At 38.9% G+C, this 72,089-nt stretch overlaps 2 protein-coding genes and 1 long non-coding RNA gene across 3 annotated transcripts; 1 reads left to right on the plus strand and 2 right to left on the minus strand.

Moving 5' to 3' along the window:
- Window positions 1-1,405: 1,405 nt before the first annotated feature.
- On the minus strand, window positions 1,406-15,805 carry LOC101393813 (alcohol dehydrogenase 1-like). Its single transcript, XM_014787925.2, has 7 exons — window positions 15,667-15,805; window positions 13,786-13,873; window positions 13,425-13,644; window positions 12,965-13,225; window positions 11,668-11,803; window positions 10,729-10,867; window positions 1,406-1,430 (listed from the first exon to the last, which is right to left on the minus strand). Exons 1-7 carry the CDS (start codon window positions 15,803-15,805, stop codon window positions 1,406-1,408), a joined length of 1,008 nt encoding a protein of 335 aa, XP_014643411.2.
- LOC147916520 (uncharacterized) lies at window positions 10,825-14,174 on the plus strand. The gene is made up of 2 exons (XR_015553022.1): window positions 10,825-10,930; window positions 13,597-14,174. It is a non-coding gene; the product is annotated as an uncharacterized LOC147916520 (long non-coding RNA).
- A 25,231-nt stretch (window positions 15,806-41,036) lies between the features above and the next one.
- Window positions 41,037-55,299, minus strand: LOC101394066 (alcohol dehydrogenase E chain). Its single transcript, XM_004430990.3, has 9 exons — window positions 55,228-55,299; window positions 52,457-52,558; window positions 51,681-51,819; window positions 49,853-49,940; window positions 49,537-49,756; window positions 47,347-47,607; window positions 44,778-44,913; window positions 44,033-44,171; window positions 41,037-41,294 (listed from the first exon to the last, which is right to left on the minus strand). The coding sequence occupies exons 1-9, from the start codon at window positions 55,243-55,245 to the stop codon at window positions 41,270-41,272; spliced, it is 1,128 nt and encodes a 375-aa protein (XP_004431047.1). The 5' UTR covers window positions 55,246-55,299; the 3' UTR covers window positions 41,037-41,269.
- Window positions 55,300-72,089: the final 16,790 nt, after the last annotated feature.

Genomic DNA, 72,089 nt, shown 5'->3' on the forward strand with positions numbered 1-72,089 from the left:
TTCTTTTTCTATTTGTGTTTTATTAAGAGTACATTCTAGTACCGTTTTATTTTCTTTCTCATGATTTTAGGTCACTTTGATAGTTCTTATACTTTATTTAAAATAGTTATCATTTTATTCTTTTGGAACTTAATTCCTCCTAGTCAAACTTGTCTTTTTATTCTTTAAAATGTTTTAATTCTACAATTAATTTTTATTTTTAATTTCTTAGTTTAAAATGTTCTTTGCCTTATCTTTTTCCTCTCCTTAAATCCCAATTATTTTACTCTTTAAAATTTTTAGAGATCTTTCTATTTTATTTCTACACTTATACCTGTGATCTCCAGTCTTAAAAGTCACTCTACAACATTGCTCTTGTTTTCCACATTTTACAGTGTGGCAGCTGATACTCAGAGAGGGAAGGGCTTGTTAAGGTGACAGAGCTAGACTTGGAGGATCATATTTAAAATATTCACCTTTTAAAAAATTTTCATGTGTTTTCTTTAATTCTTGGACCTTCCCCCATTAAGTGAACTGGCCATTCTGGGCTCAAATCTCTGGAAGGGATATTGCAATTGAAACAGAATTGTAAAAGGAATTTTCCTCTTGGCTTTTGTGTTTCAAAAGCTGAAGGATTAAGGAGAATGGAATGACTCAAGGACACATGAAAACTGTGAGGCAAAAAGCAGGAGAAGAGGAGCTAAGTTTTCCCTCTTCTCCCAAACTCCCAACCCCAATGAGGAAATGTTTATACTGGTTTGGTGAAAAGAAATGACTTGACAAGGAAGTCATGAAGTTGTAGATATGGATGAGTTCCTCTAAGAGGGTCCTATGCATGCTCTCTAAGCGGAGGTGGCGAGATTTCCCAAATGCGTTTGTGTGTTTGAAAGTAGATGGGAACCATGCCTCAGCGTTTCATGGGTAGAGGCATAGGATGGCACGAAGACCTTGGGATAGAAAGTGGCCTACTGTGTCCTGAGAGAGGCTTCCACAGATTTGGGACCCCCCAGCATGTTGTGCAAGCAGCAAAATCATCATGTAAACCCTCATGCTCGAGTGGCATGAAAGATACAGAGAAATTTGTATATTATGAAGGTACCTTGAGGATGGGAACGAGGGGTAACTCAGTGACAACTTTCATGGACTGATGACAGAGATCAGGTGGGTTGATGGATGTATCAACAGTGTCATCAGTTAAACTCCATCATTTCTCTTTTTAAAGTCACAGAATGAATTATAGAACAACTGTTTTCTGAGAAGTTATTTCATTATAACTTTATTCAAGATACACATTTCATTTTGCACAATCTCACTGCATTCCCATTACCGATGCTCCTCTTTCCACTGCTCTGGAACAATCAGGGAGGTGAACCAGGAAAAGAAGGAAGTCCCTAAGGATGCCCGGAACCTTTTATCATCTGAGATCTCAGAACAGCAGAACACAGCCGATACTGAAACATAAAAGTGCAGTAATAAAATGATTGAATTGCCTGAGAAACAGTGATTTCAGCAAAGCAATCATGTACCGCATCATGAGAGACTGCATTGCTCACCTATCCCCATGCCCAACTCCACCTTCGCCTTAGTTCACCTGTGTTATGAGAGGTTTGGGGATTTGATTGGAGACGTAAAAGAAACTTTTCACTGCAAACAAATGGACTGAAGGTATATTTTATTATATAGAGGATAGTAAAGGCGATAGTCTGCGAACAGATCCGAATAGGTCAAATAATAAGAGGGAAAAAACATCTGCTCGACTGGAAAGGGAAAACAGCCACATCGGCTGAGATAGCAGCAGATTTGAATAGGTCATATAATAAGAGGGAAAAACATCAGATCGATCGGAAAGGGAAACACCAGATCGATTGAAGGGAAATGACATAAATTAACCGGAAAGAGAAATATCAGGTTGACAGAAAAGAGAATATATTAGATCAATTATTTTACAATAAATTAATTACTCATAATATCTGTGCCCCACTGTCGGGAGCGTCCTGTCAATCAACATGGCTGGGCAAGGATTATACATCCTGGGCAAAGCGTCCCTTTTACAGGTGGAACTCTCACCAGGTCTCAGTCTCTAGCAGTTTTTTATAGTATCAATAATTTTTAGAGTAAGCAGTTACAGAGCTTTTTTTAGAGTAAGCATCTAGTGTTTCCATGTATAAATGGTTATCAGTGGCGTACGTGTACTGAGCTCCCCCCCCAGCCCAGTAGTTGTGTACGTGCATTGTTTGCCTTGCTTATCGTCCCAGCCCAGCACAGATGGCCAGTCTGTCCCAGGCTGTGGCACCCGAAAGGCCTTGAAATTTTTATATATTGTAACTATCTCCATGGGAGACAGGCCAGTTTTCACCACGCAGAAAGCAGCTTTTATATTTTTTTGTGTGTTGGTGGCTGTAGGTCAATGGAGCGGCCAAACAGGGCTGTACTCATGTCAAGATATTTTTGCCCGTGGCCGTCTCCATTAACCATAAGACATTATATGTACAGATAATGAATTTTGTATATAAGTATATAAGGCATATCCAAGAACCCAAAATCTAATGACTATAATAATTATAAAACTATCTTGTAACAAAGGACCCAAACCCCAAGGTAACCAATCAAATAATTCCTTAAAATATGAAATATTATTAACTTGATCTTGTAAATCGTGGATAGTATCAAAGATAACATTAGTTTGATCTGATATATTGAAACAGTATATGTCCGGTATTTTAGTACAAGGTGTTTGATGAAGAAGAAACAAATAGTCTAAAGCGGCTCATTGTATAAGAGTCTCTCTACGCAGTTCTTGTAATTTCTGAGATATAGCTAAGAAGGCTCTAACGGTATCATTCATTACATGTGCCAGCAGGCAGGAAAGGTGTTTAATCTGACCATGGTTGTCTAGAATCAAGCCAGGATCAGGTAGTAGGAGGGCGGCAAGCGTTGCCACAGTAGAGACGGGAAGAAGGTTAACATGAGGGTCACGATCTGTAGCGAAAGCTCGTCTTACTCGGGAATTTTTGGTAGGGAAAGCAGCCATAAGAGGAACTATTGGGCCAATATCACATGTAACAGATGTGTGAGGTGGAATGTATGAGTATGTAGTATTATCACATAACCAGAAATACCCAACAGACAGTTGTGAGGAAGTAGCAATATTAACAGGGATAGTCTTCCTGTAATAGAATGGAATATATGTACAATCAATGTAATAATATGTGGTAGAAGTCACTCCTGATATAGGCATAGTTACTAAAGAGGAAGAAATAGTGACTTTAACATGTGACATATTAGATAAAGTAACACCTAGGCCTAATAAATTAGTTTGTAGAAGTCGGGAAGGATTATTACTGTTTTTAAGACAAAAAGTAGTTTTATTTAGAACTGTGTGAGCTGAATGTAACCACAGATTAGTGTTTTTAAGAGGAGTAGTGGCATTAGGAAGGATGATAACAAATCGAGTTTTTTTAAGAAATGGGGAATCTGGATTCCCCTTTTTTTATTTGATATAAGAATACCAGCCGCCATCATAGAGGGTAGCAGAAGGCAGGGTAATAGAGAAATTATAATTAGTTTTGTGTGATTGATCAGATATAGGCTTATACCGAGAAGTTGCTTGATGTTTTTGAGACCAAATTTTTTGCCCATTCATAGTCCAGGTTATAGGTCCCCCTGGTGTAGAGCAGTTGGTCCAGCAGTGTAGAGTCAAAGGTTGTCTTACGGAGATATTAGTTGGTGTGGAGGTCTGCAGCAGACATGGAAGTGTAGCATACCATAGCGAACACAGCAGGAATATCTATTCACGTAAAGAAACAGAATTTTTAGGAACATGATATAATTGTTTATTTTTTGGATATATAACTATGAGCGTTGTAGTGGGCCCTTGGGCCACTATTTCTGTGGTATGGGGAGCCGCATTGGGTGGGTGTGTCACCCACACTTTTGTTTCAGGTTTTCATCCATCTGTAGACCCAAATCCTTGTATTCCTCTTTTAGTTAATTTATTTGGAGGTTGTCCTTGTGACACATTTGGAGTCAGGAGGGGAAGCACCAATAATTGTCCCACTTGTTCCCCAGACTCTATAGTTAGTATTGTGCTATTACCATTATATAATATAAATTTTATTTTTTTTTTGTAATCTGGGTCAATGACTCCTCCTAGTACATTAATACCTTTTGTTGTTAGTCCAGAGCATCCTTTTAACAAACCAAAGATGTTTTTGGGCAATTGTACCCCTATCCCAGTAGGGACTATAGACTATTTCTTAGGGGGCAATTGAATAGAATAAACAGTAGATAAATCCAATCCAGCCGCTTCGGCCATGGTACGAAAAGGTGGTTTAGCAGACTGAGTCAATGGCCAATATATTAAGGTCATAAGCTCATGGGTGGCGGCTGCCACTTTTGTAATCTTTGTTGGTAATAATCTTGACAAAGGAGTCTCATTAGGGCCTAGTGGCCTGTCATTTAACATATTTAGAACAGTACTTAGATGGTTGTGCCACCCCTTTAATGAGCCATGACCGAGTTTCCTCAATTGTTGTTTAAGCAATCCATTTATTTGTTTTATGAGGCCTGCAGCTTGGGGGTAATAAGGTATATGATAAATCCGTTTTATATGATTTTTTTTTTGTATAAGTTTGAATCAACTTACCTGTAAAGTGGGAACCGTTGTCACTCTGAATCTGTCTTGGTGTTTTGAAATATAACTTAATTGTATCTAATAATTTTATGGCACTCTGTTGGGTGGCTACTTTAGTCGGCATAGCCAATAAATAACCAGAATATGTATCAACAGCAGTGGAGGTATAAGTATAGTCACAAGAATTTGGCAAGGGTCCAATAAAATCTATTTGTCAGGTATGGGCGGGAAATAATCCCTTTTGGATATGACCTTGGTAGGGGTGTGGAACTCCCTGTTTATTTAAATGTTGGCATAACTGACATTATTGTACTACAGTGGCAATATCATCATGGGTGACGAGGATTTCCCTTTGTTGTGTCCACCTGTATGAAGCTTGTTCTCCCAAGTGTCCACTCTTCTTGTGGACCCATCTTGTTAAACCTAGATTGTATGTTGCATGAATCTGTCTCAGCTGATCAGCATGAGAATTATGTTTTTGTTTTGTAGAAATTAAAGAATTGTGAGCATTAACATGAAATACAGTAACAATTGTGTTTTGACATCATAACCATATGTCTTTTCATAATTTTTTTTCATATTTTTTTATTATTAATTTTTTAGTCATTTTTTTTATTGTGGCATTCACGTTGTCAGACCTTGTGTCACTGCCCATGAATCAGTATATATATGACATTGTTGCCCCTGTTCTTGTTGAAGTGCCTGATACACTGCATAAAGTTTAGTATATTTGCTACTCATATTATCTCCAGTGGTGACAATTGTTTGTTGTGTGGATGGGTTATAGGCAACTGTTTTTCATTTTCATGAGTCTGATATCATTTTGGCAGAACCATCTGTAAACCAAGTATGTTTTTGTTGTTTTTTATGTCAATTGATCATATGAGACACCCCATTTAACAGGAGATTTTGTTATACCAGTCTTAGGCGACATAGTCGGGTCACTGCTATATAGAGATACTTGTTTATGTAATAGAGACAACCCCTTTGGGCCAGGTTTGGCCTGATCCTGAATATACCATTTTTATTTGATGATGTTAAATTTTTGTGTATGTCCAATTTTATGAGTAACAGGCGTGCTATGAATCCATTGTATAATGGGTATTTGGGGTTGCGTAATTACCTCATGTCCCAGGGTAAGACTTTTTGAGTCTATTAGAGTCCAATAGTAGACTAACAACTGTTTTTTAAAAGGACTATATCTTTACTGGAACAAGGAAGTTTGTGACTCCAAAATCCCAGAGGATAATGTCGGGCACCTTGTTTTTGTCATAAACTCTAGCTGACATACTGATCAATGACATCTATCTGTAATTCAATGGGTCCCGGTTTAATTGGCCATAGATCTAAAGTAGTCTGAATAACGTGCTTGGCTGCTTTAAAAGCTTTTTTTTTGTTTTATTTTCCATTCAAATTTATATATATTTTTGGTAACTTTATATAAAGGTGTAAGGAGCCGACTTAAATGTGGAATATGTGCCCTCCAAAATCCAAATAATCCAACAAACTTTTGTGTTTTCTTTTTGTTACGAGGTGCTGCAAAATCCAATATCTTTTGTCTAGCTTTAGGTAAAATTTCTTGTTTTTTATTATTTTAAAGTATTTCCAAAAATTTAACATTTGAACTTGGGCCCTGAATTTTAGCTGGATTAGTTTTCCATCCATCCTCCTCAAGTGTGTCTATTACTTTTTTTAACTGTTGTTGTATATCCTTTTTTTTTTCTTTTTTTTGGATCATAATATCATCTATATAATGTATTATTTGGACATCATCGGGAGCAGGTACCTTTGCCAAGTTTTCAGCAACCTGTCGATGGCAGATAGTGGGACTATGCACATATCCCTGAGGAAGTCTAGTAAAGGTATATTGTTATCCCAGCCACGTGAAAGCAACACTTTTAGGTATAGGTATAGTGAAAAAAGCATTAGCCAAGTCTATAACAGTATACCAAGTGTCTGGATAACATTGTACTTTTTCTATAAGAGTAATCAAATCAGGGATGGCAGCTTGAATAGCCGGAGTCAATTTGTTTAGGTCTCTGTAATCTACAGTCATTCTCCATGTGCCATCACCTTTTTTAACAGGCCAGATAGGATTATTCCAGACTGTAGTTACTCTGCGAAGGACTTTTACAACCCAATAATCTTCTATGGTCTCAGATATTTCTTGCTGTCCTCCAGGGATGCGATATTGTCTTTGACTGACCATTTGTGTGGCAGGTGGAATTTTTACTTCATGATGCAAACGTCCCACAATTACAGCATTAATATGAAAAGACAGTAAATTGGTATCGTCCATCAGCCAAATTTAACGTCAATCCTTTTAGAATATCAATCCCAATTATATATTCTGGTATGGGCACAATCATGACTAGAAATGTGTGCCAGGGTAGTTGCCCAATTTGGATAGAAAGATTAGTGGTGACTGCCTGGATTTCTTTTCCTCCCAATCCAGTTATCAGAATTGATGTACCTTGAAACTTAGTTGAATTCCCATAGATAAGGGTGGCCTCTGCCCCTGTATCTACAAGTGCCTGCACACTAGTGGTAGATCCATTTTTCCAAAATATTTTAATTGGTACATGTGGTCTAATATCTTTTCTTATAGTGGCACTAATTGATACAGAGGTTTGACCTTCCCTTCAATCACGTAAGTCAGCAAGAAGAGGATCCGAGGGAGGAGGTGGTGCACTAGGTACAGTAGGCACTAGGTTGGAAGCATTCTCTATATTGTCCCTTTTATTTATTTGTTTTACATTCAGCCCTTTTTCTTTATACAGTTTCCATAATTCTTTAGTGTCAACTCCATCAATCTGATCTTTGGGTACTCCTGCCTGGAGTAGAGCCAAAAACATATCACCTTGAGTAATTTTATCCTTTTTAGAGAATGTTTCTCTTTTTTCCCTTCCTGGAGAGTTTTCAGTTGTCTGCCAGTCTGCCAAGTCTGCCAGCTGCATAATCTTATCTGCAAGTGTTGATATAGGGTTTTCAGTTTCGTTCATGAAAAGGGTTGTAATTATTTGTTTGTATGCCGGAGGTGCAGTTTTTATGAACTTGTTTCGCATCTGGACACTTAAAGTCATTTCATTTAAAGCTTCACCACACCCCAGAAACACAGCCTGTTTCATGGTTTCTTCTCTCATCTTTTGGACAGAATCTTTTAAAGTGTACCACAGTCTATTAGTGTCCGGCCACATATCCTCCGTGGGGTATTTATCTTGAGCTCCTTTTACTGCAAGAGCCAATAAAGTTGTACCATCAGTGTCTTGTCCACTATCATTTGGGGGGTGAGCATTCATGCTCCAATCTCTGAAAGCTCCCCGTATTACTGGATCATTGGACAAAATTACAAATTTAAAAGCATCTCCTGCATCCAGATTAATTCCTATGGCGCCCATATCATATAGGCGAACAAGCCAGGTTATAATGGCTTCTCCAGGCTTTTGCATAGCCCGGGCTACGATATCAGAAATTTCTGGTTGGGTAATATCCTCAATCACATCCTTCCTTACAGGATGATCACCATCCATTTCCATCCACTGACGGCGAAGAGGACGTGCCTCTGTGCATTTGGGCGGTTTTTTCTCTTCCTCATAATCAGTTTCTTCAGAATCATCATCCCAGATATCACCATCCCATGTGTCGGGTCCAATTTAGGGCTGGCCGATGCTATGGCCATGTGAACTTTTCGTTTATTTACCTTTCCTTTCCTCTTTCTATATTTATATTTGGCCACTCTTACAGCAGCATTTTCTGCTATAGCTTGGTAGTTGCGAGCCTGATCTCCCAGTGTATGATATTGACACTGAATCATAGCCAGTCGAAACTGTAAATCTGAAACTTCTTTCTCCAAGAGTACCTTCTCTCTCTGTATCTTATCCCTATCTTCTATAGCAGTCAACAAACACCAACCTCATCGTGTCAAAAAAGAAACATCATCTTTCTTTTTTCTTTCCATCGTCTGCAAAGCTTTGGTCACATCCAACGGTTCAAATCGTCACAGACGAACATCCCAAGATTCACATAACCCTGCCCTACAAGCCCACTTCCCAGCCAGAGTGCAAAAGGGAGGGTCCTCCCATCCTGGGATCTCCTCCACCTTGGCTTCAGTTTCCTTTCGTTTGAATTGGAAAGCCATCTCCTTAAGCGAATCCTGCTCACAGCGCCAATTATGTTATGAGAGGTTCGGGGATTCGACTGGAGACGTAAAAGAAACTTTCCACTCCAAACAAATGGACTGAAGGTATATTTTATTATATAGAGGATAGTAAAGGCGATAGTCTGTAAACAGATCCGAACAGGTCAAATAATAAGAGGGAAAAAACACCAGCTGGCTCGGAAAGGGAAAACATCTACATCAGCTGAGATAGCAGCAGATTCGAATAGGTCATATAATAAGAGGGAAAAACATCAGATCGATCGGAAAGGGAAACACCAGATCGACTGAAGGGAAATGACACAAATCAACCGGAAAGAGAAACACCAGGTTGACCGAAAAGAGAACATGTCAGATCAATTACTTCACAATAAATCAGTTACTCATAACGTCCACGCCCCACTGCTGGGACAGTCCTGTCAATCAACATGGCTGGGCAAGGATCACACGTCCCGGGCAAGGCGCCCCTTCCACAGGTAGAACTCTCACCAGGTCTCAGTCTCCAGCAGATTTTTATAGCATCAATAATTTCCAGAGTAAGCACTTACAGAGCTTTTTTCAGAGCAAGCATCTAGTGTTCCCATGCACAAATGGTTATCAGTGGCATACGTGCACTGAGCCCCACCCCCTGGCTATCGTCCCAGCCCAGTAGTTGCATACGTGCATTGTTTACCTTGCTTATCGTCCCAGCCCAGCATAGATGGCCAGTCTGCCCCAGGCTGCGGCGCCCGACAGGCCTTGAAATTTTTACACATTGCAACTATCTCCATGGGAGAAGGGCCAGTTTCCACCATGCAGAAAGCAGCTTTTATATTTCTTTTTGTGCTAGTGGCTGTAGGTCAATGGAGCGGCCAAACATGGCTGTACTCATGTCAAGACACCCTGTATGAAATATCACCATCTTGATTGGTGACAGGAGGATCCAACATCAGCCGTGAAAGGAAGGGCCCAGCTTTGAGCACCGTTCCCTCTGGCTGCATGACCACAGAGACTTCCAAACCCTCTGCTGTAGCTTCTGATCAGCTTCCATCAGCCCCAGAGTGTAGCCCCATGTCTGATTAGGGAAGAAAAAATGGATTCCCTTGGTTCCTTTCCTTTTGCAATGTGTCTACTGCCTGCTAGGTCTCCTCTCCCCACCCTCCATAATCTGTTTCTAAGATTTCAGATGAGTTTTCTTGGCTCTTCATTCCTGATTTAAGTGGGCTGATATGCAAGGTAAAAAGCAACAAGGTATAGCAGGGTAAAATGTAAATACCTAGATTAAAAAATTTTTTAAAATCGCTAAGCAAGCAAAGGATGTAGGTAGAGTTGGGGGAGAGAATGTGGGAAGGAGATGTGCTTAGAATCAGAACGAGAAAATCAAAGCATTTATTTCAGGAGCAATTCCTCATTTACTGCTTGTCGCTTGTTCTCCGCTGTGTCCAGCGCTTAGCACAGTCCTGGCAAATAGTGCGCCATCACTAAATACACGTCTAATGAATAAATGAACACATTGAGTGAACACTCCATCCTTGAAGGTGTGCTAGCTGAGGCAGACTGACCATCTGTCAGAAATGATGTAGAAAGAATCTGTGCCCTGCGTGGAGCCTAAACCTCCACCTGTAAGATTCCTTGCAAGAATTTATGACTCCAGTAATGAATGTCAACTCATTTATTCTAGATCATTTCTCTAACCAGAAAAATAACGCAAAATTGACCAATGTGGGGTAGAGCAGTTCTTAGTGTTATACTGAATTCTTAAACAGTTCTGTGAAATAGGTTGATGTGGATAGTTCCCAAAGTGGGGCCTGCAGGTAAAATCTCTCCTTATCCTGGTGACAGTAGGAAATAAGGGGGAGCGTGTGAAAGATATCGAAGGTCCAAGTAGCCATCTCTTTCTCACAAAACCACTTGGAAATGTTTGACGAGTCATTTTCTCTGTGCGTTCGGGGTACAGGAGATCATGGAATAAAACACTCACGTCTTTCCAGTGTGGTACAACTCGAAAGCTTTGTGGGGTTGGTGAAAAGGCAGCTGATGGGTTACTAATGGATCTACATTAATTTTCTTTTGCAGGTAATCAGTCACTAGTTGCGGAATACAGTCTCTGGTTTTATAATCTGCAAAACAAAAAGGCTATTGTAATGAGATTTGAGAAATACCAAACCAAGGAAAAAAATCAAGTAAGTCATGGAGATGGGTAAAGTATTCCTCTGAAAATTTGCCATGGAACATGAGAGATAATTCATTTGTACATCAGAAGACATTGACTGCTGTTGCTAAGCATGGCTGCTACAGACAGTTCTGTTACCTAGAACTCCTTTGGAGAAAAATGGGGTCAACACTCACATGCTACTGAGTTGAAAAACGGCCCTTTTAAACTAGCAGTCCCCAACCCGCCTCCTGGGCTTCCCATTGCACAACCGTTTTCTGCTGTCTCTGTTCACACACATAAAGATGGCGTGAGAACTTACCATCAGAAGAGTGAGTGGAGATGGGAATGTTAATTTACTAGAGCTGTTGGTCAATATTTCTCAGAAATAAAGGCTTCTCTGGGAAGACAAAAACCAGCGCTAAAACACCAGGCTGGTGCATATCATTATCCAAAGAGTATTGCTCTTAAAGTAGCACAATCAACTGAATCCACCAGTGCAGAACCAAAGTTGACCGAATTATTCCAAACACGAGACAAGCCCAAAAACTATTTTGCAGAAGATAAAAATTGTGTTCAAACTTAAAAAGCCTATTTAACTAAAATCAATTTGCAAAATATACCAATTTGTTGGAGGAGAAGTCTTTGGAGACTTCTACCATTATAGCTGTGTTTCCCAAGCAGAGGAATTTTGAATTCCATGTTTCTACAAAGTTGAAAGGGATTTCACAAGAGCAACTATCTGGTCCCTTCTGTTCAACGACCCACCTCCTAAACATACGCCCTTCAGCGTCCGTCCAGAGATAACCTTCACTGTATCAAGGGAAAGCTGTGAATTTGATGGAGCCAACCCAACGATCAGACAGACACCATAGTTCAGGTGGCAGGAGTCCCAAGCAGCAATCTGATAATGAAAATGATGACCATAAGCATGTCACCACACATAAATAACAAGTACCACCACAGGCGGAAGGAATTGTGGAGTTCCTAGATTTCAAACCTCTCCCTGGGCAGATGGTACTTCAACCTCAGCTTTAGCACCACCAGTGATGGGATCTCATTAGAGAACCAGTAGAGTTTGGTGGTTAAGAGCACAGGCTCTGCTAGCTGTGTGACCTTAGGCAACTTACTTAACCTCCCTATGCCTCAGTTTCTTCATTTGTAAGAAGAAGAATAATGCTACCTCCTTCATAGAGTTGTTATGAGGATTAAGTGATTTATCATTCTTAAAACATTTAGAACACTTACTGGCATATAGTAAGTACCATGTGTTTATTAAAGAAAATTACCTACTGCCTCAAAGGCCACATACTCTATTCTTTGCCTGAGCCTCTCACTTTCCATGACTCTCTGTCCAACTTACTTCTATTAAAACAAAACAAAATACGTGCATGTGAAAGTTCATTTAAAAAAATCACTTTTCTAAGCATGTACAGTGTACTTCTTCCTATCTATCTATTTTACCTCCTTTTCTGCTTCTTAACTCTGCTCTCTTTCCCCTTTCCTCCATTTTGCCTTGTTTGTCTCTTTCCTGTTGCCCACATCACTACTTCTACTTTGTTCTTCAAGTACATTTGGTACACACCGAAATGTATTGAATGTCTACCTTCTCTCTTCTAAACTGAAAGATCCAAAAATATGGTGCCTATTTTATTCACACTTACGTCCCCAGAACTTAACACACTAGTGCATAGGAGCTCATTTTCAAATGAATAAATGGTTTTGATATAGGACAGACATAAATATCTTACATGAATTAAATAATGTTCATATTTAAATATAAAAACGTATATATGAAGAAAGAGCTAGGGATAAAGAAAAGGGAATACTGGTATGGTGGCCTTTTGCATGTTTAAACTTTGTATACCATAATGACATATTTTTAAGTACATATGGCTTTTACTTTCAAAATGAATGTTTTAGAGTGAATTTACGTTCTATTTTTAGGTCTTGGGTCCACAGTTCCAAAAAGTATGTTCAGGAGAGTTTATACTTATCTCCATGTGGATATTTAACGTGTACCCACCCACTAAGCATCTATTCGCTGTGCCCCAAGCCCACATACCATGGTATCCACAAGTCTGATGGCCTCGAAGGCAAAGTCGACACCAAAGCCCGTCATTTCCACCACCACCTGCTGGACAGGCTTCTTGAGGTTCCGAGGGTTGAGACAATCAGTGACCCTTAATGCTCTTCCCCGGGGAAATTTCTCCTCATTGATGTCAACCCCGATGATCCTGGAGGCACCAGAGGCTTTACAGCCCATGACAATGGCTGAGCCGACTCCTCCAAGTCCAAAGACCACGCAGGTGGAACCGGGGGTGACCTACAAATGCACAAGACATGTTCGTATTAGGAATCAAACCTGGACACATGTGTAATTAAGAAAATAAACAAACAAAAACAGCCATTGAGATTTTTGGAACTGTATACACCAATTGAAACATTTGGACTGATTTAGCCTAGTTTAGATGTTTTCCAGGGAAATCTCTACATACACACCAACACACAGGTACCTTCCTCACCCTGGCCGAGTGAACAGCAGCCCTGTAGCCTGTAGGCACCTCACAGCTTATGAGACGAACTTTACCCAAAGGAGCAGCATCATCAATTTTCGCCACTGCAATCTCAGGCATAGCAGTATGTTTAGTGAATGTGCTTGTGTGGAAAGAGTTGTAAATCTTTTCTCCTTTGCAGGTAAACCCGCTAGTCCCATCCAGAATTAATCCAGAAGAAGGTAGAATGCTGTTCTACAGTGACGTGGACACAGCACAGGCACCGGCACAGACACACGGAGGTGTAAAGAGAAATGAGCACCTTTAGCTACAGATCAGTGTTGTACAATATGAGTGATGTAATGACAGAGTGAGGGGCAGATCTACTCACTCTCGCTTCTCACAGAAGTTTCCCCTGGGGTGCAAGCAGGAACTGCATTCTCGACGCTGTGGAACAACGAGTGTGAGGACTTTGTCTCCTATATCCAGAAAGGAGTTAATGTGATCACTAGTTTAAAATATCATTGGAACAGGAAGACAATAGTATGTTTATAAAAATTCATTGAATGGCTTGAAAACTTGCTGTGGACAGATTACGGCAGCCAGTATAACATTATCCACGGTTGTTTTGAAGGAGAAATAATATAACCCGGTTTTAGAAATTCCATTTTTCTTTTGAGTGAATGATGGAAATGTGGGGATATTCCCTGCTGGATAGATAGTTGTAGGTCTGCTTCCCCTACTCTGGAAATTGAATAATAAAACCAGGAATGAACCTTAGAGGTGTCATCTAGTTTAACCGTTCTGTTTTCCACTTGAAGGGTTGAAGTCCCACGGTGGTTGTCACCTGCCTATAGTGGCGCAGCTAGATCACTGCAGAGCTCTTTCACTGAGTTCCTGACCATGATGGCACACTGATCCTGGCAGGCCTCTAACATGTTTTCTTTAGTGGGGCTAAGTTCTAAGATGTGCTAACTTCAGAGAATTAAAGGAATTGCTCTCCCTCTGTAGAGCAAGGCTGCTTCTGGAATACTTACTACTGAGGGTGGTTTTTAGGTTGCAGAGTTCTGGAGAAGTTATTGATTATGTTTGCAGCCAGTCATTAGCTAGCCCTCTTGGGCCCTAGGGTGACAGGCTGGGCAGGGTCCGAGAAGAAAATTAATAACACAGCCATCAGGGACTTAAGGAGGCGTGATCAGAAGTCTACCACATTGTCTTTATACGGTCCTTACACATTGTTATAACACAGAGATGACTCCCCTTTGGCCTCTCACAGAGCTTAGATGGCATTAAAAATCTCTTGTAAGTTTAGATAAGGCATCTCTTACCTTCACTGGCCCTAAAAATTTCCAAAGGTGCTGGATTTCAAATTCAGGAGAAGTTCTGCTCTCTTGTCCTTTCCCTTCAAATACTCACCATTTTCCACAAAACTTCCGCTGGAATTTTTCTAGCTGAAGATGAGTTAGAGGATATATCTTTCCTATTTGCATAATGTTCTTGGGGATGTAGGGAACAGGCCTTTTAACTTCCGTCCCTCCTACTATGCCTAGCGTCAGATGGATGGTAGGCACTCCATTGTTGCTCGCTAAATGAACACCCTGGTGATAGCTTCGCGAATGTCCCGATCATGTGCTTTCTTAAACCTCTTTGTGTGTGCCTGGCTCCAAGCTGTGAGGTTCTGTAGTCTCTTAATCTGTGTGATTGCTCTTATTCGTTCTGATCATTTCAGACATGCTGAGAATAGCTATGTCAAGATCCTTTTAGAAATGCCTGGGGAAGAGCATATACTTGCTTTCTTTGATTCTTTGAAATGTCACTATCTTCCTGTTAATGAAAATTTAAGTTGTATATTCTAGTTGGTTAGAACATTCATTCATTTGTCAAACATTCAATGCATTCTAACCCTGGGACAGGCACTGTGCTAAGCATGTGGGGGACACAAACATATAAAAGAAGCAGTCTCTACCCCTAAGGAGCTTTCAATCTCTTTAGAAGTACACTAGTCCTATGTCAACTCTCCTTTGGCTATGGGTATGTGCTTGGCTTAGCCACCGCCCCCTGGGTTGCTAGACATGACAACAGGGAGACTGTGCAACTCTTGGAATCACTGGATACATTTGGTATCATGATATGTGAAGAGTCAGGAGAATCCAGAGGTAAACCAATTTATTTCTTCTGTAAATACGTTAATGCATTGTAAGTTCCTCCTTTGTGCAAGGAGAGCCCTTTGGCAGGCTGTTGGTGAGAAGGATTTTGTGGCCCCATTTCCTACCTGGTTTCACTGAGCTCACTCCTTCGCCAATGCTCTCCACAATCTCAGCTCCTTCATGGCCTGGGATTAAAGGAAAGTTCAGGGGGAGTAATCCTTTTAGCACATGATCAGCAGAACCGCAGATCCCTGAAGACGCCATCTGCATTGAAATAAGTGACCAAGGATCAATTGGTTTGGAAGTTTTCTTTGTCTTTTATCTGAGACTGAATATTAAAAAAATGTTTTACATGAATTATCTCATTTGATCCCTACAACAACACACAGAGGAGCACAGGGCAGGTCTTTTCACCCCCAATTTAGAGGAGACGAAAGGGAGATTTGAAAACTTAGAATGACTTCCCAAAGTCACGGGGTGCATGTCCAGATCTGGTAATAAACTTAGCTCATTTGAAATCTACTCTGTGCAACCTACGTCATCAAAAAGTTCTGAAATATGAGAACAATCGCTTACAATGAAGGACTTTTTTTTTGGGGGAGGAAGATCAGCGCTGAGCTAACATCCGTGCCAATCCTCCTCTTTTTGCTGAGGAAGGCTGGCACTGAGCTAACATCCGTGCCCATCTTCCTCTACTTTATATGGGATGCCGCCACAGCATGGCCTGACAAGGGGTGCATCGGTGGGAGCCCGGAATCCGAACCTGGGCCGCCAGCAGCGGAGCGCAAGCAACCAACTGCTACTCCACGGGGCCAGCCCCTACAATGAAGGACTTTTTGACCACGTATCAATAGCACCACCATTGAGAAACACTGAATTTTAGGCTCAATATTGTGGACTGTTTCTCCCATGTTCTGGGAAAATATTCTTAAAATTTTAAACTTGTACATTGAAAACATTCTTTAAGTGAATAATGTAAAATACATTTAAGTTAAGGAAACTAACCATTGCAATATTTAACTGACATTGAGAAGTTTTAAAACTTCTTAGGTAATGGCCTAAGTTTTTTTGTCTGTGGATAGGCCCAATCCAATTACACTGATCATAAAAATGAAACATTTCATGTACCATAGCCCCTGTATTACTGTTCTGCCTGCAATACAGCCAGAGAAGCATAAACTCAAGCATACTGACCAGTTCTCCAGTATCTGCAGTGAGAGAGGCAGCATTATAGCTAGGACACTGGGAACAGCTGTGATATAACTGTGACAAATGGGTGAGAAGATATACTCGAGAGAAATATGCTTTGGTTTTTGTTCCCACAGTACTAAAGTGGCTTCCAGGGCTGAAGGCTTGAACGGCTAGACGTGTTATTTTAGGTATACAGCAGGCTAGAATCTCATTAGTTTTGTCCTACAGATCAAATAAGAATATGCAATTATTTGTGGGAAGCCTCTATAGCATAAGCCGGAGGTAGGATCGTCTGTTCTTAGGGGCAGATCCAGTTCTTACCCTTGATTTTATCCAGGGCTCGGGTCCTTGCTGCTGCAGCTTCCACTCTGGTGGGCTATTCTGCATTTATTATTTAGGGTGTAGCCTTTGTAGTTAAGAAACATATCAGTGTAAGAACAGAGACTATTGGCTAATTAACTAGTAAACATTTTATCAGATGGTGACCAGTACACAATAAGCACTAATTAAATGCTGTTTGGATGGGTGATAAATAGAAAAATATAGCTTCTGAATAGCACTCAGTTACTAACCTCCTTCCTTTGTGTACATTCTTACCACTTTCCTGTTTACCTTCTCTCATGGGTGAAACAAAGTCCTTAGCGTAACACCAGACATGGACTTGATATTTATTTAGTGTTACTTCCCATATTCTCCTGTTTGGTCTTTCACTCACCATACATCTTTTTCTACTCCTCTCCTTCCCTCCATCGCCTTTGCCTTCCGGCATCTTTCCAACTGCCGTCATTCCTTTTCTCTGTTAATCTCCCAACTGTCTTCCTATATGCCTTTGCTTTGATTAGATATGCTATGGATTAGAAGCATATGGCTTTTCGTATTTGTTGTAGTCGTCAAATCAAATGTTGAATTTCCTGGTATTAAATTAGAAGATAGGAAAATTTAATGTTTAACAAGATTCTAAGTGATAGTACTCTTGATCTTGGATATTTAATGATTTTGTAATCTTGGAGATATACTGATTGAGAGGCTGATTTTAGAGTGGCAAGGGGCTTTGACAGGTCAGTGTTTTCCCATCACTGGTCTAAGCTCTGGTCAAAAATTAATTGTTCCCTCCTTCAAATCATCTTGAAGGCCATCCTGGAGTCCTAGTTGCTCATTCCTGGAAAATGAGATTTCCACATGGTGCATGTTTTCAGGAAAATTCTAAGGTTATTTTAATGTATGAGCACAAAATAAGAGAGACAGATAATTAGTCTGTTAGTCACTGAACGTATATTTTGTTGATACCAACTTTGTATCATAGAAGCATAGAGAAATGCATTCCTTGTCCTCTTTCTCTCAAAAATGGAAAGAACTTAACACTTAAAACTCATTCGAGGTCATTTTGTGAAGTGTATAGGCCTACGATATTACATAATTTAAGTAAAAATTTTAATAATTAGAAAATAATTGTAATAGGTGGGTGAACTACCAATATTATACAATTATTAAGATTGTCTCAAACAGTCATTAACTCTATTCATTTATCTTAGTTTTAAAAATTCTTCTTTTGGGGGCCGGCCTGGTGGTGTAGTGGTCAAGTTCGTGTGTTCCGCTTTGGCAGCCCGGGGTTTGCCAGTTCAGATCCTGGGCGTGGACCTACTCACCGCTCATCAAGCCATGCTGAGGCAGCATCCCATTTAGAAAAGCTGCAACTCTACAACTATGACACACAACTATATACTGGGGCTTTGGGGAGAAAAAAGAAAAAAAAATGCTTCTTTTATTAAGAAAAGTGGACAGACCAAAAATGTAAATTATATATATATTTTATATATAAAACAAAACAGGATTTCCTTTCATTTGCCTCAAATGTAAAGGTTAAAAGACTTAAATTTACCTTAATATGAACTTCCTCAGCCTTTGGTGGCTCAACTTTCACTTCTTCAATTGAAAGGGGAGAATTTGTCTCCCAGGCAATGGCTGCCTGGTACATGAGTGTCTGTTGATGCAGGGAAGTAAAATGACATCAGTTAGGGATAGCATTTAACTTCTATTCTGATCATACAAATGACACTTACCTGTTATAATTTTACAAATGCAAAAATCGTAAAGAATCAGAACAAAGATCATTGCAATTACAGACACAAGCAGCTGAAATTTTAGCATTTTTTTCTAGTCTCTTGAGATAATTTTCATACAGTTGAGATCATGTCATATAAGCAATTTTGTATTTTGCTTTTTTGCTAATAATAGCCACCATATATCGAACATTTACCATTTACTTGTTCATAAGAATTTTCCCATGACTTCAAAATGCTTTGTATCATTTAAAATAATCAATATCAAATGACTCCTTTATATTCTGTCCTTTGAGTGTGTGCTAATTTACTTCATCAGTGACCACCTAAGTGTGTAATTATTTCCACTGTTTTGATGATTATAAAGTGTGTTGTGATGAACAGCTTTGTTCATTGTTTTGACTTGCCTGGTTTCCTCAAGTGAGAATTACTTGGGAAAAGATAAGAGACATTGTCAGAGCTGAAGTGATTGACAAGTCTCTTTACAGAAATGTTGAATAATTTGGCACAGCCTCTAGAAGGATAAAAGAATATGTATATCATCATCATTTATTCCATTCTCATTAACATTGATTGTGGTCATTAAAAACAAAATATCTGGGGCCAGCCCCAGTGACCTAGTGGTTAAGTTTGGTGCGCTCCACGTTGGTGGCCAGAGTTCAATTCATGGGCGCAGACCTACACCACTCGTCTGTCAGTGGCCATGCTGCGGTGGCGGCTCACGTACAAAAAGAGGAAGATTGGCAGCAGATGTTAGCTCAGGGCAAATCTTCCTCAGCAAAAAAACTCCCCCCACACACACAAAATATCTGACAGGCAGAAAAAGCTGTTTACTTCTTCTTGTTAGCATTTTTTGAATGCTAATGGTGTTGAATATTTTCTATGTTTATGTTGAAGGGGAGGAAGACTATCCTCTATCCACTCTGGGTCCTTTCTAGCTGGGCTACAAGTTAAGTTGACTCATGAGACCGAATAGCAGGAGAACATCAAACAAAGCTTTATAACATGTATACATGGGAGAAACTCAGAAAATAGAAACTGAGCAACTCATCATTCTAAGTTGCTCACTTAAGTATTTTTCAGCTCAAGATAAGGAGGGTGTTGGGGTAGTGGTTTGGGATTTCAGAGGGGAAGAAGACAATTCACATGGAGATGGAAATGCAAATATTTGTCAGACAACTCTTTACAGGGCCACCTATAGAGAATGTGGCTGGAGAGACAGAATTTTTGATAAGATGGGCTTGTTGGTGCCTTTCTTTTTTTTTTTTTTTTTTTTTTTTTTTAAGATTTTATTTATTTATTTTTCCCCCAAAGCCCCAGTACATAGTTGTCTGTCATAGCTGCACATCCTTCTAGTTGCTGTATGTGGGACGCGGCCTCAGCATGGCTGGAGGAGTGGTGCCTCAGTGCGCACCCGGGATCCGAACCCGGGCCGCCGGCAGCGGAGCGCACGCACTTAACCGCTAAGCCACGGGGCCGGCCCTGTTGGTGCCTTTCTTATCACATCTATTTTACATTATACTACAGCCGTCATATGGTAGTGGCTCCTTCCTGGAACAGGCCTTCTATGTTAAATTCTTTAGGCAGTTTGGGAGGGGAAAGTCAAATGTCCTTCAGAGAAAATAATCAAGGTAAAGAAACATACTTTGAGGTGTCCAATTTTGATCTCCCACAATGTTAATTATAGATATTTGCCTCTTAAGTGGAGTGTTTGTTCATATATTTCATGTACCTACTGGCATCTTGCTGTTCTTATTAATCATTGGACCTCTTTACTCATTAAAAGAGTGACCTGTTGTCTGTCAATTTGTCATACATGGTTTTCCCTTGTTGATTTTTGACCCTTAATTTTTTATAAAGTTATAGGTACACACACGTGTTTTAAAATTTTGGTTCATAAAAATCTTTTCCTTTGTTATGTATTCCATTTTGATACTTTGAAAATTGTCTCCATATAGAGACCAAATAAATATGTCTTAGCCTGTCTTTTAGGTTTTTATAGTTTGATTTTTAAACATTAAACTCTTGAATCCAACTGAAAATTATTTTGTAGTGTGAGGTGAAGTTATAGTATCTAAATGAATTGTCGCAGCATGAGCCCTTGATTGTTTCTTTCATTTCTGCTTCAATTAGCACCTTTACTATGTAAGTTCTCATATTTCCGGGTTTCTCTATGGAAGCTGTTTCTATTGTTCCATTTATCTTTCTGTCTATTCTTTTCACCAGCACCTCGATGATCTGAGTACTTTAACTTTTTGACGTATTGTGCTACCTGGTGGTACTAGTGCCCTTCGTAATTTTATGAATGCTCCATTTGCAGGTTACTGCACTAGCAATTGTAAGATATACCGAGCTGAGTAAATCTGTTATGTCTTCAAGAAATTTAGATACCAATAGAGGAGGTAATATATGTCTTGTAACACAAAGGAAAGGGACAAATGCCACAAGAGATGTTCAAATAAAGTGATATAGAAAATACTACTTCTTTCTGGGGAGAAAATAATCAGATAAAATAATTCTGCTTTTACCTACCAAACTCAAATAAAAACATATACTTTATGAAAAAATTTTCCTAATTTCAAGTGTTACACACTCAAGGCAAAAAACTTGTAGAACTCAGACAAGGGTAAAGGGGGAAGAAACTGCAAGTCTGGCACCCAGCTATTACCATTTTTCACACTTGGCTGGAGTCCTTCCCATCAATATTTGGTGTGTGTGCATGTGTGCTTGCATACTCATACTGAGAGTGCTGTTCTCTGGTCTTCTCTTCCCCTGAGCATTGTGAATAGTTTGCAGGTAATTTTGAATAACCACTTAGGACTTTATTGACTAACATATCACAACTTATTTAATCAATTTCCTAGTATTTGACATACGTTGCCTCCAATGTTGTACTCTTAAAAACAATGCTGCAGTTGACCTGTTTGTAAAAAGATATATAATTAATTTCCTTGGAATCAATTTCTGGATCAAATGATAGGCACATTTTTAAGGTTTCTGATACAATACTGTCAAATTTTCACCCAAGAAGTTTCTAGTAATTTATTTCCCCAGCAGTGGAACTCATTGTGCACGAGTTTTCACAGGTGGGAAAACATTGGATATTATCCTTAAAAATCTTTGATAATCTGATTGGAGAAATGATGTCCTAATTTTGTTTCACTTGCACTTTTTGGGTAACTAATGAAGATGATGCAGATATATTATAAAGGTAGCACAAGGGGCCGGCCTGGTGGTGTAGTGTTTAAGTTCGTGCGCTCTGCTGTAGCGGCCCAGGGTTCACAGGTTTGGATCCTGAGAGTGGACCTACCCATGGCTCCTCAAGCCACACTGTGGCGGCATCCCATATACAAAATAGAGGAAGATGGGCACAGATGTTAGCTCAGGGCTAACCTTCCTCAGAAAAAAGAGGAAGATTGGCAACAGACGTTAGCTCAGGGCCGATCTTCCTCACCAAGGAAAAAAGAAAAAAGTGTTGGCACTTACTTTGCCCAAATTGTCCATGATGAATTTTCTGGTTTCCTTGGTGTCTTATAGGTATATCCAAGAAAACTTCACTTCTTAGACTCTGCTTCTGGGAAAACTAGACCAGATGTGTGTACTTTTTACATAGCCAAAGTCATTAAAAGTTATTACACAATCACAGATCAACATGGGAAAAAAGGAACCAGCACTTAACGATCTAGCTAGTGCAGCTCTGAAACAGGGCCAAGGGTGTGGCTGGACAAATCTGTGCTGAAGAGATCAGATGTGTTATTCGTGGGTCTAGTCAGCTGTCGTGGCAGAAGCCAGGAATAGAAATGAGGTTATCCAAGGTGGATCTGTGAAAACCCTTTTGTGTAAGTGTGGATCCCCTTGACATACACAAACAGTGACAAGATTTTTGAGACCATTATATCAGCAGAAACACTGTCAATTTGGACTGAAGGGGCCAGAGACAGGATGAAATGAAGGAAGGCTGTCAGACCTCTGGGATTCTAGCAACAGGAAAAGGGTTGATAGGACTATTCAGCTACAAACATGTGCTACCCTTCAAGACAAAGGAAAAGTGACTCTGAGGGTGCAGCTGTGGATGCCAGGGCCAGAGAGACAGGGCCAGAGGGCGGAGCATCCCTGGAGCTGGAGGGTGAACTAAGCCACAGAAAATTATTCTCAGGCTTTGAAGCCTAGTAGAATTTACCCTACTGGGTTGAGAACTTTCTTTAGACCAGAGACTCCTTTATTCCTTCCCTTTTCTCCCTTTCAGAATGGAAATGTCTACCCTACGCCTGTCCTGCCATTGTACTAACTCCTTTTCTAGTTTCCCAGGGACACAGATGGGGAGGAACTTTGCCCCAGGAAGGATCATACCCAGAGTCTGACCCACACCCGATAATAAGATTTGGAACTTTTTGAGTTGAAGATATTTAGATGAGATTTAGAATTGATAGTTAATTCTAGAATAGGTTAAGACTTTGGGGGATATTGGGATGAGGTAACCGCATTTTGCACATGGGATGGGAGATTGATGTGACTTTTGGGAGGCCAGAGGAAGGACTACAGTGGGTTGAATAGTGTCCCTCCTAAATTCATGTCCATCTGGAATTTCAGAATGTGGCCTTAGTAGGAAATAGGGTCTTTGCAGACGTAATTAGTTGCGTTAAGATAAAATGAGGTCACACCAGATTAGTATGGCCCTAAGTCCAATATCACTGGTGTTTTTATAAGAAGAGGAGAGGACACACAGAGATGCAGACAGGGGAGAAGGCCATGTGATGAGGCACATTTTTGTAGGCAACAGTTTGCACAATGCCTGGAATATAGTAAGTGCTTCAGAGATGTGAACTGCATAATTATTGCTTTATAGAAAGCAATTTTTTAATGCGAAAAACAATATATGAAAAAAGAGAGAAATAGAATTGAGCCTTAAGATACTCAGATAAAGTTGAATGTCAGGCTGTTGTAATTTATTTTTCTTCTTCCAAAGGTATTCATTCCTAGCATTTCCTAATGCTGTCCCATAAGTGGTTATCTAACCACAACTGTGGGTCAACGCACGAGGTTCTGTATCACCAGTAATTGGCAGATAAAAAGCTGTTGTGTGTGTTTATGTAATCTCTATCGCCCCTCATTCAATTGTTTGCCTCAGCCAAACGAATCTGTGTTTAGTACTCCAGGTGTCTTCCTGTTTCCCTGCTGCTCTTTCTGTCTCCTGTCTGACTGGGAGGGTTTCTCCTTCACCCTTTTTTATCTCTCTCTTCACACAACTAACGAGGGGAGTTTTGTTTGTATAATTCATTGGGAACTTAGTGTGCACACCCTTTTTTTGTTGTCTGTTTTATGTGTAGAGACTGGTTTCTAGGTTGGATTTGGGTCCAGAAATGCAGGAGTCAAAACTACAGAGTAAAACTTGTTGTTCTTCTTCTTCCCCTTTTTCTTCCTCCTCTTCCTCTTCTATATGGAGAACTGGGTTTGAATCTCTACCCAGGGCAATGTAATGACAGTCATTTTTAGGGATTACAATTGCTTAGCTATTTTTAGTCTTGAACTTCGGTGTTGAGTTAAACTGATATTGATTCATATCAATCCCTGTTTTATTATCGTAGAGCTACCAGCAGTCGAAACGTTTCCATAGAGAGACTGATGTATGCTCCAGCACTCTCCTCCTCGTGGCAGAGAAGTCGGACAGTGCTCAGTCACAGCAAAGGTCCCCACTGTCCCTGGCATTTCTGCTCCGAGCAATACCCATCAGCGCTGACTGAGCACCTCTCTGTTCCAGGGGCTCAGCTGGGTAGAGCGGGGTGGCAGCGATGGATAAGAGATGGCCTCTACCCATGCCAAGAGGCAGGATGGGGCAGTGGTTATGGCATGGCCTTGGATTCAGGCAGACTCTATCCTTACCAGCTGTGTGAACTTGGATTTGTTATTTAACTGTTCTTGGCCTTCGTTGCCTCATCTGTAAATTGAGGACAAATACTAGCACCACCTATGAACAAACGAGATAGTCCTTTTAAAGCACTGATCAGGGAGCCTGACGGATAGGAGAACCCTCACCACATATAAGCTATCATGATTCTCCATAAAAGCAAGCTCAGTCTATGGCGGAAAAAGAAACACAGACACCAAGTCTTGTGTGTGCCAGCCTGCCTGGGAAGCACCAGATCCCGGTTATAAATCAGTGCTTTGGGAGCAGAGAAGGAGGCGCCATTCTGAATGAAGGACGCAAGAGGAAGCTTCGTAGAGGAGCAGGCATATGAGGTAGACCTAGATAATCTTGAAGAACAGAGAAAAATCCTCACCAGGCCATTTCTATTGTCCTTTGTCAGCGTGACTAGTAAGTGTATGGTTTCCAGAGAATAGCAGTTTGATTTTTCTTTTATCCACATTTGGAGGCCTCATAAAACCCATTGTACATCAGCTATGTAATTAGATGTAGTCTGTCAATGTGGATAAATTAACATAAAGGACATATTTATCTAGAATTGCCAAGGGAAAAATTTCATGACTAGTTCACGGCTGTGGTAGTAAGCTTTCATTCCGTAGTTGTCGAGAAAGGACTGGGGCCTGAGAAACAGTCACCTACCAGAAAGGCAAGGGAGGCCCCGTGATTTCAAGTTGTTTCCAGTTTGGAAAGGTCTGAAGGAAAGACGAAAGTTCCACATCTTGTGTCTGGCATGCAAGGCCCTTCATAATCTGACTCTAACTTTCTCATCCACCTTACCCCTCTGTATTCTCCAAGACAGGGCGTATGTTCTTGAAAAGCTGTGTCTACACTGTCCCCCAAACAGAAATCCACTCCTCATTCAGCCCTCGCTCATCATGTTCCTTCTCCTCTTTTCTGTCCTCTTGGTCCATTCAAATCCTCCCTAAACCTTGAGACCCAGGTCAAAGTGCCCCCCCCGGGGGTACATAGCTCCATCTCTCAGTCATTCTCTCAGCACTAGCATTTGGGACCCATTCTCTTCTGTTGCTCTCTATATTTGGTGTAGAGATCAATCTCTCAAATCCTACTGGAAATTTCTGGTCAGAGGCCTTCTTAAATTTCATTTATGTTCTCAACTGCCTTTTGTACTATGTATGCAACTGGTGTTTAATAAGTAGTTGTTGAATTCTTGTGCTCATTTACCTTAGCGCAGGCATATGCTAACCATGAGGAATCCTGTAATGAATACAATCCAGTGCCTGCTCTCTAAAGGCTTGCAAATTAGCAGTGGGGTCAGCCTGTGTCAGGTCCTCAAGACAGAGAAACCCTCATATGGCGTAGGAAGTGGTCAGTGCCAGTAGGGTTCCAAAGTGGAATTCAAAGGAGGAAGACTCTACCCTGTCTTTTTATTTGGGCATTCTCAGCACCTAACTCAATGCCTGGCACATAGTGAGTGCCCAGATATTTGTTGACAAAATTGAAGGAGTGACTTGTACTTAGAGAGTTCAGGAAGCCTTGAAAATGGAATCCCTGTGACCCTTTAGAGATTGACAGGGTAACCTGTGGACGACATCTGGAACGTCCACAGGATATTTTATTAAGACTTATCTAGAAAGACGAGTTGGAATTGAGAGGTGTAGATGCAATCAATAGCATGGACAAAGAACCATGACCCTCTTGAGGGTCTTGGGAAATAATCTAAGAGAAGCCAAAATCCAAAACCACAAAGATGTACACTCCAATCTTCTCTGTGAGAGCCAAACTACAAGCAATCAGAATGTCCCACAAAAGTTTTGTTGACTTATTTTAAATCATTTTGATGATGTGCTTGGCAGATGCAAAACATAATTACAGAGATGATGTAGATAGACCAAATAAATGCTCATAACACTTTAGAATAATACAAAGTAATACAAATGCCGTGGTTGCAACAATATAAAAGTATCTTAAAACTAAAAATAATTCTTTGATGGAGAGTTTTCTCCTCAAAATTTAAAAATGTTGTTGTTGTCCATGAAAAAGACGAATTTTTACCATCAATAGCTAATATTCATGGAGTGCTTAATTTGCTAGGTACTTTGCATACATTGTCTCGTCTAATTCAATCCTTAAAATTAACATATGAGGTAGGTATCATTGTCATGCACATATTACAGATGAGGACACTGAGACTTTTAAGGAGTTTATGTAAATTTCCCAAAGTAAAACACCTAGTTAGTGGCAGAGCCAGTATTCCAGGAGGCCTAACTCCAGAGTTGAATAAGCTGCCTAATAATAACAACAATACTAATAGCTAATATCTTTGTCCCTCTCACTATGTTCTGGGTACCATTCTAAATGCTTTTTCAACTCATTGAATCCTCACACTAGCTATGTGGTAGCTTCACTATTATCCTCATTTTAGAGCTGCATGTTCTTCGTCAATGTCTTTGTCATCATTAAAGCCACTTTTTGGGTTTTGTAGTACAGTTTTCCGGAACATGTCAACTTTATTTCCATCTAAGTTGCTGGAGACAAGCATGTTTTTAAGCAAGAACTGACACAGTGCTGGAAATTTATTCCCAGACACATTTCCTACTGGAGTCTTTGGCTTACTCCAGTGTGGGCTGGGGGTGCTCTGCATCCGGGTGCACTTGGCATCCTGGAGCTTCCGCACCCGGCCCTGGGGAATCCCTAACGCTCTCCAGGGTGAAAGCATCAGCTTCCTAGGTCCTATGTATTTCTCTTGAATAACATCACTTTGGGGGAACTTCATCAGGTGACTTCCTGAGAAAAGGGACACTGGGGGGATAAATTTCTTGAGATCTTTTATGTTTCTGTTGGATTTCTATTCCCGCTATGATAATTTTTAACTCTCAGGAGCTCTTTTTTTATTGCAACCTGTCCTTATTTCATGCATACAATACCTTCTTGTCTCTTTTAGGATAGTAATAACAACTTTTTTGAAGATTTTGAAAGTTTTTCTTTTCATGGATTATTTCTTCCAACTTCTTTTTTGTTCTCTCTTATATTAGAAAGCTAGAGTCACCTCAGATGTCTGGTGGTTCTTGGTTTCTGCTTCAGTTGAAGAGTGGGACACTAACACGCTGTTGGGAAGCTCTGAACACATGGATGGCATTTGTTCACTGCGGGATTTGCTATGGAATCATCTGGTGGGTTTTATTGTTAGGGAATCTGCAGATTTTGACTTGCGGGAAGGCGTAGAAGAAACTGACAATAGAATACTATTTGATAAAAATTTTAAAAAATGGAAAATTTAACTTAAAATAGAAAAGATTATGATATAAGTATAGAAACAAGGTCTAACATAATTTAGAAAGTCGTATATACTGGCTAAATGTTAAAATTTATTTCTACTTTTGATATTTATATAACCGAGTTTTAAGTAGAGTATTTAACCAACAATTTTTATAGTTCCAAAAATGTAACAAAGTGATCCTAAAGACTCCATTAGAGGTTGGGGCCAGAAGTCCCTCTTCCCTAAAATTACTAATAGTTGGCCCTACAACAACTGTCTCTCCCATCTCCCAGTATATCTAGAATTGTCAGAAGCATGAGTTTTTGTCCCAGTGGGGAGTGTTGTGGCTTTTCCCTCCCTTCCTCCTTCCCAGCCCGTGGGGCAAGCTGCAAGACATCTGCTCTCCCAGAGAGTTGCAGAGATTTCTACTCCTGCAAGCAATGCACACCATATAGTCACGACAGCTAAGGATTATAAAAGTGCTCTAAATCCTCAAATTTTGAAGTCTATTATATAAATTTCCTCCTCCCCAAATGCAGGGAAATGACTGAATATATTAAGTGACTTCTTTCAGACTCTTAATGACTTACTTCCCACTTAATGTTTAATTTTGGCACTAGCTAGAACACTCTCTGTTTCATGAGTCATTTTTTCCTGTTTCCCAGTTTCCCAATTGTCCAGATGGTGGGCTAGTCCATAACAAAAAATGAAATCACTTTTTCTTCACTTACCAAACTAGAAAGAAATGTAATTCCTTTTGGGAACTGTTTTAGAGGAAATAAAAATTTTTGGATATTTCACAAGAATTATTATATCTTTAATGATATGTGGAGAACCACAGAATTGAATGGAAATATGGATCCTGGGCAGGCAACAAGGCTCATTCACATTTATTGCTGATTGCAAATGTCTAAATTGGCAAAAGGTTAAGTAGCAAATCAACATTTACTGCTCCCCTACTATGTGTATTGCAGAGTGTTAGGTACTGGGGGAATTAGATGTATACAAAACAAGGTCTTGGCACCATAAGACACAGCCCTTGGAAGATTATCTAGTAGTAAGAGATTTAAGTAGGCGTTAAACAGAATTTAACATAATATACGTGATAGTAAAGGTTGTACGTAAAGCAGCGAGCGAACACTGGACGTAAAAGCTGTGGAACCATCTGCTTAGCGGTCAGAGGACGAGAAGTCTCTGGCTGCCTTGTCTTGTGATGTCCACGTTCTCGTTGCTGGGCAGCGGTTGTCCCAGTAAAGGAGCTTTGGTGTCTCTTACAGAAATATTTCAGTAGCTCGGTTTGTTTCTTCACTGTTCCTCTCATCCAAGGACAGCGATTATTTGCCAGTAGCTTGCTATGAGCAGGGTCCTGGCGGCGGGCATTTGATGGCGCTCGCGTCTGGCGGGCTGACGCGAGGGAGGAGGAGTCGGCCGGGCAGTGGGGCTCAAGTTCAAGGTTTAGTGTGAGCATTAGGAAGTCTAAAGCAGCCCTAAGAAGTGTGTTAGTTAGAAATGGATCCGAGGGCAAGTAACTGAAACCTGACTCAGAGTGGACTAAACACCCAGGGGTTATTTTCTTCTCAGATGATCAGAATTGGGAGGCAGCCATTGTCCTGCACGTGTTCAGCAGCGTGATGACATCAAGGCCAGTGTTTCTGAAATGACTGCAGCCTTTCCCACGATTATCATCATTGGTTCCAAGACGGCTGCCCCAGCTGCAGGTTTTACGACTATGTTTAGGCAGGCAAAAGGGGGAAGGAGAAAAACGGGGGGCGGGGGAAAAAAGGGAGAGCACTAATCTCACATGTTTCCTTCATCAAAAAATGGGCAGCTTCATCCCAGAAGGCTCCATCAGAATTTTGTTACCTCTCTATTGGCAGGGAGTATGTGATAACGGCCACTCCGAGATCCGAGAAAGGCTGGGAAAGCAAGTATATAGCTTTCCTAAGCCCTGCGGAAAGGCAGCGAAGTAGAAGTGGTTTGAGAATATGTACTGGTTTAGCAACGGATATGATTTGTCGTGGGACAAAGAACTTCTGGAGTGAGACTGTGTGTTTTACATGAACTGTCTCATTTAACCATCACAACAACGTTGTAGATTGGTGCTTTTATTACCCACATTTTACAGATGAGAAAACTGAGGTTAGCTAATTTGTACTAGTTGGTTGCTAGGATTCACACTAGATAGTTGCTGGGATCCAAACTACTTGTTGAGATTCATACTTTTTTTGGTGTTTTTTTTACTGTAGAGTCCATACTCTTATTTGTTTACGCTATTACTGAGGAATTTGAAAATCAGATGTCACACACTCTTATCACAATGCTTAAAAAGAATTCCTAACATATTTTGGGCAACGGTAACATGACTGGAATAAATATATCACCTTCTAAAGATAAAATGAACATGATAATAGTTCATTGAATCTACAAATTTGGTTTCTTTTTAAAAATTTCCTCTTAAAAAATACATCTGATTTTTCATATGGTCACTTTTCATACTTGGGAGAGAGTCGATGCAGCTCTTCCGCAGCAGGCTCAGGGCAGCAGTCGTAAGGAAGATCTACCACGGTGGTGAGAACTGACCACTGGACCCTGAGGCCCCCCAATCCCGGCAAGAAAGCACTGCCTGAATCTTTCTCTATGGAAACTGGATGGATGGCCCCCATTGCCAATGGTCTTGAAAGGCGTGTAACACTCCTCGGATAAGAACTAATGTAGGGTGTCGTGAGGTTGGGAACAAGTTAGCTGTTTGGTTTTTAGCGTGAGGTAAACATACATAATCTGACTCCACTGCACTCTGGTAATTTGAGTGGTTATTGTTTTCATTATTTGTCTTTGAATCATGGTCATTACCTGATGGATTTGGTTTAAATGCTAACAGTGTGGGAGAAAGAAGGCTGTCTACTGTTCTTTTGAATTTACGTATTTACTGATGGACCTCAAGGAATGAACGTCACTAAGATCATAGGGCCAGCGTGGCACAGTGTTTCTCAGAGTGCATTATTTGTTTAAGCTGTGTACCTTTAAACCCTGGACCGTCACTGATTTTATGCATACACATATAAGAGTTGAAAAGAGTCGTTCCCTGGGAGTTGGTCTGTTCTACGTGAAACATCTCACTCCTTTTTTAAAAAAAATTTGTAGTATTCAGGAATTTGTAAGGATTGATGCTCAGTTGACAAATGAAAATTGCGCGTCTTCACTTACAGTCTTGTTGAGGCCGTCTGTGGGCTGGGTAGTCAGTGGGTTGCATTGAAGTGTTATAACTGGGTTTTGCAAGTGGACAGGTAAGCCTTTTCTCCCACATCCAAAATCTGCATCCAGACTCCCAGCATCCCCCTGTCCACCTGGGTGTCTATTCATCTACCATCCTGGACTCATGTTGGAAATGTGTATCATCCTTAACAAGGCTGACAATGAAGGTGCTGTGCCTGGGGCAGCAGAAAGTGTTCCTCACTGACACCTGAAGAATCCAAATCTTGTGCTCTTATCCTAGGATATAGTATTGTTTTATATACAAACTGCAACATATGGTTGCAGGTAGAATAGGTTGGTAACTACTATGATAATCAACCATCTTAGTTATTATTTGTTAATTTAGATGTGTTAATATCTCACGGTCCAAAATTTCAACCTACAGTTGTTAAGATTCAGTGACCCCATGAGGGCGCAGGATAAATTTAATAAGACAGCTGCTACAGGTATTGTCCAGTCCACATGTCATATTTTGGAAGTTCCCTTCTAGATTGTTTGTTTGGAATTTGGAAAGCATTTCCTCATATGCATAAATGATGGGGAAGATTACTCCCTTATAAGAGATTTTCTTCATTATCTCAGAAATCTCTGTGTTCACATAGAGATTTGGTGTCTACCCCTCTTGTATGCTGTATACATCTCCTGTGTCTTCTGTGGCAATTCAATCTATTATTCCTCTCTAAAAAAATTTTCAATCATCATTTCTTCTCTATTGTCCACTGACATGTTCATTTACCCCTAAAAAGAATTTCCTCTCAGCCCTATTGCTACTGCTGTTTTAGTCTATTTGTCCAACTTTTTAAAGTGTTCCCCACTTGCCTACTTTTTCTTACAGCTCAACTCTTGAACCTCTTTGTTTATGCCGTTTGCTTTCCCGTTCTCCTCTTTACTAGAACTGCTACTTCCAGAGGGAAAGGGAGCTCTTTCCTCAGTTCTTCATAGCCCAGTGTCTCCTCATTGTCTTCCTATCTCCTCTGGCTGCTCCTTCTCTCTCCTCTTCACAGAACTTCCTGCTTTCAGCCCAAAGATGGGAATATATCCCAACAGCAGTCCTCTACTCTCATTTTTATTTTCGTGCTTTTTACTGTTACCTCTGCTTGGAAAAACTACCTGATCTCTTGTGCCATCTTGGACCTCAAGTCTCATGTCTACTTACTGGACATCTTTTGAATGCCTCCTGTCACCTCAAAAATTCATTTTTCTAATACATGGCCCATTTCTTTTTTTAATAACCCCTGCTTTTTTGATTCTCTATATATATCAATAGGATTATACTTCTTCACCTCTCCCCTGATCTCTAGACTTATGTTCATCTTTGGCTTTTCTCTCACCACAGACACCAATCTCAAGATCCTTCCTGTATGGTGTTTTTCACATCCATCTCTTGGGATCACTCCTTCATCTATCTCACTCATGTCCCACTGGAGTTCTTTCCTAGTTGGTCTCCTTATCCAGCCTCAATCTCTTCTACCTACTACTGTTATATTAATTTTCCAGATTGGAGCATTTGCTAAACCTTCAATGGCTCATTTCTGTAGGAAAGGAGCCAAAGCCTAACACTGAGCGTCTCTTCACAGTCTGTCATCTCTCTTCCTGTTCAATCATATCTCCTAGTTCTCAATCAACTGATTTACTCATGGTTCCACAGATATTTGTGCAAACACTTCTGCCTGTGGCACTTAGCTGATTCTTTCTCCCTGACTGAAATGCTCCTTCAGTTTCTCCTTATGATTTATTCTCCTAATGTCCTATACCCTCTCCCTGGCAATATTATCTATTCCCAGAGATTCACTAACATCCATACTTGTCAAAGTGTTCATTGATACAGACAACAGAATCCACTGAAGCTAGTTTACACAGAAGGGATTTCTTGAAGGAGGTACGTAGCTCGCAGAATCACTGAGATGGTTGAGCCAGCAGGCTCTAGGCTGAGCTCCCCCAAATAATGTCAGAACCTGGCTTTCCAAGGAAGCTATGCGCTTATATTGATAGGGAGCTGCCAGGACAGCTCCTGACTCCAACTCCAGAGCCTTTCTGCCCTTGCTGTGATCTGCATTGACAGAATGGATATTCCATAGCCTGCCTCTTTTGACAAAATGCAGTTCTCGAGCTTGGTCTTTCATAAGTGTATTTGATTGGCAGAGCTTAAATCACACTTCTGCATCTTGTAATTTTTTTGGGAGGGTACAGTGCGAAAATTCAATGCTAGGAAAGGAGGATTTACACTGCGGGGAATTATTAAAATGGGAATCAACTCCAAATCTGTATATTTAGCTCAGAACTGAATTCTCAGCTGCAGACTTTGTATAGACAACGCCATTTGAGAATCTTAGAAGCACTTGAAATTTGTCAAATCCAATGCCAAACTTAACCATCTTCATCACAAATGCCTGATCTGTTCTTAGATCCCAAGTTGGTGAAGGGGCCTGCTGTCCACACTTAGTTGTCAGGACAGACACTCTGGAATCAGCTCCAATTCTGTTTCTCTCTACCTTGCACCCTACACCTCAGTCTTGGTACCAAGTCACCTGTACTTCCTAAGAATATCTCATTTATCTGATGTGCTCCTTCCCCTTTGGCACTGTTCTGAAACAGGCTCCATTCTCTCTTGCCCGTACATAGCTAAAGCCTCCTCACTCTGTTCCTCTCCTCACCTCTCATGCCCCCTCCCCAGGGCTGCAAGAATGAGTTTCTAATGAGTTAATCTGATCATATCACCCATCTGCTCAGAAAATTTTAATAGAGCTCCCATTGCCCAGAGGTTAAAAACTAAATTTCTCGCGAGGAATTCAGAAATCATTGTTTTTGGACCCAGACGTTTCCCGTTGTGAAGTTTGCAGGTCAGTAATACTAAATGCTTATAATTCCCTAAATGCATTCTGCTCTTTCATGCTAAGCCCTTTGTCTGGGAAGCCCTCCCCCAAATTTCCTCTATCAACCTCCTCTTTATCCTTTAAATTTAGGTGTAAATATTTGCTCTAGGTACCGATCAACATAATCAGAGAATGCAAAGTTCAGATTAAACATTGACTATTTCTCCTTTAGGTATTAGTTTTGGAAATAAGTGCTATCCTCTCCCCCTTCTGCTTCACTCCCTTCTTTTTCCTCAGAACCATTGGAGAGATGAAGAACAAATAGCTCAGAGAGCCTCAGATCTCTCTCATGCTCAAAAGTCAACCAGTATATTCTTCATTGTTCTGTGTGTGAATGTTCTGTCTTCCCCAAGGAGGGGAAAGTAGCAAATGTAAAACAAATGGTCATTGACAGCTCTAAATCTTTTCTGTTATTCATTATAGTTTGAAGATTTTGGAAAGATAAAACCAAATGCCTTAGTATTTCCTTCCATTAATGATGGAATTTACTTCACTCCAGCTTTTCTTTCACTTCTAATTTTCTAAGGCTTGAATTCATGTTCAAAATGAAATAGAGACTAAAAAGAAAATAGAAAAGATCAATGAAACCAACAGCTGGTTCTTTAAAAAGGTAAACAAAATTGACAAACCTTTACCTAGACTCACCAAGAAAAAAAGAGAGGACTCAAAAACATAAAATCAGAAGTGAAACAGGAGACATTACAACTGATACCACAGAAATACAAAGGATCATAAGAGACTACTACAAACAATTACATGCCAAAAAATTCAACAATATAGAAGAAATGGATAAATTCCTAAGAACACACAACCTTCCAACACTGAATCAGGAAGAATTAGAAAATCTGAACAGACCAATTACTAGTAAGGAGATTGAATTAGTAATTAAAAACCTTCCTACAAACAAAAGTCCAGGACCAGACGGCTTCTCTGGTGAATTCTACCAAACATCCAAAGAAGATTTAATACTAATCCTTCTCAAACTCTTCCAAAAAATAGAAGAGGAGGGAACACTTCCAAACTCATTTTTTGAAGCCAGCATTACCCTAATACTAAAACCAAACAAGGACACAAGAAAAGTACAGGCCAATGTTCCTGATGAACACAGATGCAAAAATCCTCAACAAAATATTAGCAAACCAAATTCAACAATACATTAAAAGGATCATACACTACGATCAAGTGAAATTTATTCCCAGATGCAAGGATGATTCAGCATCTGAAAATCAATCAACATGATACACCACATTAACAAAATGAAGAATAAAAATCACATGATCATCTCAATAGATGCAGAAAAAGCATTTGACAAAATTCGGCATCCATTTATGATGAAAACTCTCAACCAAGTGGGCATAAAGGGAATGTACCTCAACATAATAAAGGCCATATATGACAAGCCCACGGCTAACATCATACTCAATGGGAAAAACCTGAAATCTTTTCCTCTAAGATCAGGAACAAGACAAGGATGCCCACTCTCACCACTTTTATTTAACATAGTATTAGAAGTCCTAGCCAGAACCATTAGGCAAGAAAAAGAAATAAAAGCCATCCAAATTAGAAAGAAAGAAGTAAAACAGTCACTATTTGCAGATGACATGGTACTATGTATAGAAAATCCTAAAGACTCTCCCAAAAAACTGTTAGAACTAATACATGAATTCAGTAAAGCTGCAAGATACAAAATCAATACACAGAAGTCTGTTGCATTTCTATGCAGTAATAATGAACTATCAGAATGAGAAATTAAGAAAACAAATCCCATTTACTATTGCATCAGCAAGAATAAAATACCTAGGAATACATTTAACCAAAGAGGTGAATGACCTATACATTGAAAAATATGTCATCAATGAAAGAAATTGAAGACACAAATGAATGGAAAGGTAGTCCATGCTCATAGATTGGAAGAATTAATATTGTTAAAATGTCCATACTACCCAAAGCAATCTATGGATTCATTGCAATCCTTGTCAAAGTTCCAATGAAATTTGTCACAGAAGTAGAACAAACCATTCTAAAATTTGTATGGAATCACAAAAGACCCCAAATAGCCAAAGAAATCTTGAGAAAGAAGAATGAAGTCGGATGCATCACCCTCCCTGATTTCAAACTATATTACAAAGCTATAGTAATTAGCACAGTATAGTATTGGCTTAAAAACAAACAGAGATCAATGGGGCTGGCCTGGTGGCATAGTGGTTAAGTTTGCATGTTCTGCTTTGGCTGCCCGGGGTTCCCCAGTTTGGATCCTGGACACGGACCTACTCACTGCCCATCAAGCTCTACTGAGGCAGTGTCCCACATAGCAGAGCTACAACTCTACAACTATGATACACAACTATGTACTGGGGCTTTGGGAGGAAAAAAAGAAAAAGAGGAAGATTGGCAACAGGTATTAGGGCAGGGCCAAAATTCCTCAAAAAAAAAAAAAAGATTTAAACAAAACAAGACCAAACAAAAACAGACAGAGATCAATGGAACAGAATAGAGAGCCGAGAAATAAACCCATGCATATGCAGTTAATTAATTTATGACGAAGAAGCCGAGAATATACAATGGGGAAAGAACAGTCTCTTCAATAAATGGTGTTAGGAAAACTGGACAGCCGTATGCAAAAGAATGAAACAGATCACCTTCTTACCCCAAACACAAAAACTAACTCAAAATGGATTAAAGAATTGAACGTGAGACCTGAAACCATAAAACTCCTAGAACAAAACATAGTCAGTAAAGCTCCTTGATGTGAGTCTTGGTGATGATTTTTTTGGATTTGACACCAAAAGCAAAAATAAACAAGTGGGACTACATCAAACTAAAAAGCTTCTGCACAGCAAAGGAAACCATCAACAAAATTAAAAGGCAACCTACTGAATAGGAGAAAATATTTCAAATCATATATATGATAAAGGGTAAATATCCAAAACGTATAAAGAACTCATACAACTCAATAATAAAAAAACAAACAATTCGATTAGAAAATGGGCAGAGGAATTGAATAGACATTTTTCCAAAGAAGACATACACATGGCCACCAGGTACATGAAAAGGTGCTCAACATCACTACTCATCAAGGAAATGTAAATCAAAGCCACAATGAGCTATCACCTCACACCTGTTTGAATGGCTATTTTAAAAGACAAGAAATAACAAGTGTCGGCAAGGATGTGGAGAAAAGAGAACATTTGTGCGCTGTTGGTGGGAATGTAAATTGGTGCAGCCACTATGGAGGTTCCTCAAAAAATTAAGAATAGAACTACTATATGATCTAGCAATTCCACTTCTGGGTATTTACCCTAAGAAAACAAAAACACTAACTCAAAAAGGTATCTGCACCCCCATGTTTATTGCAGAAATTTTTTTGGTGAGGAAGATTGTCCCTGAGCTAACATCTGTTGCCAATTTTTCTCTTTTTGCTTGAGAAAGATTGTCCCTGAGCTAACATCTGTGCCAATCTTGCTCTACTTTGTATATGGGTTGCCGCCACAGCATGGCTTGATGATCAGTGTGTAGGTCCGTGCCCAGGATCTGAACAGAGTGTGTCAACTTAACCTCTATGCCACCAGGTCGGCCCATTGGCATTATTTACAATAGCCAAGATATGGAAACAACCTAAGTGTCTATAGATAGATGAATGGGTAAGGAAGATCTATATCTATATCTATATCTATATCTATATCTATATCTATATCTATATCTATATCTATCTATATCTATATCTATGTCTATGTCTATATATATATACATTGGAATATTATTCAGTCAGAAAAAAGAATGAAATTTTGCCATTTGTAAAAACATGGATGGAAGGAACTTAAGGGCATTATGCTAAGTTAAATAAGTCAGAGAGAAAGACAAATACCATATGATCTCACTTAGATTTGGAATCTAAAACAAAAACCCCAAAACAAGCTCGTAGATACAGAGAACAGAATGGTGGTTGCCAGAAGTGGGGGAAGGGGGTGAGAGGTGGGTGAAATGGGTGAAAGGAGTCAAAAGGTACAATTTTCGAGTTATAAAAAAAATGTCATGAGGATGTAATGTACAGCTTGGTGAGTATAATTAATAATATTGTATTTGAAAGTTGCTAAGAGAATGAATCTTAAAAGTTCTCATCACAAGAAAAAAAAAACCTGTAATAAAAGAACACTTCATCCCCAAGTTATTTCCCAATCTTTCTCTCCCACCCACTCTGAAACATGGAATTGCCTAGGGGATATTTCTTATTCAAATTTAGAATGAACTAAAATTCTTTTTGCTTTGAAACTTTAGTTAAGATCTCTTAAGGCAATTAGCTATCTGCAAAAGCACTGGAAATGATTGGTTTCTGGGTGAGTGGTGGTCTTTAAACATCATACTTAGATGAGAATCATCTGGCGATCTCTCTGACTTGCTTTCATTCATAATAAATCTCCTGAGTCATTTGTTGACATGACAAATACCTGAAAGGGCAGGCCCGAACAAGGAACCCAGGTGTTCTCCTCTCTCTTGTTATCGTTGATGGTGAGTTAGCTTTGTTTGTGGGTTATTAAGCAACCTCCAGGTTCTCTCACTGATTGCCATAGGGCTGTGCAGATGGCCTTCCGGACCCTGGGTCCCATGACTGAAACAAGCAGCCAAGTCCACATACATGACCATCAATCGCACCAAAAGAATGTTTGGCCTCCAGTATAGTGCTCCCATTCTACTTTTATTCTTGCCCCACTAATTTTGGCTTTTCTTCTTATGCAATGGCCTATTTCCTGAATATTGCTAGGTATTTGACAAATAGAATTTAATGTACCTCAATAAAATTGTTAGTTTAACATTTACAGAGAATACTTAACAGAGGTTATTTGTGCACTAATCATTAGCTAACAGAATTAAGTAGTCACGATCTAAGAATGTGATTATCAGATACAGACTTGTGCTCACTCTACTTCAACTTCTGAGTAATTTTCTAACGATTCTGTCAAAACAGCTTTCTTTCTAATCCTATAGCAGTTTGTGTGATTTGTAAAGTAGCAAAGGGTTAATTCAGAGTTCAGTTATGTTACTTCTTTTTGTTCATTTACTGTTTCTGGAGGAGCTGAGTCATTGTATCAGAGCCATTACTTAAACCATCAACATGAAATTTTCTTCAAACTGAACATTTTCTTCATTTTGACTAAGCTTTGTGCAGCTGGCTAAAAGTGAGTACAGGCTATGTACACTCACAGTCACATTGTTTTAAGGAGACCAGCAAGTATGGAAATTCTTGATTCTAGAGTCAAAATTTTCATTGCTGGACATCCTGACCGTGTGTACCGTTACAGGCCTATCAGGGTGCCAGCCACTCTGTGGTTCTGTTTTTATCCTTTGACTTTGATGGGGAAGGAGGCGGATTGAAATCAATGTAAATAGAGAGTCCGTGCTGGGTTTGGAGAAGGCGCCCACCACAACCTCCCCACACACATCCCATGGAGGACTCCATTACTCTGTAAGAGCACTGACAAGCATGCCCACAACCCGCTGGCCACCTGCTCCCCACAACCTGGGAGGAAGGAGGGTTGGAGCTGGGTGCAGGCCTCTGCACAGACAGCAGGATTTCATGCCCACTATTGTGACACGGGCATTTAGAACCATCTCTCTTTCTCTGGATCTCACATCATCAGCAGCAATGTAAAAACACTGGAGCTCCCAGCAACATGGGACCCAGCGTGTTCCATGATGTTATCTTAGGAACATTCTGAAAGCTGCCTTGATCCTAAGTATCTCCTTCAGCATTTTTGACAAAACAATTAAATGATTCCCTACGTTTACATGGCACTTCACAGTTGACAAAGCCCTTTCACTAGCGTCATCCCATCTAATCTCCATGAAGCTGTACTAGGTTGGTAGAGTAATCTTTTAAAACAAAGGGTGACATGGGCTCAGAGAGGATGAGTCACTTAATGAAGGTCACAAGTAAGTGGTAGATCACTTGCTCTAAGTCTAGAATCCTTCCCACATCAAACAAATCGCAGACATAGAAAGGAATAACACCTTTGGAGATACCTAAAACTCCTTAAAAGAATAGCCTTTCGTTATATATATATAAATATATATATTTAGAGATAAAGCTCAAAATGCAAATCTTCCCCTGAGAATGGGAAAGCATTAACAAATGGGTGTCATAGGCTTTCACATATTCAAAAATTAAACTAATTCCAGGGTGATAGACCTGATTTAAGACATGGTAGTTAATAGAAAAGGTCTAGATTGAAAATAATTTTTGAAAAAACGTACCTCTGTATGTGTATATGTATCTACTTAGAAAATATATTGCTTTCGATGTTTGTGCCATTTCTAGGTTACGTGCCGTGTCCATAGCTGCTTCATTCCCATCCCTACACTTCAAGCCACCATATTACTTTTTAATTACCTTAAGACTCATTTTCAGTTAATTGTAACAATTAACTAAGGTTGAGCAATAAAGCACTTTCATGAGTAAAAGTTACTCATGAAATTTTTTTTAGAAAAGTTACTCATGAGATTTTTTAAATATGGTTCCAGGAATAGTTTAGTTTTCACATTTAATATGACACGTAGCATGAAACGGCTTTTACTTAAAAGAACAATTATATATTTGCTGCCAACAGTATAAAAGCAGTAAAAACACTTCCCACCACCTTATAAAATTGTGTGACATTTTCCTAAGAATTCCCTGCATTTAGAAATTCTAGACCTTCTCCACTTATAAATCTGAGTGTATCTTTTCGCAGACTGTATTTTTTACTGTAGGGCTTTGGTGCATTTCGTGAAGAGGAAAATACAGACACTGGAAATACAGGTAGAAGTAGAAGACTTAAAGCACAATAGCCCATCACGTGTATGTTGGGGGCAAGTTTAATGTGGACCTCCTCCGCTAGGCTTCAATACTAAGGGTGGCAAAGACACAAAAAGTGCAAGAAGTCACATGACACACCTTCCCTCAGTGGGAAAGATGACATGATTCAACACGAGGAGAATGATTAAGAAGGAAAGTTTATTGGACTCAATTACCCAGCTGATGGTTCATCTAGCTCTCACTTGGATTTTAAACATTTGCTTGACAAATGATTTCACATCACTTTTTGTTTCTTGCAGAAAGCTCCCATGTGTAATTATCAATAGCATCTCTGAAGAACGGAATTATTCATGTTGTCTGGCTGATGTTCCAGGGGATGGAGGAGCCAGAAGACTGCTACAAGTGAAGACATTTGTATGGTCTCAAAATGTCAGGATGGTACGGAGACTGAAACAGGAGATAAAAGATGTTAATTGTTTGAACGTTTAGATAATTCACACTATGTGAGAGTCCACGAGCATTTACGTGTCTCAGTGAAAGGCTGTCTGTTTCCCGCCACTCCTTCCCATCCCTGTGCATTCAAGGTAAATCAAGTCAAAGGGTAGTTCATCTTGTCCTGGTTCTCGCTCGTGTTTTCCCTAACCTTAAGCTCAACCACAACATCGTGAAGGTGACTGCCACCTAGGCTCTTTAAATATTAGCACCCTCAAAAAATCATTTTTGAGCACCTACATGCCTGCCATAATAATGAATACAAAACAACAATGGGTAATGATATGTAATAAGTTCTTGCTATTTGTCACATACTCTGCAGAGGCTTTTCATGCATTATATCATTTAAACCTCAAACAACGATGCTATGAGGCAGGTTCTAATATGATTTCCATCTTAGAGGTTAAAAATACTGAGACTTAGAGAGATCTGTAACTTGCTTCAGGCCACACATCTAGTGTGGGACGCTGGGATTTAAACCCCAAGTTGTACAAATTACCAGATTGATAGGCAATTTGCCTGAAGGAACCGATAATGTAACAAAGTTAAGACCAGGTTGAAGGTTTAATAGAACTTTGATAAAGAAATGTTTAAGATTCTTAGAAGTAGATAATAAAGTTGATTTGTATTCAGAGAGACTTCATTCTTGGGAAGATCAGAAATATAACATTTACACTGGAACTAATGTCCTTTCTAAAAACCATCTTCTGATGGATAAATACTTTCAGAAAAAGATGGTCTTTGTGTCTTTAAAAAAATTATATATATTATGTATGTATATATTATATGTATGTACATATATATAATAAGAAAATATATGTAGATGATTTAGAAACTACAGGACAGTGTAAAGAAGAAAGTAAAAATAACCTGTAATCCTACAACCTAGAGATAGTCAGTGTTAATATTTTCCTGAATTTTGATCAACTTTTTTCTAGACATATGTAAATTTTTTAGTGCTCTTGTTGAAAACTTGGGATCATATTGTACATATAAGTTTGTATTCTCTATTCTGTAACTCAAAATTTCATCATGAGAATTTCCCATTTGTATGAAATCATTTCTTTTTCATGACTTCATGGATTTCTAGTACATGGCTGGAATTTATTTAACCATCCATCCCCTTATTGTTAGGCTTTTATGATGTTTCCAATTTTTGATACTATAGATGATACATGAACATTCTTAAACAGATGTGTGTTTGCATATCTGATTATTTCTGTAGAATAGATTCCCAGAACTGGAATTGCTGGGACAAAGGATCTAAGATTTTTTAAAGGTTTCTGATACAAATTACCAAATTGCTTTCCAGAAAGGAGGTAATCTGGGGCTCTTTGAATACTCATTTCTTTCCTTCCTCAATAATATTTATCAGACTAAGTGTTTAGTATAATATGTCGTGTGTGGTTGCTTGGTAAACGCTGTGCACAGTTGAGAACCTCATGAGAAGAAGTAAGAGGCAGCAGAACAAGCAGGGCCTGTGGAGCTAGAAGGCGGGAGCTAGATATAACTGCCCATTACTAGTTGTGCCTTAAATGTTAATGCAAGTGACAAAATTCTTCTTTTTAGGTGGTCGTAAAAGTTAAATTTAGAGGTAGGAAGTGGAATTGGCTTATCTTCCTAAGTTTGAAGAAAATGTAAGACAAACATTTAAAATAGCAATTTTTTTTTTTTTTGGTGAGGAAGATCGGCCCTGAGCTAACATCTGCCAATCCTCTTCTTTTTTTGCTGAGGAAGACTGGCCCTGGGCTAACTTCCATGCCCCTCTTCCTCCACTTTATATGGGACGCTGCCACAGCATGTCTCTCCAAGCAGTGCGTCGGTGCGCACCCGGGATCTGAACCAGTGAACCCTGGGCTGCCGCAGCGGAGTGCATGCACTTAACCACTTGCGCCACTGGACTGGCCCCTTAAAATAGCATTTTGTACTCTTCCTCTTTGCAATAATTTTTATTTGTGAAAAATTCTTTGTAAATGGAAAAAAGAATTAATAATGGTCAGTGGTTTTTTTACAAAAAACTTGTGATATCTGTATAGAAAACAAGCCCAATGTAGCTCCACTTACTCCCATAGCAAGTTTTTGGGATGTCCTGAATACAATTTAAATTTTTTTTTTTTTTTTTTAAAGATTTTATTTATTTTATTTTTTCCCCCCAAAGCCCCAGTGGATAGTTGTGTGTCGTAGCTGCACATCCTTCTAGTTGCTGCATGTGGGACTCGGCCTCAGGATGAACGGAGAAGTGGTGCCTCGATGCGCACCCGGGATCCAAACCCGGGCCGCCAGCATCGCAGCGCACGCACTTAACCACCAAGCCACAGGGCCGGCCCCAATTTAAATTTATAACCATTAGTGGTCAACCTTTTTAGGTGGCCAGCCAGAGGCTCCATGACTCAATATCATAATTATGAGCATGAGTCTCTGATTCTTTTTCCTTGCAAGGGTGAGTGTTCTCTTGTGAAGAAGGCTGAATGACTCTGATCATTTAGATTTGCTGTAACCAACAGAATTTGGCTTCAGCAGAACAGGAAATGTAAAGCAACTGCTCTTAGCTTCTCATAATACAATCTTAAATGGTCTACATGCAAAGTTTGAACTGGTAATGGAAAACCAAGACGTTCCAATGTTTTTCTCACCCTTCCACCATTTTTTCTCTGTTAGCCAAACCCCACCATAAAAAGAAACTTAAAATCTACCTCTTTCCAGAGCGAAGCAGGTCAAATCCTTCATTTATTTTTTCAAAAGGTAAAACATGGGTTATTAAGGGATCCAATGCAAACTTTTTAGCCATAAAATCAGCCACAAGTTTGGGGACAGAATCTTTACTCTTAAAACCTGAAAATAAAGTGAGATAGTTGTTGGATTCAGCCAGCGGTAAGAGGAGAATTGGAGAAGAGACTTTCCAAATAGAATTTACATGAAAGTGCACGAAAAGTGCTACATTCCACAAACTGCTATTACTGAGGTTAATAAGAGACAGTGTGCTTTGAGATCCTCTCACAGTGGTTTGGCTTTTTTTTTTTTTAGTTCCCCAACAAACTAGGGTCCTTGGTGATCAGTTCTCTCGCAAAGAAATTATGGTACAAGTGGTTATTCCCACCATTTGCACCAAGGAGAAAATTTAGCAATTGTCTAAATTTGGGCAGTGGGAGTGCAGACGTGAATTATTGCTATGGGCTTCCTGGGTCTACCAGGTATTTCAGTGCCTTGTGCAGTCTCAAGTGTCAAAAGATGTGCTGCTGAAAGAGGCTAGTTAGTTCATGTCTGTTGGGACCTTCTGTGTGCATTAGTTCCACATCCAGTTCATTTGGAGCCTATAGATACAAAGGAATTTAAATTTATTTTTAACCATGTTGCTTTTTAAAACCTGGTCTGGTCACTTGTAAAAGGGAAGAAATCCTGAGGTTAGTAAGAATTTGGCCCTCAAGCCTAATGACATACCGCCAAAAATAGCTCCTTTCCAGGTACGTCCACTCAATAGCAACATAGGGTTCACAGAGAGATTTTGGGAATCAGGAGGTACTCCTACAATGACGCTTACACCATATGCTTCATGACAGCATGACAAGGAAGCCATCTGGAATAAAATTAATACGTAGCACCATTAAAGTGAATTCTCTGATAGTCCCCACTCGTGATACACAGTATCACGTAATATTGATTTAGCTAGATTGTGAGTGTGCGGAGGGAAGAGATTATGACTTTTATTTCTTGATTCCCCATTATTTCCTAAAGCCACTAGCTGTGGCTTCAGAAAATGCCCAGACAAGCTTTTTGAAATGAGAAATGGATGAATGAACTTTTGTGTACTTAATTCTTTCTTATAAAGTAATAAAGAGGAAAATATCATTACAAACATACATATAAAATCTGATTCCTTAAATAAAGGTAATGTTTATCATCACATGGCCCTCAGGCAATCTATGAGTTGGTTTTATATATATATGTATATATATATACACACACACATACACACACACTACAATTTCTTTATTCCTTCATCTGTCAGTGGGTATTTAGGTTGTTTCTAAATCTTGGCTCTTGTGAATAATGCTGCAAAAAATATGGGGGTGCAGCTATCTCTTTGAGATGTGATTTTATGTTCATTGGATATATACCCAGAAGTGGGATTGCTGGATCATATGGTAGCTCTATTGTAAGGTTTTTGAGGAACCTCAATACTGTTTTTCATAATGGCCATACCAATTTACATTCCCACCAACAGTGCACAAAGGTTCCCTTTTCTCCACACCCTCCACAACACTTGTTATCTCTTGTCTTTTTGAAAATAGTCATCCTAAGAGGTGGGAGGTGATATCTTGTGGTTTTGATTTGCATTTCCCTGACAATTAGTGATGCTGAGCGCCTTTTCCATATAGCTGTCGGCCTAAAATGGACATGTTTTAAATGTGCTTTTACCTCCCAAAATGCACATTGATTTTTCTTTAAACTGTATCTATTACTTTGGAATCTCAAAAGAAAGCCTTCCTCCTCCAGTCAGGTTTTTAAACACGGCTGTAGTAAGAAAATTGTTTAGGCTCCCCCAGCAATATATGATGATTGGTCCTTTGATTTTGGAGTATGACATTTGGAAGACCAGACCACCTCAGAACGTGTGGCTATTGGACACTGGTGTCTTCAGGTAAAGTAACAATCCAATTCCACATGAGAAAATGGAGGGAAAGCCATAGAAAAGGGGCAGGAGAAAAGCTACAGCCTTGGAAAAAGTTGCATTCTCTTGGCGCTTCAGTCACCTATGGCATATTGTCCCAGGTCGAGACTGCAAAGAGCTTTACTCTCAGGGTGCTACTCCCTATGACCAACACTGTTGGGACTTACTGGAGAACCTCAAAAGGGGGGTTTGTTGGTCTCTGGGGATTTTTTCAGTAGGAGTCTAGAGAATTCTGATTAAGTGAAATATAGCTGGAAATGTATTCCCTGTTGCAATTGACAATATTTGTAATTATTTGAAAGTCACATCATGTATATTCCAAAGTTGATGTAAGCACTGCAAGGCTGGAAACAGCATTTCATATTGATAACACGAGCTGACAGTTATTACCACTGGTGCTTACCACTTGACAGGCAGCATTGTGCTAAGTGTTTTCCACGTATTATCTCATGCAACCCATAAACAATGCTATGAGATATGTATCTCAAATGTTTTCGGCAGAAAAACCTGTTGACTTTTTAAAGTCTTCAGTTCAACACACGGATTTGGGTGCTTACTTTGTACCAGGTGCTGTGCTGTCTGCTGTGGTAAAATAGCACATATTTTCTGTTAATAAAGTGATATGAAGCTTAAAATTGCTCATTATTTCTTTTGGCCAAAATATATATGGAAAAAAAATGAGAATTCATTAAAACATACAAAAATTGTTAAATAATTTTTGTTAAGAATGTGGGGAAAAATCAAACTTGCCAACTTGAGAACAGAATTTGTATTATTTATATTTACTTCAGTCTGAACCATTTTTTTTGGTGAGGAAGATTGACCCTGAAGCTAACATCTGTTGCCAATCTTCCTCTTTTTGCTTGAGGAAGATTGGCCCTGACCTAACATCTGTGCCCATCTTCCTCTATTTTGTATGTAGGACGCCACCACAGCATGGCTTGATGAGCGGTGTGTAGGTCTGTGCCTGGGATCTGAACCCTTGAACACTGGGCAGCTGAAGCAGAGAGTGTGAACCCAACCACTACACTATTGGGCTGGCCCCAAGTTTGAAATTTTTAACAAAAGATTAACAAGGTAAATTTGTAATGGCTCAATAAAAAAAAAATCTCTTCCTTCTCTAAAGGGGAACTATTACTTATGACAGGTTTGCTTAGCTGATAGAATGAAAGATTTCTCATAATTGTGAATTATGCAATCCAGATGAGAAACAGGAGATGGAAAATCACCCTTCATAGCTTTAAAAATATTCTGTGTATATAATATTTGCATTCTCTGGCCTAAGAGCAAACTCCAGAATGCAGAAGCAGCTATCTCAAGGCATTTCACGGAACATACCATGGTGTCGAGCCGACCAATGACTTCAAATGAAAAATCCACACCCCCACTGCTCATTTCCTTCAGCACCTCCTGGATGGGTTTCTCATAGTCCTGAGGGTTGATGCACTCAGTGGCCCCCACCTCTTTGGCCTTTGCAAACTTGTCTTTGTTGATGTCCACCCCAATGATCCTGGCCGCTCCAGCTGCTTTACAGCCCATGATGACAGACAGGCCAACGCCTCCAAGGCCAAACACGGCACAGGTGGAGCCCTGGGTGACCTGTGTTTTCAGAAAATGCAGAAGAGAATTAGGTAATGAATGTTAGAAAGTAACTCAACTGTATAAAATGCTATGCGTTGTCCGTCATCAGGAGCTGCTCAGACCATGTCCACCTGCTGTCAAAGCCTCTTTTGGCTTGAGTTGTCTCAATGTTTAAGTCGAGGGGGTTGAACTAGATCTTTGCTGGACGTTAGACATTAGACCTGGGGAACTTTAAAAAATCCCAGTACTCAGGTCACAGCCCATAACCAATTAAGTCAGAAGCTCTGTAGGTGGGACCCAGCTCCCAGGTGACTCCAGTGGGAAGCCTGGGCTGGGGGCTAGTGGACTGGACGATCTTTGAGCTCTAAATGCTAGTGACTTGCATCTATAGAGAATCTAGTGGCTCGAATCTATTGATAGCCAGCTTCAGTATATCACATGTACACAAACACGATTTTTGGGAAATGAAATAATAAGTGGAAAAGGTTACTCCAGGAGACCGAAAAAATAATCCAATTGAACCCTCAACAATTAACTCCTTGGTTCGTTAACTTTCAGTAGTCATAACCAGTATAAAGAGAGCAGAAATTAGCTCTGAAGCATAGCAGAGGTATCCTCAGCTTAGAGCAAAACCTAACAACAGGAAAAGTTAACAGGGAACTTTAAGATAATATAGCTTGAGACCAACGTGGTCTTGGGTCGTTATCCCTGCTTTTACAAATACACTAATGAACAATAATGCAATGAAAGGTTGGTCTATGTTTTAAGAATGGACGACATTCCTCATTATGAGTGCCCTTGGCTTCTGCTTTGTGTGTGGGCTCACTTCGACCACCTGCTCAAACAGAGGATGCAGTTGCACAAGAGGCTTAGCGCGCCAGTCACAGACACGTGGAAAACACGCGCTGTCAATGGTTTAAACTGGCTAGTGACTGTTTAATAAACCTAGTCTGCTGGAGTCAGCCTTCAGTGTGGGTAAAATGCTCCTCCTGTGCCAAGAAAACTTTCCTTGGGGCACGGCACCACTTTTTACCTTACTTGGAGAAATATGAGGCTTGTGACTGTGATTTAAAAAAGCTAGTAATTATGTGTTATGGTTTATGAATCAGCAGGAGTTTTGAGAGATAGGTTAGTTGCAGCTCTCATACTAACCAGCTGTGAGATTTTGGGCAAATAGCTTTATGTTTCTGGGCCTCGGTTTTGTGAAATGAAAGGAGACTACCAGATTTCCAACCTTTTGGAAAGAGGAGAGTTTAAGGAATTTCTCCTTAAAATCTACCCCTTCAGAAGTGTGTGTGTGTGTTTGTGTTCACGGCAGGGGATGAGATGTAGCAGTGGAATAAATGCATCATTGAGGCTTCATTGCTTTCCTCATGGGGATCCACAGACTGGGTGTGTTGACGACCCTCGGTCTGGAGGTGTGTCAGGTAAGGCTTTGGAATCTACTGTTAATCCTAATTCTGGGAGTAGAGGCTCCATGGACTAGCTACTCCTCAAAGGCAACCCCTTCCTTTCATTTACTTTTGCTGCCGCAGAACCTAGCAGAACCTACTGTGCCTGGCGCATGTTGGTGCTGTCTGACTGTAGAGTGAATGACTGAATGAGCTCCCAGCTCTGAAGTTTAGTCATCCCATAAAGAACAAATATACAAGAATCATTATTGAAAATGACATCTTTAATTTTTCTTAATTAATTATCCACAGCTTTTTCATTAGTGATAAACAGATAAATTTTCTAGGATATGCTCTAAAATCCTTCTGAGGGCATTTTTCTATTCATAATCGATATCCTAAATTCTATGGAGTATATCAGTGTTATTATGGTGGCAGGGGGAAAGCTACCAGTAAATCTATGAAGAATGATCTCTGATTCCTGCGAGAAATTGCTTTCCTTTTGGTTCCTGACAGTCCGAGTGTAACTGGTTTTATCAACCATTGTCTTTCCTACCTTGGCAATTTTGACTGCAGACCCATAACCAGTAGAAAATCCACAGCCGATGAGACAGACTTTCTCCAGCGATGAGGCCGCATCAATCTTGGCCACTGAGATCTCGTCCACCACTGTGTACTGGGAGTAGGTGCTGACGCCGAGGAAGTGGTGGATGGGCTTCCCTCTGCAGGTGAACCTGCTGGTACCATCCTGCATGGTTCCCCGAGGTGTGCTCAGACTAGTCAGGGCAACACATGGACACACAAGGGCATGAGACCGGGCATAACTTACGTGCAAATCTGTTGGCTGTGTAAGGAGAACATCAGAAACTTACTCATTTTTCAAGCAGAAGTTGCCTTCAGGGTGTTTACAAACACTGCATTTCCCACACTGGGGAGTAAAGAGTGGGATGACTTTGTCACCTGGAGGGGGATAAAACAAATCCTTCTTCAGTTTCTATCCAGGAACTAATAGAGCAAGAAGATAAAGCTTATGCATATGTATTTGAGACATTTGTCATTGAAATGTCTCCAAGAAATAGGGTCCAGTCACCACTATGTCATTGGTCATTGCCTGCTAGTGTTGTTCTCAGTTTGGGTTTATATGTGCCTGAAGATTGTCAAAAATGAAATGCAAAGTAGGGAAAAACATGGATTTTTAAATGTAGTTCCGCTGTATCAACAGTTATCTTTTATTTTGTGCCCTTTCTCTTGGTGGTTTTACATATTGTCTCATTTAATCTTTATTAAACCTTAAATATTCTCAGTATAAGTATAAATATAAATTTTAGTTGTGAGAGGACTGCCATAGTTCCACTAGATGTTGGGGAGATCTGGTAGTTTGTAATAGTTTGGGGTACAGCAAAAATGAGAAGTTTTCACAACCATTTCTCGGTTTTTCAAAGTGACTATGCTTATCTTTACTATGAAATGACTACTTATTTTTGAAATTTTATTTCTTTTTTTAAGGAAACTAACAAAGATGGAACAAAGACGAATTCAAGAAATTCCTTTGAAAACCTCAGCCCTCAACAATGAGTTAGACACTTTCTTTTAGGACAAGAACTGGCTTTCAAATATTTCTGGCTGATAATTTGTGAATTATCTGTTTTTCCTGCTATGGTGGAGGGAGCAGGGATGAAAAGCAAGGACGTCATTTATTATTAATTTATTTCTAACAAAAGGAAATACTAAGAGCTGAAATTCAAAGCAGACAATTTATTTCATTATTTTCTGTTTACAGGTCAATTAAGTACTTGGTAAGGGGAGAGGTCGAATATACTGGCTAAAGTAACTTTTCAGAATTAAACATAATTTTTATTTTTAATTATCTATGCTACCTATCCACAAGACCCACAGAAATGGTTGGGCCATAACATTTAATAGATAAACTTTATATGGAGATGATGGCATAGAAATTTTCTATTTATTCACCCTTTACCTCTAAAAATATTTATTTATATTAATATACAATAAAATTAGGATAAAATAAAGATGAAACAGTACTTTGTAACCAGTCACATTGAACCATGGTTAAAGGTAATAAAACTGCTAGGTCTGCTAGGTCTCTCTCATTTCCTTCCAACTAGTTTGTTTCAGTCATTCCCTGTTCAAGAAGGGAGGCCATATTGGAAGAGGAAGCCAGTGAACAGGCTTCACTTCCCACATGAAGAGATCACGTTGTTTCAGTCATAGCCTCATGGCCCCCATTCTGTGAAGTCAGCACAGAGCAGTTTCCATATACTGACCTAGAGGCTCAGCACATAGACTTATGCTTTCTCCCTTGTCTCATTTGTAGTTCTCTTTGAACTTGACAGCCAGTGCTCAGCAACACCAAAATGGAAGTTATTTGATTGTGAACTCCACTCTGGCAGGCGCTGTTTCTCTTTTGATCCTCACATATCCCCAGGATCTAACCTGGTGCCTGACGTCTAATAGGTACTCAGTAAATACCTGCTGAAGGAGGGAATGCGTGAGTGCATGAATGCATACATGCCTGAGTCAGGCAGGGAGGGAGGAAAGGAGGAGACCTCAGTTCAAGTCCCAGCTCCACTGAGACCTTCTGCAAGGCCTTTCATCTCTCATAGCTTCAGTTTCATCATCCAGCCTGGATGATCTTGGGCCCCTGAACCAAGTCACATCCCCTAAGTGTGAAATCTGCACCTGGTTTTACTGTAGTCACCCCTTCTCCAATGCTCTCCACAATGCCAGCTGCCTCATGGCCAACGATCACAGGAAGAGGTATGACAAGGTTTCCACTAACCACATGGTCATCCGATCGACAGATTCCTGAGGCCACCATCTACAGGATGAAGCTAGAATGATTAGATTCAGAAAAGATTATGGCCCTCAGAGGGACTTAACATACCCAATTTTCTGAAATTGGGCTTCTAAAAGGTTTTCAAGGATTTTGCTAATAATCCCTTCTCTTCCCATATATAAAACTTGCAGTTTATCACCAAGATCATTCAATCTAAAACTCTCCTCTACATTCCTTTCCTACATTAAACAATTTGGAATAATCTGTGAAATAATTGTTTCTGAAATATTTAAGTCATATAATATACTTAAAGAATGCATCCTTTTTACAGACGTAAAAAATGCAGATCGACATCAAGAACATGAAGTCACTTAAGTTCCACCATCTAATGCTAATTAATTTTGAAATCTTGATATATATCCCTGTGTACTTCTTTTCTGTACAAACACATACATTTATTTATTTTTTAATTTTGTTAGGATTGTACTGTATTTACTCTTTGGTCTCTTTTTAAAAATTTAAGAATTTGTATTTATCTTTCCTTGATAATAAATGTCATTCTACTGTCTGGATGACCACATAAAAACTGCATCTTAATGGATTTTGGTTATTTCCATTTTTCCTATTCTCTCAATTTTTTAAAACATAAAATTAAATAAAAGTGGAAAAAATGTTTCACCTTTATTCGGACTTCATGGGCCTTAGGGGGTGCGACCTCTACCTCCTCAATGGAAAATGGTTTGTTTAGCTCCCATAACACAGCCGCTTTGCATTTTATTACCTGGAAATTGAACAGAAAGAGGATACCAGTTTTTCCCCACTCCTGATTTCAGTGATTGATTCTTTCGTCTTTTTATGCGCGACATCTAGGCTCATGCCTGGAACCTAAGTGTTCCATGGAAATGAATAACCTCTGACTTGCAAAGAGAATAAAAATACCCTTTTATAAAAATGTGTAAAGCCAGAACATAAGGACAGAGAAACAGAATTAACTATAATGAGACATTGAGATAAAATGGAATATATTCTTTTAGACCATCCTCATGTAGTTTTTCTCTCTAGGGTTGTTGCTGATATTTCCTAATGCAGTGCTGAGATCAGTTTTTACCCACAACTGTTGGCTTGTACATGAAGTTCTAAATCACCATTATTTCGCTGGCAGATTCAATGTCTTTCCACTTAAAATCTGTTGCCCTCTTGCTCAATTCTCCACTGAAGCCCAAGCAACCTGACCGTATAACTCCAGTTCCATACTTGCCTGCCTGCCTGGCACTGGCAGACCTCCTTCTCGATTTGCCTGTTCCCCTCCTCTGATTTTCTCTCCCACTACTTCTGTGTGCTATTTGTTTGCACGACTCATTTGAAAGTTAGCTTCGGCAGCTCTGTTTTGTTATCAACTTATGTGTAGAGATTCCTTCCAGATTAGATATGAGGCAAAAGTTGCAGAGGTTAAAGCTACACACACACACACACACACACACACACGTATATTTTTAAATGGGAGAGCTGTTTGTTTGATTTTCTCACTAGCATTGCTTACCCATAGACATTCTTAAAAATGAAAGTTGAACACATATTTTTGGTGCTTGGGAATGTAATACAAAACCTGTCTTCATCGTGGCAAAGCTTGTACAGTTAAGAGAATTTTTTCTAGAAAGAATTGATATAATTGCAAATATGATAAAAAATCAACTGAAATTTATGTAACAATTAATTTTCATTATTTATATGTCAAATCCTTCCACTTTGCAGAGTGTTTATCATGGTCAATGCCACAATCAATAAGACAGTACGTGGAAATAACACACTAATGGTAGATAGGTGTTGATTATTGGGTGCCTGCGATGTAGCAGGCACGCTGTGGCCTGTGCGGGGTGAGTTACATGTTCAATCTTTAAACCTCACAGGGCAGTATTTTTGAATTATTGGTCTTATTTTACAGACGCAAAGATTGAGGCTCAACTGACTCAGTAGTTGACTGAGTCATTTTCTCAAAGTCACAAAACAGGCGAGACAATTAATATCAATCTAACTTTATCTTTTCACTCCCCCGTGGTGGTGAAAGATTAACAAAAGGTTAAATAGTAATAACAACAACAATAATAATAGCAGTGACTGACATCTATTGAATTATTTCTATGTACCACGTGCTATTCTAAGTGCTTTAGGGTATTAATTTATTAAATTCTCACAACCACCTTATAAAATAGGTATTATTACTATTGCCCTTTAGCATTTGAAGAAAATATAATACAGGAAAGGCAAACATAAATGAAGTGCTGTCACAAAGCTAAAAGTTATTGACGTTGCACTTGCGGGGGGAGGATCGATTACCTATTATTTGTTGTTTTCATTACTACATTTGGTTTACCCTTTTGCTCTCTGAACTCATTTCTTTTAAGCTGAGTTTTCGCAAATTTAATTTTTCTTTTTCCTAATTATTTTTCATTTGGAATGCAAATGCCATTGTAAACGCTAATCAGTAATGAATGAAAATAAAGATGGTTGGAATAAGAGAACTGGCAATTGCTTGCTCATGTGATTTCCCTCCAGTCTTATTGATATAGGCCAGTTGTGTCACATAGTGTGTGTAGAAACCTCAGAATGTTGAGTTATCATAACAAGATATTATATTGTGTGATCCACTTGTAACACAACAAATGTACTGGAAACAGTTGACAGGCTTCTGTAATGAAGCAGTGAGACAGCATGAATTGGTTATATTGAATGACCACATGAATCTCTCTGCACCTGTAAGCACAGTGAACGAAAAAGCATGGATCCATCGAAGACTTAGAACCAAATATCTCTGTTCCCAGTGCTAATAAGCAATTCAAACTGTATTAGTATTAATGTTTTTGTAAAATCATGTTGACTTTTGTATGTAGAAGATATTGTTTCATAGGATTTCTATGGAAATTTCCTGAACTGAGCTATAACAAGACCCTTTTAAATTAGAATTTGCATGTTGGTGTTGGCTTGCTTAACCTTGATGATTCTAACACTTTGAGATCAATCAAACTTTTGTCAGATGTAAGTTTACCGTATTCACAAAAAGAATATGATTATAAAGAATAACACATTTAAATTATGGTTTCTTAATATAAAGATAACTTTCTTAATATAAAGATAACTTCTTGATTAAAAACGTTTCTAACTTGAGATTTGCAAATTACTCATGATTGGCTGTAATGACTGCACATTTATTTAATATAGGAAATAAAGACTTTAATAGGTTACAAATGCTATACATTCTTGTTAAAGATATTTAGGAACAGCTTTTTCAATTGTAGTTCAACATACATTGCATATTGAAACATATAGTCTATGTTGTATTTCAGTATGTATTGTATCTAATTTAGATATGTATTTTAAATTATTCATTAAATATTACATCTCTGTGTATTATGTTAATGAGAATATAATTCCAAAAGTAAAAATTTTGCTTACTTTTCCTGCTGTGCTCATGTTTCTGTTTTCTCTGCAGGCCAGGAGACTGGTGAATCCTTGCAGACTCTTCCCTGCTCGATTGCAGAAAGCAGATCTACTGCATGGATATTTTATTTGCTTGAGTAACGCCCAGTTCCACACACGTGATCCAGGATCTAAGTCACGGCCATCAACTTGGTCTCATCCCAAGTCTAATCAGAAACCAAAGGCCACTGAATCAGCACTCAAACATTGACTTTGTTTGCAACATGCTGATTTTAGATAACATCATGATTTCATTAGGTTAAATATTTCCTTATACATCTCTCTTTTTTCTGGATTTCATATTTCTCCCCTCTCAATCCCACACAGGGTGTTCAGAGTTGTGTTTTCTCTTTGTGTGAACTAAGCTCCAACTTTTTTTTATTGAGGTATAATTGACATATAACATTATATTAGTTTCAGGTGTTCAACATAATGATTTGATACTTGTATAACTGTGAAATGATCACCACAGTAAGTCTAGTTACCATCTGTCACCACACAAAGTTACAAGAATTGTTTTTTCTTGCGATAAGAACTTTTAAGATTTACTCTCTCAGCAGCTTTCAGATATGCAACAAAATAAAGACTTGAAGGTAAACCGTAAAACTCCTAGAAGAAAACATAGGTGGTAAGCTCTTTGACATCAGTCTTGGCAACGATTTTTTGGATCTGACTCTAAAAGCAAATGCAACAAAAGCCAAAATAAACAAGTGAGATTACTTCAAACTAAAAGCTTCTGCACAGCAAAGGAAACCATCAACAAAATGAAAAGGCAATCTACTGAATGGGAGAAAATATTTGCAGGTCATATATCTGATAAGGGGTTAATATCCAAAAACTATAAAGAATTTGTACAACTCAATAGCAAAACAACAAACAACCCAACTTCTAATCCACGTGATGAAGTTAGAATGGAGGAGGAGTAAACAAGCAGCAGAAATGACGTAGCACAGAGAGGGCTACAAGCCAGAGGGGTGGGTCTGCTCCAGCACTTTCCTCCTCTTCGTAGCAGAGAAGGCAGCCACCAATCAGCCACAGCAGAGATGCTCACCAGCGCTGGCATTTCTGCTCCACTCAACACCAGTCAGCACTGACTGAGCACCGCCCTGTTCCAGGCACACCTGGGTAGAGCGGGGTGGCAGCGATGGGTAAGAGATGGCCTCTACCCATGCCAAGAGGCAGGATGGGGCAGTGGTTATGGCATGGCCTTGGATTCAGGCAGACCCTACCCTTACCGGCTGTGTGAACTTGGATTTGTTATTTAACTGTTCTTGGCCTTCGTTGTCTCATCTGTAAACTGAGAATGAATAATAGTACCATCTGAAAGGGTTGTTTGATGAACAAATGAGATAATTGTTTTAAAGCATTTATCAGGGAGCCTGACAGATAGGACAGCCTTCAATAAATACTAGCTACAATTATTATCCCTAAAAGTAAGCTCACAATCTGGGGCGGGGGAGGGGTAGACACAGGCACCCAAGTCAGACCATCTGCGATTGCTATATCAGAGAAAGGGCATTTTGATGGAAGAACTCAGAGGAGGCTTTGTATAGAGAAGACATTTAAGTTAGAAACTAAATAATGATCATTTTGGCAAATAGTGAAAAAAACCTCACTTGTCCACTTCTGTTCTTCTTTGTTCAGTGCCGTGAGTACGAGAAAGAGTATATGAGTTTGATTTTTAATAAATCTCAAGTCCTTTACCAACATTTGGGGGACACAGCGCATTCAACTACTTAATTAGATATATTCTGTCAACATGTGTATGTTAACATAATGTATATGCTAACATAAAGGGTATATTTCTCTAGAATTGTCAAGGGAACAAAACTGTTGTCTGTTTCCAAGCTTACTTATGCTGGTATAGAGAGCCATACTGGGGCTACAGTACATCCACCCAACAGAGAGGCAAGAAAGGTCTTCCCTCTCCTCTTTGTGGTCTTATGATCACTGAGTAGGCATCACTTCTAGAGAAGGGCTACCACCCTGCTCTCCCCATCCACCCACCTTAACTTGTGGAGGAGAGTAGGGTAAAGAAAGTGAGTCGGACCACATTTCAGAGATTCTGGGTGGTATCAAGTGGCTCATATGTCCCAATCAATTTGAAAGACTCATTGGATTGGTGTGTTTATAGAGTGATGGAGGAATAGGGTGTCAGGAATGATTTGAATTCTAAATAAATTGGTGGTTTATTTATAAGACATAAATTTACAGGAAGCTAATGGCCACGATTTATTGAGCACCTACTATGTTTCCGGAACTCTACTGGTGGTTTTTCATACATTATCACACATAATCCTCAGAGCAATTCTACAAGGAAGATACTATTATTGTTTCCATTTTATAGAGGAGGAAAGAGAAGCTCAGAAATTATAGATCCCTAAATGTCCTTTCTAAGTCAGAAATGCTGGCTTCAAGAACAGCAAGTTACCCAGACTGTGTTGATAAGAGTTTTGTGGTATGAATACAATAAGCAGTCACATAAGCATCAAATGACAAGAAGTGGATGGTATGCTTTGAAAAACTGGACTCTCAGGGGTAACTCACTATCTTGCATCTTTGCTTCTCTCTCTCTCTGAATATAGTCTGCCCTAATTCTTCTGTCTTTTCACTAGAATCTCTCTGTCACTCAGTTGGGTCAGGTGTTAGTCTGTCCAGGCTGCTACAGCAAAAATATCATTAACTGGGTGGTTTAAACAACAAACAGTTACTTCTCACAGTTCTGGAGGCTGGTAAGAGATCAAGGTGCTGGCAGATTCAGCGTCTGGTGAGAGCTTACTTCCTGTTCATAGCTGGCCATCTTTTCACTGTGTCCTCACATGGTGGAAGGAGTGAGGGAGCTCTCAGGATCTCTTTTATAGGGGTGCTAATCTCATTCATGAGGGCTCCACCCTCATGATCTGATCACCTCCCAAAGGCCCCACCTCCAAATACCATCACTTTGTGGATTAGGTTCAAGCATATAGCAGGTGTCCAGCCTGGTCAGGTGTCCAGCCATTGAGCAATCAGTTAAAAACAGAGAGTTGAGGCTATGTAGCTGTAGAGAGATTAGGCTGGAAAGTGGCGGTGGCAGAATTCTAAGCCACATCTGTCTGATTCAGAAGCCCATACACTTTCCACTGCTCCACAAAAATGGAGAAGGGCAGAACAGGGTTTGAGTAAGACATTCAGCTGTCTACCCAGAAAGGTAGCCCCCACATTTTATAAGGCCTAAGGAAGAGCACTGTAACTAGCAAGGAACTCAGAAATCATCCAGTCCAAATTCCTCATTTCATAAACCTAGTGACTTGGCAAAGCAATGTGGTTATTATTTACTTCCAAGACATTTGGAAAGGAAAAAGATGTAACACTTCCATGAGCATTTAAGTAATCTAATAGCTAGTAAATACTGTGGGGTTTTGGCAGGGTAAGGAGGGAGGTTATTAATAGCTAACCATTTAAGTTGCTAAGGCAATATGTTTAATCTACCCAAACCCAACACCATAAATCAAGTATTTACCTACATTTTACTTTGACATTGAAGCCAAAGTTGGTGAGGGAGTTAAAGTTATCTCCTTTTTCCTCAAGTTAGAAAATATTTTGGCAACCCTCTCTCCTGATCCTGACATAAAGGGCATGTATAGAATGTTTAAAATGTTTGTTCACTGTTCACGGATCTCCCTGTGAAAGGCCTTGGGAAATAATCTCAGAGAAGCCTAAAGGCAAAGCGATACAGATGTTCTTGGCAGTTATCTCTGAGTGCCCAACTCAAGTAATCTGAATGTTTAGCAAATGTTTGATTAAAACATTATGGATCAGTATGATGAAGTGCTATGCAAATTCCACAACTTCAATAATATATAACTATGTACCAAGGAAGGGTGCAATCTATAAATTGAAAATAATTGTTTAATGATGAAGAATCTATGGCACTTTTCCATAGGATGGTATTATTTTCATTGATCATCACATTATATCACTAACAATAGCCAAATTTTATTGTGTGATTACTTGATTAAGTGCTTTACTTATATCATTTAACTTAATTCTCACTAGGAAGAATTATCATAAGTTACTCTTTATAGATAAGAAACTGAGGATAAGAGATTAAACAAATTGCCTGAGGTAAGATTCTAAGAGGTTTTATCTAAAGTTAACGTTTTTAATAAGTTTTAATAATAACTAATGATGATAATAATAATAGCTAACAATAATGTAGGTTAAGTATTTGCCAGGCACTGTTCTAAGAGCTTTACATTTACCAAAAAATTCTCGATTCAACCCTATGAGGTACTATTACATGCCTTTTTATAGTGAGGAAACCAAAGCCTAGAACCAGGCCCCCAGCCAATATACAGCAGAATCAGGATTAGAACTGAGACAGTCCAGCTCCAAAATCTGCACTCTTGCCTGTTTACTGTTCTAGTCCTAGGGCCTGTGAAAATAGCAAAAAAGAATGAAAAGGGAAAGATTATAAAGGAAAAATTAAGTACATGTGATAAAAACCACTTTGATATTCAGCCTGGATGAGTGAGAGGAAAGGGGTTTTATTAACTAACAGGGGAGGTTGATTTGAACATGTTAAATTTTAGGTAACCTTAAAATATTCTGAATGGAATGTCCAGTTGGGAAACATAGGAATGTTATAGGCAATATAAAATGACTGAATATATAGAATTGAGAGTATAAAAACAGAGGTAAGAGAATTTCTGGTTTCAGTCTGGCATGCAAGAAGCTTGGAAGTCGCCAGTCTATTCTAACAGACAAAATGCTGCACAAACTGAGAAATCAACAACTATTCTTAGATTTTGTCAACTTAAAAAGAAAAGCGGCCAGCTGTTCTACCTGTAAAACGAGTGTATTCAGGAACAATCAAAAGAATTGCAATTCAAGATACGCAGGCGTTGGCGGACCATAGGCAAATCCAGAGAAACAAAGGAAAGGGCTTCCTTTTATAAAGGAAATGGGGAGTTGGGAGGGGCTATAATAAACAAAGAGTCCATTGGAGGAAACTGGGAGGCCAAAGTGTAGAGGCTTTCCGTTGGTTGGGTTGCTACAGGCTCTCATTGGCTGAGCTGTTGGTGGGTGGGGAAATCTTCCTTCTGCTGGGTAGTAACTTAAAACACACTTTCCCGTCAGAGATGCAAGCAGACATCGCTTCCTGTTTGGAGTAATTGATCATGTATGATAGGGTGTGAGAGCTCCCCCTACAGGCCTTCCTGACTCCAATTTAGTTGAGGTTTCTTTTATTAATTTCACATTTCTCCCTTTCAATCAAGATCTTTCCCTGAAAGCATCACTGAGGAAGAGTCAGGTCTTCGGAGTTTGGTAGCCTTTGTTCCTTGGTGCCAGGAAGGATCTTTCCTCATTGTCATGTCCCACATGGGAGGGAAAATGCACAGATTGGAAACTGTGTGAGGTTACATGTGAGTAACAGGGAAAGGTAGGAGGGAGAACTGGCAGGCATTTCTTACCCAAAGTCTATATATTTCTGAGGTTGTAGGAATTGGATCACATCTGGAGGTGCTGGGCTAGCATCACCTTTTTAGGTATGTCATCTTTAAAAAGGGTCAACAGGCAACAAGTACAGAACCTTGGAAAAAGTGTACAAAGTAAGATGAAGAGCAATACTATAAATCCAGTTTGCAGGATGGGTCTAAGCCAGGAGCCCAGACCTGAAGGTAACCAGCTGAATAAAGCAAAAGATAGTGGATTTTCAGGTGAAATCTGTTGTAGCCAATGTGCCTACTCTCTAATTCTATGTAATTGGGTCTCTATTTCCTCAGAAGCATTTATCCATGTACAATAGGAGGTGTTCACCACTGCAAAGACACCTCCTTCTCAACAAGTAGATAATCAAAAGCTATACGATTATCCAAAACTACCTTGGCCAATGACTTTAGCAACCATTGCTGAGCTGACAATGCCTTGGTTTCAGACTTGGCTAGCTCTTCTAGTGTCAGAGTGAGATTCCTGATCATTTGTTCATTTGCAATCACTTTGATCCATGGAAAGAAATCTTTCCTCACAGAGGCAAACCCAGAATCATGCACTCCTCCAAAAAGTTCTTATTTAAGGCAATTATAGAGGTTTAATGGGAGGGACCTATGAGAGGCTTCTGTTTGGTTATGTAGAGAGAATAGGACAGTGAATACAGCAAAGGCACACTGTCCTTGTATTCTTCAGCTGTGAAGGCAACGAGTTGCCCAAGTGTATAGGCCATTACCAAAGCTTCCACATGTGAAGGTGTAACCATAAGTCTCCCACATAAGTGATGGAATCTATGGATGCATTCATTGACATAGAGATGTTAGCATCATTTAACCAAAGCTCAGGCATTATGTTGTCACGTACTGAGAGGTTACCTAAATATACAGATACGTCAAGAAGTTTACAAATGGCCTTATTGGCAGTCCCACAATGTTTCTTATACGGATATTGGAGAGATCTCATTTTCCCATCCTAGGGTTGGGTTAGATTGAAACAAGGAACAAAGTTAAGTGCTCTTAGTACTCTAACTTTATAAAGTAGGCCTGTGGAATTTATACATACAGCAGCATTTGGAATTCTAGCAAAATTACTCATGGGTTAAACTAAGAGGTAATTTCTGTACTAAATAGCTTAAGGTTTCTGATGACAAATCCAACCATTGGAGAGCTTTCTCTCTTTCACAATAGATTTGGGAAGTGTGGATAAGAGCATTGTCTTTCCGAGAAAGAGAGAGAGAAAATAAGGTAAGAAGCAACAACAAGTATAAGGCATACAGGCCTGGTCCAGTCATCTAGGGAAGGCTGTTTGCCTCAGAAGTCAGCCGCTTCTCCTCCATGTCAGTTTGGTATGAATGTCTCCAGCGTTTGTACAGAACCACATGTCACATGTAGCCTTCTTTATCTGTGAGATGTTGTACCCAAGGCATGAGTCCCTGAAGTCTGGCTGCCATCGAAGCAGTAAGGAGGACCTGGTATAGACCCTTCTCAAGCGATTTCAAGGGCAGTAAAAACTGGAAATGTTAGTTTGGATTGTTATAGCCAGACATTTAAGGAAATCAGAAGAATTTAGGATCCAGCTCATCTTACAAGTACATAACAAAACCTTAAAGACAATTGATTGGACTAGAATTTAATATCTACAAACGGGCAAACATAATTTCTCTCTCCACAATTACCTCCATTTTTTTTTAAAGATAATCATAGTAAAACTAATTGGTTTGTATTAAACTTGTTCTGATTATTTATACAAATGTAGCTAGAACAGAGATTGACCATATAAACTCTTTTGAAGATTGCTTTGCTAGAACCTTGTAAGCAAATTACTAGGCCTATTTTTTCAAGCAGTTCCTTAAAGCTGTTTGGTCATTTCTGAGTCTATGTACATCTTTTTTGAATATGATAATCTGGTCAAAGCCTTGGTAATATAGCCATTATTTCCAATGTGTCCTGTTATAAGGAGAACAAATTCTCATCGAATTTATGCAAATACATATATTGTCATGAAAAGACTACTTAAGAGTTTCTGAATTCTGGAGAGATCAGGTAGGGAGAAAAAGATAAAGGCTTTAACCTTCATTGTGGAGATAGTCTTTACCACATTGCTGTAACTTATAGATAGCTTAGAAGACAGGAGAAAAAGAGGTCCTTTACATTTGGAGAGCAAAATGTTAAAGCAATCAGTTTTCCACTCAAGTTTTAGAAATTCTTACCCAGTTCAGTGTTATGATGTTAAAGTTATCAAAAATCTGTAGTCCAGAGTACTTGTCAAAGTCTTTTCCATGAATCTTGAAGATGAAACATTTGTAAAAGCATGAGAATAAGACAATAACTGTCTGTAACTGACAAAAGACTTCAGAAAAAGGCAATCTGTAAGGATCAGATGAGGGTTTATTATAAATCAACTGACAAGGAAATTTGAGTATTTTTATGACATACATTTTTAGACAGTAACTAGAATTACAAGTGATAGCATCATATCTATTTGACCAAAGGAACAATAAAAGATTTCAAAGGCAAATACAAAAGGTTACATAGTTGTAAGCAAAACTTAACTTCCTTAATATTAAGAAGACTCGGCTTTCCTAATTAAAGATTTGATAAAAACAACACGGGAAAATATTTTGATAAAACACAAATCTCTGTTTTCTAAGCATATTACTTACAAGGTAAAGAAGTGTTTACAGTCTGTTATCAAAAGCAGACCAATCGCCCAAGAAAACCTTGTCCTTTTAATGGAAAAGAAAGCTGAATTTAAATTTTTGCATCAGCCTATTTTTGATACTAAGACTCATTCATCCAATCTTAGCCAGTCCTGACCACACATAAACTTCCTTTTCCAAAATACCTTTTTGTAAATCTTCTACATCTTTCTTCTATCTTCAGATTTTGTCCTATTTTTTTCTCCCTTCTCATTCCAAAATAACCAGTCTTTCTTGAGGACAAAATTGCTTTCTTTCCCCTCAACAAAATGCATTCCCATGCCTCATGCCTTCTTTCACTGAAACACACATCCTATTTTCCTTGCATATGGAGATGTTTCCCTTATTTTTCTAGGTTTAAACAATTGTTAACAGTCTGCTATCATAAAACTTACACATACATTTTATAATTCTAGGAGTATATTTTCCTTATAGTAAATTTTCAAAAGTAGCACAATTGTGTTCACCAACAGGCCCAAATATCTTTAGTTTCATTGTAAAGGAAGCCAAAATTAGATGAACCTATGTTCAGTAATTAATGTTTTAATATTTTATCTTGTTAGGAAGGTGATCCATATATTCAATAAAATTCCATCATTTAATTTAACTTAGAAAGACTCTAAGGTCTCAGGTTACCAAAAAGATTTTGGAAGCTATTTTTGAAGCACACATACCATAAAATGTAATTATTGCATCAAAAAACCCTTATCCCATTTTCATCTGTCTAAATCATATGTTCCCAACAATTATGATTAGATCACTCACAAAAACTTCATATGACATTAAAGCAGTTAGCTATCATCTTAAGTTATTATTATTATTTTTTTGCTCACAAATTTTATAACAGAGATAACATGAACTTAATAGCCCAGGTAGAATGAAAGTTGTATGTCTGCGTTGTATTCAGTGTTGATAACTCTAAAGACATGCCTGTTTTAATTAAACCAGCAACCTTAAGCTAACTTATTTACTAAAGATTAATCCTAGGTTATGTTAAACTTGAAAAGCATTAGAGTCAGTTTCTGTTATATTTCTGAGATTAAAGAATATCTAATTTATAAGCACTTAATCTCAAGCCAATTAAATAGAGCTCTCTTACAAACTAATTTTGGTAATACCGTCTGGAGGCAAAAAAAATATCATATATATGATACATCGATAGCCACATAGACAGACATAAACAGAGATCTTATAGCTTGTGTTTTAAAAATTTTAGCCAAGTCACAGGTACAAAACTCAAAAGAACAGTTACATTTAAATTGTGTTTCTGTCAGATGGACTAAACTAAGGTTACTTGCTTAGATAGCCAAAGAGTTTTGTTTTTTTTTTCCTTACCAAAGATTTTTATTTGCATGCTGTCAAATTCTAGAATCATTTCCTCCTTTGGGGAGAAAGAAACACCAGCTCATAATTTTTCCAGGAAATCTCAGCCTAACAAATGAATAGGAGTGGAGGTGCAAAAGAGAAGGAGGAATATGACATTGGGGCGGAGCCTGAGGCAGATAAACTGAGAAAAACAAACAAGATGACATCCAGGACAAAGAATTTGGGGGAGGGGAACTCAAGGGACACGATGCTTCAGAAGCTATTTTGTTGTCCTTCATTTTTTTTAGTTGTTTGGGCTAATTTAGACATGGTGTCTTGAGTGAGGAAATTTTAGAGTTTTGTTCATGTTTGGAAGCCTCCAGTTACCAATTAAAATAAACATAACATTCATTTTGTTTAATTTTAGAGCCTTCCAATTTGGTTTTAAGAAAAATTATTTTGGGGAGATCAAAACTTCCCCATAATGACCATTGTAATTCCAGACAACCCTTGATCTGTTTCACCCACTTAGTTAAAAATCCATATGTAGGGAATTTTTAAACATAAACCCAGACAGGAGGGCTACCTTCAGAGCATGTAGATGACTGGGATTCCATTTTTTAAAATTCTTCTGAAAACTCAAGAAAGTTGTTAGAGTCATAGCCCTGACTCTAGAAGGAATCTAAAAACAAAAGAAAGTTCCTGGATTCCCGCTAGCTTGATCTCCAAAAGGAGCCTTGCTACTGCACTCTTCAGAAAATAACTGAGTACTCATCAAGGATGAAGTCTTGAACCCAAGGATAAAATTTTGAACCAGAAAAGATAAAGCCTTTCCCAATCCTGAATGAAGTCAGAGAGCTCAAAATGCAAAGGGAGTGGATCTCAGAATCCAAGAAGAGACTCAAGAAACTGAAAGTAAGCAGCAACTCATGGAAACAAAGAGCACAAGGTGGTTGGTATGTGTATTTTGCTTAACTCTAGGGGTTGCTGCCTCTTGGGGGGTCTCCTCCCTCAGATCCCACTTCTGACACCAAATAAGTCAACTAAAAAAGTAAATTGACCAGTTGTTTTACACACAAAATGAGTCTATTCAGGAAAAACCAAGAGAATTGCAATTCGGGATAGGCAGGCCGTGGAGAAACAGAGGAAAAACGGAAGGTGTACATCTCTTCCCGGTTGGAGTAATTGATAATGTATGATAGAACATGAAGCTCTCCCTATAGGCATTCCTGGCTCCAATTTAGTTGAGGTTTCTTTTATTAATTTCACAACCTATAAGAGAAATGAGGTCTCAGGGCAAACCACTGCCCCCAAAATTGGAGAAATCAATGGGCGAATATAGAGAATCACAATTTACTGGAGCAGCAACCACTGTAGGAACCAGTGCTGGATAGGAAAACCTGAACTGTAATTGATGAATTGCTGGAGGCTCAGTGCAGACAACTCTGAAAGTTAAACTCCAAGGGGACCCGGAGATAATAAGGCCCCTGCACTTATGTAAGTTTTAATTTCTAGATCTCAACCAGGTTCTCAGAGTTATCTGCTTTATCTGTTCTTTCATTCTGGAACTCTTACTACTCAGATATTGGATGTCTTAATTTGGTGCTCTCATTTTCTCTCTCCCCCTCCCCTTTCCCCTTTTTTCCCATCTCTTTGTGTTTTTGCTCCCTCCACCTTCAAATTCCTTCTTCAAATGAAGGCACAGATGGCATGGTGAGGGTTTGCAGAGCACAACACTATCCTCCTTACATACAAGCCCAGCACTGGCACCTCATCTTTAGCTCCAGTTGTGGGAAAGGAGGTGGGTTGGAATCAAAGCCTGGAGCAATGCCATGCAGCAGTGTGCCAGCTCAGAGTGCCCTACTGGATCCCAGCAATGAAAAATTTGATTTCTAGGACCAAGAACTTCTACTTTTGCTAGTCTCTCCCAAATTGTCAACTTGTGAACCTACACATCTTATATTAATGGAGTAGGGGCCCTGATTTTTTGCTTTCTATGCTAGTTAGTCCCCTGAGAAATTATGAATGATATTTATATGATGATTGGTAAGTTCATGTTTCACTTAAACCTGTGCCACAGCTTGGATGATAACACATCTTGGTTCGCTAGAGTCAATTACTGTTGACCCAGAGTAATTATTAATAGTTCACTGTTCACTTTCAAAAGTTTTCTAGTTTAGATGATTAATTATGTGATCTCCCTACTTATATCTGCATGTGAACTAGAACTAGGCTGCATGGACACCCTGGATGAGACCTAGATTTAGTTAGCTGCAGAAGGCTTTCTGGGAATAAAGTCGACTTCAAAGTTTCAAGAGTTAGAACTTCAGGTTAATAGTTTAACCAATAGTTCTGGTGGTGGTGACCTATTTTAACAATATTGTAACAATTAAAAGAGTAAACAGAACAACACTTAACTAACCTTTACTGCTTTATGGACCATACAAGCTAGTCTAGGATTGGAAAGAGCAAAGGCTAATGTAACTTAAAAAATTTGATAGACTCATAAGAAAATTACTCTCAGAAGCTGAATTAGAATGAATCAAAGTCTGTATTCAAAAACTATATATTATTTAAATATTTAATTTTGTTAGGAAATGATTATTACAAAACCCCAATGAAGTGTTCGCTGAAAGATTTGAAAGTGGTGACTGTACAGAAGTATGTCGAGTTTTATTTGTATGGAACTTGCAATAACCTGGAAATGGGCCATTTCATGAGAACAGGTAAATTCACTGGGAAGAGAATGAGTGAAAAGTTCCATAGGTATACTATAGCTTTAATCAAATTGGTGTTTGAAGAGATTGATGGCCATATATGTGGACTTGGTTTCCTTTTTCTTGGACTTATAATCCAGAAGACATACTGTGTGCTGCTAGCACAAACATCACCCAAACCAGGACTTGTTTATTAGCCAAAACTGCAAGCTAGGTGCAAATAAAAAAAAATCCTGGTTTGCACATCTGTGTGAAAGCTTGTCTAAGCAAGCTATTTAAAGCATTTACCATGCCAATAAATGTTAAGAAATTTTCTTTTCAAGAAAGCAAATCAGAAAAAAAGCAAGATCATGCTTATTCCTATGTAAGTGTTATGTTTCTGGTCTACATGTGACTTAGAAATCCAGAAGCTGCTGTAACCATGGTGGTATTATTCAGTTGCCTCATGGTAGATCACTGTAGTCTCAAAACAGAACTGAGGTTTGCTCACTCTAGTGTCCAAAGTAAATATCCTCCCAGAATGCCTTGCTTGGGATCCAAGTTGCAAGGAGGGGAAGCAAAAGATGCCAAAAAATAACCTCAGGAATAAGTATTTCTCCTGAGCCTAAATTCAGGCCTTGGGAAAGTAGAAGGTAAAAGAAAAGCTGGAATGAAGTATGTTCTTTTATCTATAAAAGAGAATTCAAAAGCATTCCCTCGCATCCCCCCACCCCCAGCCAAAGCTCAAATAAAAGTAAGTAGCAGAAAAGTCTGAAGGGGTCATGAGCTATTTATGTGACACACAGTACCTTCCTCTCTTACAGGGAAATCCCAAGGCATACAACACTCAAGCTGTAGATGACTTCCAAGTCTGAGGGACTCTGGGGCTTTTTGAGCAGTTTTTATTTATTTATTTTAAAACTAACTTCATTGCTGTCAACTTTATACACACAAAAAGCTTCCAATTTAAATGTACACATCAATGTCTTGACGAATTACTAGATCTCTAAGACTACCACCACAAACAAGATAGGGAACATTTCCATCACCCCCCAAAGTTCCTCATGCGCCTTTGCAGTCAATCCACCTACACACCCAGCCCCAGGCAACACCCGATCTGATTTCTCTTAGTATACATTGCTTTGCCTATTCTATAATTTCATGTAAATAAAATCAAGCCAGTACAAATTTTTGCGTTTAGCTTCTTTCTTTAGTGTGACGTTTTTGAGATGAAAAATGTTGTGTGCATCAGTGGTTTGTTCCTTTTTATTGTTAGATAGCAGTCCGTTGTACGGATTTACCATAATTTGCTTATCCATTCACCAGGGGTGGACATTTCAGTTGTTGCAGTTTCGGCTAGTATGAAAACAGCCACTATAAACACTTGTGGACAAGTCTTTTTGTGGACATATGTTTTCACTTCTTTTGGATAAACATCTAGAAGTGGAATTGCTGGGTCATATCGTAGGTGGTTGTGGAACTTTATAAAAAATGGTGACACTGTTTTCCAAGGTTGTTGTACCATTTTACACTCCCACCAGCAGTGTATGTGAATTCCAGTTGTTCCACATCCTCACCAACGCTTGAGATTGATAGTTTTTAAAATTTTAGCCATTCTAGTGAGTGTAATGTTATTTCAAAGTGGTTTAAATGTTCACTTAGTTCAAGGCTAATGTTGAGCATTTCTTTCCTAAGCTTATTGGCCATTCGTATATTTTCTTTTGTGAACTATTTAATTTTTTTTACCTATTTTATTGGGCTGTCTTCTTACTATTGAGCTGTAAGAGTTCTTTATACATTCTGGAGACAAGTGTGAGACATATGTTTGAGAATATTGTCTCCCATTCTGTGGCTTGCATTTTCATTTCCTTAATGGTATTATTAGAAAAAAATAAATTTATAATTTTGATAAAGTTTTACTTATCAGTTTGCTCTATTATTAGTTCTTTTTGTGTCTTGTCTAAGAAATATTTGCATAATCCAATATGCAGAGATTTTTCCTATGTGCTCTCCTAGAAATTGTATAGTCTCTGCTTTCACCTTTAGGTCTATGATCCGATTTAAGTAAATATTTGGTGTATTGTGGGAGGCCAGTGTTGAGGTTCATTTGTTTTCATATGACAGCACTTGTTCCAGCAGCATTTGTTGAAAAGCTCTCCTTTCCTCCATCATATTATCTTGGCACTTTTGTTTAAAAACACACACATGCACACAGACATAATGTGTCGGTCTGGTATTTTTGGATATTGGAATCTCTAGTAAGTTCTACTGCTATTTGTCTATCTTTGTGCCAGTACTGCACTGTTTTGATTACTATAGCACTACAGTCACTCCTGGGTCATCCACCTGAATTCTTATTTTTCAAAACTGTTTTGGTGTTTCTAGGTCCTTTGAATTTTCATAAAAGTTTTAGAAGCAGCTTGTCATATTCTACAAAAACAAGCCTGCTGGGAGTTTCATTGGAATTGTGTTAAATCTATAAATCAATTTGGGGTCAATTGATATCATAACACTATTGAATCATCTAATCCATAACGTGGTACATCTGTTTACTTAACATCATCTACAGTATCTGACAAAGTTTAGTAGATTTCAGTGTATGATTCTTGCTCATATCTTGTTTATTTTATCCCTTAGAACTTCATATATTCAATGATATTATAAACAATGATTTTCCAATTTTTCATTGCTACTAGATTAAAATACAATTGACTTTTGCGTATTGACCTAGTATTCACTAACCTTGTTAAATTCACTTCTTAATCCTAGAAGCTTTTTGATATATTCCTTAGGATGTTCTATGTATACGATCATGCCATCCCATAATAAAGGCAGTTTTAATCCTTCCTTTCTAATATCTAGGCCTTTTATTTGTTTTTCTGGCCTTAATGGACTAGTTTGGACTTCCAGTACATTGTTGAATTGGTGAGAGTGAATTCCTTGCCTTGGTCCCAAACACAAGCATGCATTAAGTATGCTGCAAGCTTTAGGTTTTCATAATTTGCAAAGAGATTTTTAATCATGCATGGATGTTGGATTTTGTCAAAGGTTTTCATCTACTGAGATGCTCATGTGACTTCTTTATGAATTACACTTACTCTGTGGTGAATTACATAAATATTTGAGTGTTAAAACAACTTTGCTTGGGATAAATCCCACTTGATCATAATGTATTATCATTTTTATATATTGTTGAGTCTGATCTGCTAATATTTTGTGCTAAGGATTTTTGTGCCTGTGTTGACAAAGTCTGTAGTTTTCTTGTAAAATATTTATTTGGCTTAGATATCAAGGTAACGCTGACTTGATAAAATGAGTTGGGAAGCATGCCTTCTTCTATATTCTAAGGTTATTTGAGTAAAATTGTTATTATTTCCTCCTTAAGTGTTTTATAGAATTTACCATTGGAGCCACTCAGAAATGGAGTTTACTTTGTTGGAAGATTTTTAATTAAGAATCTAATTTAGAAAATAGACACGAGGGGGGTGTGGGATTAAGCAACGTGCCTAAGCCCTTGAGTCAGGGTTGAGGTTTCTTCCTCCTCATGTTATCACACAGTTGGAATAATTAGTTAACTAACAAAGTTAACTTTGTTAACTTTGTTAACAAAGCAGGGTCTGTTTTGGGACCTCATATAAAGTAATATTCTCAAGAGTCTGAAAAAAAAGTTCAATGAAAGTTAATCATAAGGCCAGATTGTAAAACTTTTCTAAAGGCAATAGATAATTAAAAAGAGTATGTGTGTTAGCTTATTGTATAGAACATGAAAATAATATAAGGAAGTAGAATTAAGCAAAAGAATTTAATGTTTTCTCTTTGTACCATAAAATTCTGACACCTGCTTCCACATGTTTATTTTATAATCTCAGAATTGCATAGTTAGTAACTCTGAATTTAATGTCAACATTACATGATATTCCATTAGGAATATTGTGAATTCTAAGTTCTCTGCCTTTTGAAAATTTGAGAACCTCTGCTTTATAAGACCTTTCTGACTCTAAAACTCTGTAGCAAACGGAAAGCATTCCTATTGCACTTTGAGATCTTGTTACAAACATTCTACAGTTGAATGGGATCATTTAGTCTAAATTATTTTTCACATGATAAAACAAAAGGTCCTCTGAGATTATGCAATTTATTCAGGTCACACAGAGTTGATGAAATATCTGGAATGGGCACTCCGTGCATTTTCTAGTATACTTCACTAATCTGGGTCTCTGACCATAACTTTCCTAGTTGTCTAGGTTATTGCATCCTTGGGTTCAATTATCAGGTTAACACGATAGGAGAGTAGCCATGTCTGCTATGCCTCTACACAACAAAACCAACAATGACCACACATAACAAATGACATCCACAGGGGAAATTCAAAAGGCCACAGTCAGAATAGATTTTCCTTTGGATTGAGAAGCATACTTTTTGAGGCATACCACATACTTCAGCCTTTGAACCAGATTGGCACTTAGAGGAAATAGAGAAATATTTTGTTTTATCTCTCTTCTCTGTGTGAAGGGTAAAGGGCTGTACAGACCATTGGGACTTTTGGCCATTCTTGAACTAGAAAGTGTTGTCATTGCCAGTTAGAGTTACTCTGCTCTCCCTAGCCAGATCCTGCATCACTGCCTCCGTTTCTCCATCTAGGCTTCTCCATGAATGTGATATATTATATG

The sequence above is a fragment of the Ceratotherium simum genome, chromosome 8, assembly GCF_057802395.1.
Source record: "Ceratotherium simum simum isolate JZ-2026a chromosome 8, ASM5780239v1, whole genome shotgun sequence".
Lineage (NCBI taxonomy): Eukaryota > Metazoa > Chordata > Mammalia > Perissodactyla > Rhinocerotidae > Ceratotherium > Ceratotherium simum.

What these genes read in the sequence shown, in the direction of transcription:
- LOC101393813 (XM_014787925.2), bottom strand. Translation starts at nt 15,805, where the DNA reads ATGGCGTCTTCAGGGATCTGCGGTTCTGCTGATCATGTGCTAAAAGGA. An exon ending in TCAGACTTGTGGATACCATG is followed by an intron (nt 11,804 to 12,964) that starts GTATGTGGGCTT and finishes TTTCATTATCAG; the next exon opens with ATTGCTGCTTGGGACTCCTG. An exon ending in GAAGGGCGTATGTTTAGGAG is followed by an intron (nt 10,868 to 11,667) that starts GTGGGTCGTTGA and finishes TTTGTTTTGCAG; the next exon opens with ATTATAAAACCAGAGACTGT.
- LOC101394066 (XM_004430990.3), bottom strand. An exon ending in GGTGACTACAGTAAAACCAG is followed by an intron (nt 49,941 to 51,680) that starts GTGCAGATTTCA and finishes ATCCCCCTCCAG; the next exon opens with GTGACAAAGTCATCCCACTC. An exon ending in CTGCAGTCAAAATTGCCAAG is followed by an intron (nt 47,608 to 49,536) that starts GTAGGAAAGACA and finishes CTGAAAACACAG; the next exon opens with GTCACCCAGGGCTCCACCTG.